The sequence below is a fragment of the Protomyctophum bolini genome (genome assembly GCF_963924005.1).
Source record: "Protomyctophum bolini genome assembly, chromosome: 5".
Lineage (NCBI taxonomy): Eukaryota > Metazoa > Chordata > Actinopteri > Myctophiformes > Myctophidae > Protomyctophum > Protomyctophum bolini.
In genome coordinates, this window is record NC_137866.1 from 44,593,810 (window position 1) to 44,655,447 (window position 61,638).

The window sequence follows — 61,638 nt, forward strand, 5'->3', positions numbered from 1 at the left end:
CCCCAGACAATCTCCATTATTCTCTGGAGTCTGAACAAAGGTAATGTATTTCTCTGAACCCATAACAACTGAAAATCAAGAATATAATCAGGAAATGCTTGCTTTGACATAAAAAGGAAGAAGGGGAAAAAATACAAAGAAAACAGAGAGACATTCTCTGGCTGCATTCACCAAAATAAAATGATTAGCATCTTTGTGCCATTCCTCAGGGGATATTTTACAATGGAGAGAGTCCAAGTTAGCTCACTATAGGCTTCTGAGTGATGGCAGGTTGCCTTCTCTTTCCTCTCTCTCTCTCTCTCTCTCTCTCTCTCTCTCTCTCTCTCTCTCTCTCTCTCTCTCTCTCTCTCTACCTCTATGTCTCTCTCTCCCGCTCTCATCTGTTCAGGATTTTACAACCTCTGCCTGTCAGGAAATATCTCTAAAAGTTATGGAGTATCGTTCCCCGTAACAGTCCCCTCTCCTCTCCTCTCCTCTCCTCTCCTCTCCTCTCCTCTCCTCTCCTCTCCTCTCCTCTCCTCTCCTCTCCTCTCCTCTCATGCCCTGCTGTCTCCTCCCAGGAAAGACAGGGTCAATGAGAACAAGGAGTCCATCTACAGTTGCAGATATATCATGTCAACATGGTCCAGCCCCCGTTATACCTACCAGACGGCAGGGTTAGGGGTCGATCTGGACTGTCAATAAAATTGGAATGAGGTAATGCATGGGGGGGGGGGGGGGGGGGGAACGACTGAATTGTATTTGTTTGTTCACAGCGTGGATGAGTGGCTTACATTTGGCTGCACTCACTGCCAATAAAAGACTATGCGATGCATTTGTATGTGACTGCTCTATAAAACCTTAGTGTTTTGGCCTGGGCCGTGGCTGAGCGGTCTATAGGCACCTATAGGCCGGTAATCCAGCCATGGCTGCGCTTCATCACGGGATCGAGTCGTGATCCCGTCGGCCTTTATTGCCGCATGTCTTCCCCCCCATCTCTCTTCCCCTTTTCCTGTCCAAACTATCAATAAAGGCAAAAATCATATATCTTTAAAACCTTAGTGTTGTTTTGCCAATTATTTGGAGGGCCCATTTTAGGGCAATATTCTCATGGCCCACTAGTAGGCCCAGGCCCACAGGTTGAGAACCCTGCACTGTTAGCCCAGATTTTGAATCCTGTTGTATCAACTAAAATATTAAAAGTACAATGTAAATATACTATTTAAGTTTTATAAATAACTCATAAAAAAAGTGTAAAGTGTACTTTGCATTTTATAGTAATGTGATGAATAAATAATGTTTAGTTCAAATACATTACAATGTTTTAGTGTAGATTCAAATTAACTTAACATGTATTAGTTTGTCAAGAAAAGCCGCAATGCCTTATGGGAAGAAGAAGAAAGGGGGAAGAAAGAGTGGCGTGGCAGGCTGGCAGACATTAGGCATAAGTAGTACAGCAACAATAGTTAGTTTTATACATATCTTAGCCAGGTGCTAGACTATGAAACATTTGCATATCTTAGCCAGGTGCGCAGCTAGACTATATCGTTTCCAACTCGCGGGAGGATAAGTTTACAGTCGGGAGGCGGGACTGCGGGAGCTGTTTACCCGGCCGAGCATTCCGGTCCGGACTGAAGCTAAGCTGTGCATCTGCATTCTGGTGAGTACTCATTTGAAACAGGGCGACACTAAATATAACATGGTTCAGTCAGACAACTCAAGGAGGATGTAATATATATATTTATTGAATAAAAGATAATCAATGCAATATATTTATTATGGTTTGGCGATGTATTGGATCTGCTTTTTAGGTACTCAGGATCAAGCGCATCAGTCCCGACCATAGGGACTCTGAATCCCCCCGTACCTAAAACAGTAGATCCAAAATGACAGGTGGTAGCTGGGGTGGAGGTGGGTGCGCACTTGTATACCGCAGCGTAGAGTATACAAGAAAACAGCAAGCAGAATTGAGCGCAGCCAGCAAGGCAAAGGATGTACAGCAGCACACTGATACACCGGCAGTGGGCAAGCAAGAAGGCAGAGGAATGCAAACCTCTGGTTCAAGTAGCCGGTATGAGAGATGGGGTGAGCTGTGATTGGCTAAGTGCATCATGCGGATGATGCTGCGGTGGCCCAATTAACGGCCGGCGCGCTGACTGAGGTTCCCTGACTGAACTTGCTCTGCGCATGTCTACGACAGGCACAAATGCTCATTTCAGTCAGACAACTCAAGGAGGATGTAATATATATATTTATTGAATAAAAGATAATCAATGCAATATATTTATTATGGTTTGGCGATGTATTGGATCTGCTTTTTAGGTACTCAGGATCAAGCGCATCAGTCCCGACCATAGGGACTCTGAATCCCCCAACAGCGCAAAACATCCGAATCCCCCAAAAAGCAGATCATCCAACACCAAACTTTAAGCTATGTGTACAACAGAGCACCTGTTGTTTCCTGAAACAGGAAAACCATACCGATATCCTTCCACAGGGAAAAGTGTGGGCTTGGATCAGACATAGGTCATGCTAGAATTATGTGATGACTAGTCAATGTGTTCAACAGTACAGCGCCTGTTGATCCCTGAAATTCATTATTCAGGAGTCCTAAATGGTGTCCTGGTTTGCTTGCTGCAATGCAATACCAACTGTACAGATGCCACCTGTACTATACCAACCCAACCAGGACATACCGAAAAGGACATGCTAGAATTATGTGATGACTAGTCAATGTGTTCAACAGTACAGCGCCTGTTGATCCCTGAAATTCATTATTCAGGAGTCCTAAATGGTGTCCTGGTTTGCTTGCTGCAATGCAATACCAACTGTACAGATGCCACCTGTACTATACCAACCCAACCAGGACATACCGAAAAGGACATGCTAGAATTATGTGATGACTAGTCAATGTGTTCAACAGTACAGCGCCTGTTGATCCCTGAAATTCATTATTCAGGAGTCCTAAATGGTGTCCTGGTTTGCTTGCTGTAATGCAATACCAACTGTACAGATGCCACCTGTACTATACCAACCCAACCAGGACATACCGAAAAGGACATTCTATCATTATCATTAATATCTGAAATCAGTACCCAGTAGTCTACCACCTGGAGCTTTTAGCTGCAACATGATCGCCTGCATGATCATGATGCGGCAACGCTGCTGCTGCAAGTTCTGCCACAGTAATATGCAAAATACAGTTTTAAGAATTTATTGTACTTCTGTAGCAAGTAGAAAACAGTAGCATATAACACGCTATTCACGACTCATTAGTATTTGAGCCTGTAAAATATCTTTTAAGTCTAGTCTAACATAGCTCTCGTAAGCCGTAGAGGACCACCGGCCTAGGGCTTTGAGGGTGGAAGTTGGGACTTTTGATGCCGCTGTAGTAGCTGCGCCGATCCTGAAGGAGTGCGACGTGAAGCGATCGGGGGGCAGCCCGCAGCCTTGACACAGGAGACGCAGCTTGTTGCAGAACCAAGGGCTGGACATGACTTTGCCGGAATCCGTCATGAATAGGGGCTCATTGGCAGTTGCAGATGGACGGTATTGCAGGTAGCGAGACATAGAGGAGAAAGGGCAAAGATCAGTGTTAGTTTCTGTTATTACCACGGATACTCCTTTACAAAATGGGTCTGATTTTGAGTGCTTTAGGTTGATGGTGAAATGGTGATCACAAAAACCCAAGTCAGAAACGGAAAGATCATGCATAGGATTGAAAGAAAATGTGCTAGTGCAGAATTCACCGCATCTTAGAAACCCGTAAAAGCGGTGAGAAAAGCTGATTCTAATAAAAGGTCAATATAGGGGCTAAAAAATCCTTGACGGAGCTTGAGAATTAAAGTATTAAGTACTGAAACAGTAATAGGAAGGCGTTTATCTTTAGACCCTGGAGCTTGTTTTTTAAACCCATTGAGGAGGAGACGAACAGAAGGGTTGCCAAGTAGACTACTCACGGTGGGATCTCTGCAGCGGAGATGGAATTGAATGCCAGCTATAATGCCTTTGATGGAGGAGGGCTGGATTTTTCGAGATTCAAAACAGTGAACTAAGAAGGCACATATAATAGAGATGTTGACGGGGAGAGGCGGTACGCAAAAAGAGACACAGAAAGATGAAAAGTAGGACCATGCGGAGTCGTAGCTTTTTAATGTAGATTTGGACAAACCTAGTCTCATATAGCTTGCTGCTGCCGTTAAGTAATAAGATAAGGAACAATCTAGTCTAGAATGGTCTGACTGAAAGTTGGGCATTTCAGACCCGTTGGCATTGCCTCTGGGCACAGGGCATGAAATTCCTGGAATTGAAAACGGGACAAAGCATCAGCTACAGTATTCTCCAACCCTGGAATAAAAGCAGCTTTGAGAATGAAATTATTCATGACGCAGGTCCACGTTATGCGCCTGACTAACCTGTTAATGGCTGGAACAGAGGAGCGACCCTTATTGATAATAAAAACCGCAGCCTCGTTATCACAAAATACTGTGATCCTCTTCTTACTCCATGATTTCCCCCACAGAACACAAGCCACCGCTATAGGGTAAATCTCAAAAAGTGCTGTAGATTTAACGCTCTCTGGTAGAGTGCTAAACTCAGCAGGCCATTTATCGGCGAACCATTCCCCTTTTAGTATCCCACCAAAGCCGCGCGAGGGAGCTGCGTCTGTAAAGAACGCTAGGGAAGCGGAGGTTTCGATCTCGTCATTATAAAAAAAAGAAATCCCGTTCCAGTCATTCAGTAGCAGCGACCAGAAGCGCAAGTCGGAGCGGCATCCTTCATCTAGCTGAATGGTATCGAACAGATTTGGCACGGACTTGGCGAGGTCGAGAAGCCTGGCAATGAAGGCGCGCCCCTGGGGAATAATGCGCATTGCGAAGTTAAAGTGCCCCAGGAGGGAAAGTAATTCCCGTTTAGAAATAGGCTTATCTGTAGTTGCTAAAAAAGCAGAAACGAAACCTCGAAGCCGGTCGAGTTTCTCTGTGGGCAGAGAGGCCTGCATAAGGTTGCTGTCTAGGGTAATGCCTAAAAATTCTAACCTGGTTGTAGGCCCCACCGTTTTCTCCTCGGAGAGAGGCACCTTTAAAAGGCCGAAAAGGCCTCTAACGGCATGAATGCATTTGGCAGGAGCCGAGCTAGGAAAATCGACTACTAGGAAATCGTCTAGCAGGTGTAGCACAAATGGTAATTTGCTACAATTCAACAGAATCCAGCAAAGCGCTTCGGACAGAGTATCGAAAATGCGGGGGCTACTGCGACAACCAAAAGTCAAGCGGACTGAAAAATAGAAATTAGATTTCCATTTAATCCCGAAAAGATGCCATTGGGAGGGATGGAGGGGCATGACTTTGAAAGCGTCTGAAATATCGGCCTTCCCTAACCAAGCGCCTTTGCCTGCTTGTTTAATAAATGTAATGGCATTATCCACTGTTGCATAAAACAACGAAAACTGCTCGAGCGGAATTAAGCTGTTAATACTGGGGTGGCTAGGATTATTGTGAGGGGCTGAAAGATCAATAATTAGCCTCTTTTTCCCCGAGTATTTGCGTGTCGCAACGCCTATAGGGCTTATCCTAAAAATAGGAAACGGGGCTTTAAGGAAAGGGCCGATTAGGAATCCCTTCTTCAATTCCTTCTCAATTAAGCCCTCTACCACGTCTGGTTCTCTGAGAGCAGACAACAAGTTTTTGCACACATAAGTGACCTTTGGCAAGAAGCACAAGCCTGCTACAAACCCCTGCACTAGACCGGTGATGAGGTAGTTCACAAAACATCTATTTGGGTGTTTGGACAAGCAGTGAGACAGTTCGGGCACATTGATGGGGGTTGATGGGTGCTTTATTTCTTTTTCCCCTGGGCCGGGCGGGACCGGCGTGGGCACACCGCCTTCGGGTGGCTGTCTCTGCACACGCTGCAGACATGCATGAATTTGCAGTTAGGAAACGTACAGACATTTTCGTTAAAATTAGAACATATAGGAACCTGCCGGTCGGAATGACGAGGCTTCACCTCTTTGCCGGGTCGGGAGGGCGAGCCTGATTGGGGATGGACGGCCTTGAACGCTGCCCTGGGGCATAGGCTGGCAGAGTGGGAGAAGGAACCGCAAATGGTGCAGGACAGGGACTGGTGGCCCGTGAAATGCCTGCTGAACAGTTCCAGGTCTAGCACAGACCAATCTATGCGAGAATTAAATCTCTGAAGGTACATAGCTGCCTTGTTGGAAAAAGCTTTGTGGTACTCGTAGAATAGAGTTCCGCCATAGGACATTGCTAAGTCGGCGATGATAGCCAGATAGTTATCCATCTCGGATCTTCTCCCTGGGAACACCTCGCAGAGAACGTCTCTGAACACGCCAAAAGCTACCAGAAACTCTGCCAGAGTTAAGCTTTTCACCAGCCGAGGGTCGCTCTCTTTGAGGGTTAGGGTTACATCACCGCAGTCTATGAGACGTCTATCCATTAAATCAGAAGCACACAGAATTTTAACGAGATTGATGTCATTACCTGCTACGATCTGGTTGCGTAGGCTCGAGGAAATAGACGCAGCGGGAGAAATGAACGGGGCTCCTGTAGCAACGGCTGGAACTGCAGTTCCCAGGTTCCTTTGCGGGAAGACGCTGGGAGCGTATGGGACCCCAAAGGGGGGGGCAGCGGCAGGAGTGTAGACTGGCATAGCGGTAGCCGGAGAAAAGACAGGAACGCTAAAAAGCGCGGCGGTGGAAGGAGGAACAGCAGCCGCTTGACCTGCCGGGTGGCTCACTGCGGAAGCAGCCGCAGGTGCTGACGTGGCTGTTGCCGGATCCTCCAGCACTGAGATTCGGTTGTTCATCCGATCCATGGACGATTTGATCTCTAGCAGTGCTGTCAGGACAGGATCCTTCGCCCGGCTCGCCTTTTTGGTCGCGGGAGCGGAGGGACCGGGTAGCGTCGATGAGGCGTTTTTTCTTTTTGATGTGGCTTTTTTAGCCGCGGGAGGTGGGGGGGCTGCTGGATGGGCCCTCGTTTCGCTCTCAAAAGAAGCCAAAAAGAAATCAAATAGCTCATGATGAGACGTACCCAAGGGGGGTGAAATCTCACGGGAGAACAAATCCTCTAGGATTTTATGCACCGGCCAGTCCTGAATGGACGCCTGCTTCTGGGCGATACGGCCGCTCCGGCGGACTGCATCCGCAGTCTGGGCATCTACGACCTGCGAGAACGCCAAGTCGAGGTCAGTCGGCATGATGTCTTCGTCCGCGTCCGAGTCGGGCAGAAGACCACTTGGTGAGGACATGGTGACAAGCCCGATCAGTAGCAAGAACCGGACCCACATCAGATAAGGTAATAAATAAATAAGTAAATAAATGCGCACTTGTATACCGCAGCGTAGAGTATACAAGAAAACAGCAAGCAGAATTGAGCGCAGCCAGCAAGGCAAAGGATGTACAGCAGCACACTGATACACCGGCAGTGGGCAAGCAAGAAGGCAGAGGAATGCAAACCTCTGGTTCAAGTAGCCGGTATGAGAGATGGGGTGAGCTGTGATTGGCTAAGTGCATCATGCGGATGATGCTGCGGTGGCCCAATTAACGGCCGGCGCGCTGACTGAGGTTCCCTGACTGAACTTGCTCTGCGCATGTCTACGACAGGCACAAATGCTCATTTAATCAAATAGTGTACTGGTCTACAGTAAGTTCTACTTCTGACGATATGTAAACACCGTCAGAAGTCTAGAACTGATTGGGGTAAAAAAAAAATAGTTTGGCTAGAGTGTGACAGAAGATTATGTAGCATACTAGGCTAACCTTTTCACTTAGCCAGTGCATTTCAGACAGGATAACAGTCACAGTTGTTCCCTTTTTAATCAATGAAGGGACGTGGCTCCACTGCCCGCGTGACTGCATTCAAATTTCCCCGGTTCGTTTGCACGCGACGGAGACGCAACGCGCCCGGTGGAGCCCCGGTGTTATAGTAGGATAACACTCACAAAAAGCCACCTCTTAATGTCATGCGATTTGAGTGGTGGAAGAAGATCTTTGTAGGCTAAATAAAGCATTTAACCCCCGCAGCTCGTCGCATCTCAGACGAACGTCTGCAGTGCTGCCTGAAAGACAAACTATTTGTTTTCTAAACGGGACAAATAGACCACGACCACCATTACAATCTCTATCGTGTGTGTGTGTGTGTGTGTGTGTGTGCGTGCGTGTGCGTGTGTGTGTGTGTGTGTGTGTGTGTGACTGCGTGCAAGCGCGTATTGTGTCTGTCTGTCAGTCTCATTGTGTGACAACTGTATTACCTAAAATACATTATTATGGCCTGTGTTAATGATGGGCAGTCTAATAATAAAGACATATGCTATTGTATTTTTACATAAGCTATTATGGTTTTACTTTACTACTTGGAGAGCCACATATATTCTGAGGTGGTAGTGTAAAACGGTTGAGAACCACTGATATATTGCATGCGATTAATTGGCATCAATTTTAAATCCCCTCATTTATTTTGTGTTGTGTTGCAGGTCACAAAGTCAGATCTGCTTTGGAATTGTAAGTATTGGCCTTGTTGTAGGCTACTCCATTAACTGTGACAAGAGAACACAGTTTTTTAAACATTATAGAGTTCAACATGGAAGTATAATGCCGAACCATTTCCTTGTTTACATCAGGAATGTCTTTTAGGAGAAAAGAAGTTGTCACAGAAAAGCCTGAAATCTACTAGACGGTAAAGCGAGGTATTTTTTCTTTTTATAAAACCTAATTTTATATATATAATTTTCGGAGTTGCCTTGCCCTGTTGCAATACACACTGTACTCTAATGTGCGTTTTGCTTGGTGTTCAGGCTGGTTCTGCGTATTGCCGCAGATGATTCCAAGGCAGTGTGCCGTCTGAGTGTGACATTTGGAGCCCTCATCATGTCGTGTCGGGGTCTGCTGGAACAGGCCAAGGAGCTGGGACTGGACGTGATGGACGTCAGCTTCCATGAGACTCCAGACCATCTCTGATGCCCGCTGTGTCTTCGACATGGAGGTGAGTAGGGCACAAGTACTATTAGGGACATGATCGTGATACATACTTGCATGGGAAATGGCATGAGATAGAATTATTTTGAATAGAACTTATATGAATCCTCTGTTGTTGTCTCTAGGATGAGCGGGGATACAACATGAGTGACCGTCCTAGACATCGATGGTAGATTCCCTGGTTCAGGCTAAACTTTGAAGAGGTACTTTGTCTATGCATCAGTAAGCATTACATAAGTTAACCCATTGGTGTTTTAAGCATTGTATACTCTAGCTATTGAAAAATAGCAGATCTACAAGCTCATAGCGTGGCACAGAGTGCCGTGCTACGAGCTTGTAGATCTGCTATTTTTGAAAGATAGTGAATTCAAGCCCTTTTCCTCTTTTGTCATCGACAGATCACGGCTGTAATCAACCTGGCTGTATTTCCCAGCTGACTCTGGCGTGAGGGTCATTGCTGATCCAGGCCACTACTAGAGGCATGTGCTTACACACGGGCAGACAACATCATTGCCAAGAAAGTTATCATTCAAGAGCCTGGCATTGACGGTAAGAGTGTTCATTATGGGGAAAATTCCCCTTATTCAGTCTGAAAATGTGTTATTGGTGACACTTCCTGGTGGTAACGTGGGTTATTGATGTCTTCTTCACAGAGGAAGACGATTGGACTAGTGACCGGACTCTGATGTACCATGTCAACGACGGCGTTGTTCTCCTGTTGGAGAACATGGGCGCATACACTGTGGCCGCTGCCTCTACCTTCAATGGCTTCCAGAGGCCTGACATTCACTATGTCATGTAGCGACCTGCCTGGTGAGTACAACACATCATTGGTTTGACTCCTCTGTATTCTTTATCTTCTTGGTGAAGACTTAATTATTTACCAAATAGTACTGGTGCTGGTACTGATGCATGGCACAAAAATGACAATGTATTAGCAAATCAAATGTAAATAATAGTGTGTCACAGATTTTGATTATTTGACCATGGGCTCATATGTTTGCTTTTTGTTTCAGATTTGGTGGAGACCATTTCTTGGAGTGCTTGACCAGTTATTCTCAAATCTGATTGACCTTGAAGAAAGGTGTAACTGGACAACGTCTTACTTCAGACCAAGGTGAGTTGTCTACACTACTCTACTTCCTCTCTTCCCTCGATCTCTTTAACTTTCTTATGCAAACTTCTTTCTTATGTAATTTATTCTCATATTTCCTCTATGCTTCCGATCATTCCACCTTTAATTTATTTTGATTCATCTTTATCCTTTCCACTTCTGTCTATTCATATCATCACCTTAAAATAATGTCTTAAGTAATCTTTTGAAAAAAATGATAAGTTGGCTCATGACACTGACCACCTCTGGTAAAATGGCCTAGATCCTAAACGATGTTCCTGCCCATTTTAGTATAAATGGCCTAGCATTGGTCTGTCTGTATGTCCGTCTGTCTATCCATCCATCCAGTGTTCTATCCTTTATGTTCCAGACCACAGAGCCAACAGCTGTCGGGTTTTTTGTCTTCGGGAACTGCCAGTCATCTTGCGGGACGATCCTGCTGTATTCTTCATTACTTGCTCCGTAAGTAACTAAAAAAGTGTATAGTTTTTTTTCTTTAAGAAAAAATAAATATTGTTTACATATATTTGCACAGCATTATCTAACGGTATGACTATGTCCTGTCCTTGTTCATTTGTTTCTGTTAGGATGTAAGTGAGATTTCCTGTACAATGAGACACAAGCAGAAATCCTCTTCATCAATCCATAAAGTCCTCAGTCCAACCCATCCAAAGTCGGGATCATCTTAGAAGGGAGTGTGGTGATATGCCTTTTAAGTTTGTTCCATTTGAAGTCACTGGTCTGCTGAGCAGTCAGTCTGTGTGTCTGTGTATAGCCTGGTCCAGCCGGCGTGCTTTCTGGTCTAGAGGGGTGGACACGCTTCGAGCAAGCGCTTGATGATATGCACACAGCTGCCATCTTGCAAGCAAGGTGCTACCTATGTGCAACTTCCCATAGACAGCCCATTCATCCAAACAGAACACCTATCTAATTGTATTAAATAATGTGAAGCTCACCAACATTGCAGCTGTACGGAAAGCTTAAATCACCCTCTTTCTATCTGCATGTTTGTTTAATAAAAATCCACTCTAGACATGGGAAGTGCTCTGACTATCACTCAACAGCCCATGTTTAGAATTTGCACACACAGAAAATTTCTTGAGAGGATAACGTGTCTACGGTGGATTTTTATGAAACAAACACTTTGCAGGTAGTAAGACGATAATTCAAGCTTTTCATACAGCTGCAATGTTGGTGAGTTTGACGTTATTTAAAACAATTAAATAGGACTTTTCTGTTTGGATGAATGGGCTGTCTATGGGAAGTTGCACCTAGGTAGCACCTTGCTGGCAAGATGGCAGCATATCAATATTGGTTCACCAATCAGAGCCCCCCTCCGCCCCTCCCCTCCCTGGACAGCGGAGTTACTATATTGTAACTATATGCACTGTAGTTCACTCTCACTCCTAGACCAGGAAATGTCTCACGTTCGCCTAGGCTTTCATTTTTTGAGCCGTAGCGAATGAAAATAAAAGCCTGGATGCCGAGGCTAGTCTGTGTAAAACCATTTAACGTTTAAGTGTGTAACATATTGTTGCTGTCGGGCAGAATCCTTGTATCCCCATATTGCAACCTTTTATGTTTTAAGGCCATACTTTCATCATAGCAAACTCACACAAAAGTAGCGAACATAGGCGATCTACAAGCTCACAACGCGTCACATCTTCACTGAGTGTGAAGATTTTAAATAGTGAAAATAGCTATTTTCACTATTTAAAATACTTTTAAATACTATTTTTTGAAAGCAGCCGTTTTGGACATATGAGGCTTCCACCCGATATCAAACGATGGAGTGTATGTTATTAATTGAAATATTGTTGATGATACAAGTTTTCTTAATGGCAAAAAACGTCTGCCCTTCATGACCTGGGACATTACACTTGACACAAAACAACAAATGCACGTATGGTGTATCAACAACTGGACAGTATTGTAATTCAACTTCTGAACAGAATTGTCCCAGGACATGAAGAGTAATGTTTTTTGCCACTGTTAAAACATTAAGAAAAGATAAGGGCTATGTTGTGGCCAATTCACAATTTCACAGTATACTTTAAACATAATGTGGTGCACTTGTGTCTTTACTACAGTACAGTTAATTAACTACTTTCAACCTGAGTGTCATATTATATTCACAAATGTAATGGGAAAAAAAATGTTCAAGAAAGAAATACAGATCCGGAAGTTGAAGGGAAGTTGTTGATGCTGGAAACTAAGCTCAAATAAAATTGTTTGAAATAAACAAAGCAATGGTGTATTTCTCATTTTATTTATGATGTGGAATAATTATTTGAATTTATATTATGCAAAATGTAAGTTAAATCAACCTTGCAACCTAAGTGCAATGAACTTAACATTCTTAGTTATAGTACAAAGGAATTTAAGTTAAATCAACCTTGCAACCTAAGTGCAATGAACTTAACATTCTTAGTTATAGTATAAAGGATTTTAAGTTAAGTCAAGGAAGGATTTTAGTTTATTTAACTTAAATGCTTCAATTCAGGAATTTGTATTTTTCAGTTAACATCACTCAAGTTTTTTAATTATATAACTTAACAATTGTTCGTGCAACCCGTTTCCATAAAAATATTAAGTCTATTGAACTTATCCGGGCTAACAGTGTGTCATATACTATCGGTGACTCAAGGTGACCCTCCGTGCTGTAGAGCGGGAGGGCAACGGACGCCCTTGTCTCTCTCAGCTGCTGCAATTAGCCTAATAAATCATAATCTGATATAACTATGACCTCCACGTGTGCATCTGTCATGTTAATTGATTAATTAGAATTCTAAACAGACAATCCATTACCTATGTTTCTGTCTCACATCATTTGAGTCACATTCACGCCATAGACTTAATTAACCAGACTGTCCCCATTTAAATCTTTGTTGTTGTGCCAAGATACAAACGGATCAATGGGGTTCCATTTGGACAATTGTCACCCAAATAAGCAGCAGTCCATTATTACGGAAGGCCATAATGGCAATTTTTTCCCCATTGTCCTCTAACAAGGACGCGGCGCTTTGTTTCAGGATTATTATGCATGCAGTAATAATCGCAAAATAAATCATTAGCCTCGCAGGAACCTCTCCTTTCCACGTACAACAAGGCTGCTTTGAACTAAGAGATGCTAATTGAGTTTAGCATGCGTGAGTAATGGTGAAAGATGATCACGCCGTGTTATGCATTGCCCTCTTAAGTTTTCCCCACAATGTTTTGTTTGGACATAATAGTTACATTTAGCTCACAGTGCTCACACAAAGGCTTCTTTTTCTCACCTTTATTTATACTTTATATACGTTACAATACATAAAATACAATCACAAGATAAAACATCAAACAACATTATAAATCAGGGTAAAGTACAAAGGAACTTTATTATACAGAAATAAATCAATTGAAGCAGGAGCAATCACGGTGAAAATTATCCTGGAGCATTCCTTTGAACTGACCGAAGGATATGGCATGCAGGGAGCTCAGTTTGAAGGAGTTTTAGAGTTCATTCCATGAAGTTGGGCCATTGACAGAAAAAGCTGTCTCTCCAACCTTAGGGTGGAGAGGGCTGGCAGCCCAAACCACTTCTTCCCGTGAGGAGGAACCTCAAAAAGCTACAAACTATATACGGTAAAACCTTCAAGGAGCTGCTACAGTATAGGCAGGGTTTAAAATCAGCCTCGGTGCAACTCGAGAGCCTATATAACGAGTTGCACACAGAGGCTGAGATGTGTGCTGTTCAGCGGCAACAATGACGCGATGCACATAAGGATTCAGCACTTCTGGTCAGACCGGACAGACAACCCACAGCGCCTGGAGCCTCCTAGTGTCGCCAACATCTCATCTCCCCCCCAAAGAGAGTTGGGAATGTTGAATGGGTTACCCCGAAAGCCCTATATACATTTGCTGTTGCTATTGATTCTCTCCATCTCTCTGCACTAACATTCCAAATGTATGCATTTCATCGCCCACTCACTGGAGGTCTGCTCATGGGACCGAGGGGACTCGCACAATACATGATGCCATGTGTATGGGCCGGCAGGCCCGGTTTAGATTAAAGGCGTTCAAGCATCTATACAAGCTGTGACACACATGAACACACACAGGTTCCTACTACTCATACCAAAGACTCTAAATAATGGGACCCAGTGCCTCCCTGCTTGACACTCAGCATCAAGGGTTGGATTGGGGGTGGGAAGTGAGGACGCTGGCGTCGACTGTTCGCCGCTTCACCTCCCAATGTATGAATGAATGAACCATTGTAAAGCGCTTTGAGCACTCATTCATTATTACTCTGCATCCTAATAAATAATCGGCACTTTGGCTATATCAGTGTGTGTGGCCACTCTTTGTCTTTTTAGCGGCGGTTAAATAGACAACCGTGTATCCGACCGACTCAAAGCCGCACAGTGCCCGGTGGTGGTGGTGTGGATTGTGGAACGGGTGTGTCGTATGTGAAGTCGGTGGGGTGAACGGTTCTCCAGTTACGTGGAATACAGACGTACACACATAGATTTGGTGCATTTATTGTAAGATTGTAGACGAGACATACCAGCTCTGCCATGCTGATTGACAACACACCCCAGAGAGATATAATTATCATTCATGGAAATGAACCCTTTTCATCCTAAATACAATTCCAAATGAGACTATATTACCATTTTATTAAAGTAAGCGAAGCAATTAAATGATTGTCTTTGAGCTCTACTGAAATAGACAAATTACAGTCACTGGCTTATACTCTAATGCGGGGAGAATTATTATCTCATTTCGAATGGCCTCCAACATACTGTACAGTACTTTCAAAGTCTCACGAGCTGCAGTATTCACGTCTTCTGCACTCACTTATTCCGTCAAAACCGGGAAACCACCTGCGTCATTTTAGATTTTTGGCTATTCAAAAATATTAGATATAGATATGTCACTTTGTGCCACGCTGTGAGCTTGTGTTAGAACTATTGATTTAGAAGGCATTTGTAGAATCGGCCTCAGTTCTTAATGGGTTACTAAAATGTTATAAATACATTGCATACTTGAATCCCCTCTACTCTGGAACTGCATTTCAACACAACCAAAAGTTTTTGTTTTTTTTAAGTTTAAAAAAATAAATAAAGGACAACTAATCCGGTTCCACACCTCTGTTGTTGGATGCAGAATTCTAGTGGCTAGTTTGGAAGAGGACAACAACAAAGATACTTTGTTTTCTTTTCATGTCCTCTATGGCTATGCTTCATGTTTGGATGTGGCTTTTGGAGAGGCTGCATTGCACGCCAACGGTTTCATGGTGACACATCAAAGGGAATAATGGTAGTGGGATGCAGGGGCTATAGCTGCTGTGTGCTTCAGTCAGTCACCTCCCCTCCCCAAGCCTATACAGACAATGCCTATACTCTCTGCTGCTGCTACGGAAACGGGGCAACCAGACTTGTGCATTCGCCTGATGGAGCAAACGTATAGGCTTCAAACTCAAAGGACCCCAAAATGTATATATATTTGGCCCCCAGACCCCCATCTGAAAATGTTTTGTGCCAGGGACCCCTACAGGATTTATGTAAAAATATATAAATCTAAATTTGTTGCATGCACATTTGGAAACCATGTCAGAAGAGTGTACAGATGGTACCAAATGGCCAATGTTTAAAGAATATCATGTGTATACCCTTCCTTCCTTCCCTTGACAGAACACAGAGAGGGTCATTCATTCCTTCACCATCTCTCCTGGAGACACCACATAAATGAGCTACTGCCACACAAAGCAAAGCATGGGAAAAAACGTGTGTGTGTGTGTGTGTGTGTGTGTGTGTGTGTGTGTGTGTGTGTGTGCGTGTGTGTGTGTGTGTGTGTGTGTGTGTGTGTGTGTGTGTGTGTGTGTGTGTGTGTGTGTGAGAGAGAGAGAGAGAGAGAGAGAGAGAGAGAGAGAGAGAGAGAGAGAGAGAGAGAGAGAGAGAGAGAGAGAGGCTACTAGAAATAGGAACTGAATATTTTCATGGTCATTAACATTAAGATGCATTGATAATGATTATTTTGTGAATAATGTGGTTGACCTTGAGCCCCTGGTCCAACACATGAATAATGTTAAATCATAAAAATATTACAAATATCTAGGCTATATACTTTCATCCATTCTTTTAATCTTTGGTGCCAGTGTAATTATGATTATGGCACTGCCACTAATGAGTTGCTCACTTTGGAAGCATCGAATATCATGGCTATTAAAAAAAAAAAAAAAAAAAAAAACATTTGGCTGAAATGAGGAAATTATCATTGAAATGATCACACACACACACACACACACACACACACACAGAGAGAGAGAGAGAGAGAGAGCGAGAGGGAGACAGAGAGATGTGAAATAGTCCCTTGCATGCATGGTTTGGTAACGTGGGAGCTCAGCTGAGTGAATTCAGATCTGTGGGTTGTAGGCCTATCTTGATATCTTCTGTATAAAATATCGCATTGGCTGCTATAGAGCTATACATTCTCTAATGTGTCTGACAGATCATTTTCATCACAGCATCTTCTATCCCAGAAGTGAAATGTCTGTTCCCTACGGGCATGGTAAATTAGGAGAAATGAAAGAAAGAAAAAAAAGAAAGCCTGTCCGCCCCATCTATAGCCCTGCATGGCGTCGTACACGGCGGGGTGAGGTTAAACATGATTGAAACAAATTGATGTATGGGCGCACTCTTCATCTCACGAGATGAAACCCAGAAATGTCATATTAGAATGTAATTACATTCATTAGCCACACTAGTCTCCTGTCTCGTGTTTGAATGTGAAATGTCCGAAATGAACTCGTTAAATCTGGACGGCTATTGCTCTTAACGAACGGCCTACATATAAACCAGAGTACCAGACACAGAGCTCATGCAAATTTAACAGAAAACACTTTGAAATCATGTGTGGCTATGTCTGTCTGTCAAAGGAATTTAGAGAATAGCCTAAGATTAACTTTGGCGACTCTTTAATAAGTCCTATAAAATTAAAATGCCTAAACTGGGTAGGCTTATAGCCTACTTGGTTGTTTTGCAAATAGTGTAATGTGACTGATATGTATATACGGTATACAAGTGGTAAGGGGTATACGGTATACCTCTTACAAATGTGAGGAATTTCAATGACCTAAATTATGAAAAGGACGAACGTTCATATAAAATGCAATGGCAATGAAATATGATTATCACTTTATGGGGGAAAATGCAAACCCTTTGAATTAGGTGTAATTTCCTTAAATTAGATAATTAGATGCACTGAAATGCCCGATTCTGGTTAATTATGTCATTGTCATTGAATGCTAATTTGCCAACGCTTCTATTTCCATGTGTCTTCGAGCAATAATCTATTGTAATCTGGCGCCCTCGCGTGGTTAGGAAATTAGAATTAATGATTGTGTGTGGCGTGGGTGTGTGTGTGCGTGTGTGTGTGGCGCGTGTGTATGTGTGTGTGTGTGTGTGTGTGTGTGTGTATATATATATATATATATATATATATATATATATATATATATATATATATATATATGATCCTATTATGTTTGTTAAAATAAAATGTGTTTTGTTGAAAGGTGACATTTGTATAAATCCATTTTCTGTTTACTAACGAGTTAGAGAGACAGAGAAAAGAGACCTCTGTTACTGGCTACTATCATAAATTCAGAATATAGAGCTATTAAACTCTTATTTTAAGGGATAAAAACAGATGACGTGTAGTACAATGACCAGCCTCTGGTGTCGCTATTGCTTTTCCCCTTGAAAGGAAAGAAAGGGGTCATATTATTCGGTCGGAACGGAAGCGCGACTGTTGTTCTTCCGGAATTGAAAAAACCTCGCCATGGTTGGAGTAAATATGAACAACGCTCCGCAAAATAGGGGCTCCAAGATCGTTTCCAGGTCGGCCGCGGGGCACCCGGGCCCCGCAGCGGCCGCTCCGGGGCCCCCGGTGCTGCCGCTGGCCTCGCCGCTCATGGGGAAGAAGAAGAAGCCGTTTCTGGGCATGCCCGCCCCGCTGGGTTACGTGCCTGGTCTCGGCCGAGGGTAACGATCGCTTTACGAACATGCTATTTACTAGCCCTCATACATGACTGACGGTCATGGATGACCTTCAGAATAGTGTTCGCGCTTTCTCCCTTTATGCTCCGTAAATCCACACAAACGTTCAGTTTTCAAATATAAAGTGCTTACCCTATGGTCACGGATGTTCCACTTATTTACGGCCCCTCAGAATGTACCCCTATATGTCGTATTGCTAAACAAAAAGCATTTAAATCCGATCGGTGGCAATTTTCTCCATATGCTTGTCACGGTGACCCTATCGGTTGAGAGGTGTATTGCAATCTGATACATTATAAATATGAGTTGAAAATGGTCACCGATCGGATTAAGTTGCCCTTTAGTGAGTAATATACGGGTACTTCTGATGGCTCCTACATAATTATACCATCTGTGCCCATGGGGTAAACACTATATTTGAAATCTGAACGTATATATGTACGGACCAAAAATATTTTGAACTTGAAGATCATCCAAGACGGCCATGGCAGATGATCGTCTTAAAAATTGTGATCCAAGGCTAGCTATTGCGTGCACCGAAAATGGCAGATCTGTAAGATCACGACGCGTCGTGAGCTTGTAGATCGGCTATTTTCGGTGCTCCGTAGACGTACAACAAAGTAAAAATAAATATCCCTCTTTAATGTATATACCGGTATGTGCTCACTGCTCAGCAGCATGCTAACCTCTTAGCTGCTGCTGTATTTGAATGAATGAAAGCTTCCAAGAATTTCCAACAACAACAAATAGCATGTCTGTGATGTGCTATATTATTGAATCCTATAATAATAACAGTTGTATATACACATATTGTAATTATAATGTAAAAGCATCTATTATGCTAAATTGCTTACTAGTTTAGCTGAAGTAGTTGACTAAATGAGAAGTGTTCAACAAACTTTATTAACATTTTGTACTAGAACAAGGTGAATGTAAGTGAAAGGTGCTGTGATCCGTCTGTCTGTATTTACAGTTAAATAGTTAACCCATTTTGACTTCTACATTCTGACAGTTTTCTGAAAAAGCTGTGTTTCTATGTCAGTTTCTATGTCAGTCGTTCTTCGAAAATAGCAGACCTGCTATGAACTTGTAGATCTGCTATTTTTCAATAGCTAAATCATAACGTAATGCTAACACCAAAAGTGGTTCCCGCCCAAAATGGGTTTTAAATACAGCTTCACACTGCGTTTGAGCTTGTGGATCTGCTATTTTGGATACTTTTGTGTGACGCTCGCTCACACTGTAGTATGATCAAGTGGAGGCGTCAATTTATGAAAAAACAGAATAGAATATGGAGACAGCCCAACAGCAACGATATTATTCAATTAAATAGATTAGTTTTATTAAATGTTGCACGCCTAATAAGTAGTGATCTGATCACCACCGTGTCTCTCCCTGGTCCTCTGCAGTGCCACCGGTTTCACCACGCGGTCAGATATCGGACCCGCCCGCGATGCCAACGACCCGGTGGACGACCGCCACGCGCCCCCAGGGAAGAGGACGGTCGGAGACCAGATGAAGAAGAACGAGGAAGATGAGGAAGATCTGAACGACACCAACTATGACGAGGTGTGTTTCTTTCTTAAGACCTTTTTCCCAAGTCAAAACCCCCACATTGATGATGTGCATTTCGCCACATCTCAACATATTTCAAGCCAGGGACGGCAAGAAGTGAGGATTAGTGTTTAAAATGTTAAGTTCGAGATTCAGATGATCAACAACCTCACAGCGTGCCAAAGTATAACATAATGGGTAAAGTGTTTAAAATGATTGTGATGCTATATTAACTTATTACGCTTGGGGCCGCCTTGGTAATAATATAGTAATATCGTGATTATGGCATAAGTGTTTGGATCACTTAAAACGTAGAAATAGAGGTTTGGGTTGTGTCGTTACCGTGTCGTGATGTAACTAGGCCAAAGGAATTGATGATCCAAAACACCGTGTCCGTCCGCCTCGACTTACATTGTACGGTCAAAATTAAATGGCTCTCATTTGTTTTTTTGTCCATATCACCCAGCCCTTATGTATGGTAGACTTAGCATTTTTTCCACATGACTTGATATCCCGGTGGTCTTTTCTTCTATAGTTCAACGGCTACGCGGGGAGCTTGTTCTCCAGCGGGCCCTATGAGAAAGACGACGAAGAGGCAGACGCTATATACGCTGCCCTGGACAAGAGGATGGACGAGAGGCGCAAGGAGAGGAGGTGAAACTTAAGAGAAACCTGTTGCACTGAAGAATGTTCTGTGTGCTTGCACACCCCCCCGTGCCCTGGGACTGCAGACCAGCCGTGTGCTTGTAGCTAACTCTGGTTACATTTCTGTAACCGCTTGAACCCAAGGATAGACCCCTGGGGGACCACGCTCAATGAAGTACAGGGTTTAATAAGTTCAGTACAGTGAGGGACGCTCTTATCATCATACATCACATTCTGTGCTCAACCAATCAAATCGTCACAAATGTTTTTCCCGGCCAATCACAATTTGTGTCTTCACTTTTTTTGTCCTCACTTTTGGCTTCAATGTTTGTGTTTACACACCAAAAGCTGGGCACGCCCCTCAAAAAATGCTGGTTCATTTTTAACCAATAATGTCATGCCCAAAATAAAGTGAAAGTGGTTTATCGTAACCTGGTCCCTGCTAAATAAACGACATTAAATGTAATGCGTTATAGGCTATAGCTGCCTACAGGGTGTTGCAGACAACTTTATTTACAGTGATCATTGTCATCAGTGTTTGTCTCATTCAGTATTTTAGCCGTGACGTGAGCGCCCCCTCCAGAGATACTTCCGGGTCCTACTTTTGTGTCGCTTTTGTGTCCCCATAGAGTTATACTGTGACGCTCCGTCGGACTAAATCTGAGACGAAAACAACCACGAAAGTCTCATTTTACCACTTTCCTCGCAACAACAAAGCTGCTGCTCTCCCAATCTGGCTGTGACAGGCCGTCTGCCCCACACTGAATACTATCGCCATTTTATTTCATTGTGTCAACTATCCTCATTAATTGCAAACTAGATTCAACATACCCAAGCCTGCACACATTCTAAATATGCCCCCGAAATATTGTACTGAGCAAATGGACTGTTACCACCTTCAATAATAATGATAATAATAGTCTTTATTGTCTCCACATCATATATTTTCTTTGTCATGGACACTTGTACAAAACATTAATAATTCTACTCGAGTTGGAAGCATTAAGACCCATTTTAACCCTCAATGGCTTCCTTTCTGAAAAATAACGTCATTGTAAAAAGATTCACACGTTTAGATATTCTATTTACAATGAGATGCGGACGGGAGCTGGTGCCACTTGGACCCGGACTTAACGTAGCACTACAAAATGACGTCGGACTTAAATACTGAATTACATCTGGTGTGTGGTGTATTTGTCTCATTACATCTGGTGTGTGGTGTATTTGTCTCATTACATCTGGTGTGTGGTGTATTTGTCTCATTACATCTGGTGTGTGGTGTATTTGTCTCATTACATCTGGTGTGTGGTGTATTTGTCTCATTACATCTGGTGTGTGGTGTATTTCCAGGGAGCTGAGAGAGAAGGATGAGATAGAGAAGTACCGTATGGAGCGGCCAAAGATCCAGCAGCAGTTCTCCGATCTGAAGGTAAAATCTACACAAACGATCTCATGGAGTTCTCAGTCGCCACAACATTCTACACAAACAATTCTCAAGTCGCCACAACTGATTACAGTCATTTGGATTCTATAGAAGCCAGCAGGTCGTCTATGGAAGCATGTTGCGCAGCTAAAATAGCGCATGTACCAGGCTCTCAATGAGTCACAAACACATTTTCTGTGATTATTTTAAGATTAGATCAGCATTGAAGTGGTCAAACTAGTCTCAGATATTTCATATAAAAGCGAAGGTTAAGATTAGATCAGCATTTGAAGTGGTCAAACTAGTCTCAGATATTTCATATAAAAGCGAAGGTCATAAAGCCTCAATCTGTGATTTCCTCATCTGGTTGGTGATGTGTATAACAGCAGGAACAGTACTAAAACATCATAATGTCACATATTTTGTTAATTTTTTAACAATGAGTGATAGTGTGCCGGTGTCCTTTCACACTGTTTCACAAATCAATTGGATTTGGTCATACAAACATTTTCACTTTTTTTATTTTGCTATGATCCAAGCAATTTAGTGATGTCATTATTAAGCCAAGTAGCAAAAACCTCCTTCCTAAAATTGGACAATGTAAGGAAATTGTGATGCAATTTCCTTTTAATTTTAAAGGTGCAAAATGCAAAAAGGTTAAAGTCTCAATCTGTCATTTCTTCAACTTGGTTACCAGCCAACAGCAAGAACATAGGTTTTAGAATTAGAATCGAAAGACCTAAAAAAAGAACAATTCGCTTCGTTTCACAAATCACAGATTAGGACAATGTTTTCCGGCATGACATTTATCGTCTATATATTTCTGTGTCCAGAGGAAGCTGTCGGAGGTGTCTGAAGAGGAGTGGCTGAGTATCCCCGAGGTGGGAGACGCCAGGAACAAGCGTCAGAGGAACCCCCGTTACGAGAAGCTGACCCCCGTACCGGACAGCTTCTTCTCCAAACACCTCCAGGCTGGGAAGCAGGACACCAACGTGGACCCACTGCAGGGGGTTAGTACGCATGTACACACACACACACACACACACACACACACACACACACACACACTGTAAGGGTCGAGAGAGGAGTATAGTCTTGACTAAAGGCTTGCCGAGTAGATGAGACTTCGGGTTTAAAGATGGACAAGTTAAAAGATAAGCTTAGTTTTAAGGCTTAGGTTTATATTCTTATACGGACTTATAATCCGACAAAGAATGATTCTGGCACAATGCCTTATAAAAGGAGGAGGTGACGTAACGACTAGGTAGTCGTGGCGTCAACCCTGACATGACACACACACACACACACACACACACACACACACACACACACACACACACACACACACACACACACGGGGAGTCGTTTTAGTATGCACCAGCAGGAGGCAGCCTCCACCACTGGAAGCAACTTGTTTGATGACTAATGGAGGAAACTGTGATGCTGCTGGGGAAATGTGGCCTCAGGGAGGGCATGTCATTGTTTTGAGGTGGAGAAGGCAAAGCTGAGGAGGAACAGCCGCCTGTGCCTTCATGCCTGCTTGCTCAGAAGAGCAGGGAGACAAAATACAACCACCCCAATTGTATATTTAATATAACTCCATATTTGGACATTGCATTTGATGTCACGGCGAGCACAGACATGGCTACCATGGCAACCGTGCGTCACATCATACTAATACCGTGTCCAATAGCTTTTGGAGTTATAAATGTACGTGCACGGTGTTGACAGGAACAACGCACAGACAGTGAACGATAATGCACTTCGTAGCCGCCGTGCTGTCGGCCACCCGGAACATCATCATCCTTACTGTCCTGCTCGCTGTGCTCGGCCTGCTGTTGGCTGTACAGGCGGACGAAGAGGCTACTGCTTACCCACCGGACAACAACAACAGTAGCAGCACTGTCTTTGACCATCTTCCCCTGCTTTTCAGCAAACCTTTGAGCCCAGAGATGGCCTGACGGGCTTTCCTCATTGGTGCACGGCCAGGCAGAGAATGAATCGAGAGAATGACACAGCTGCGAGCCTCCCTCCTCCAGCTGTGTCATCGTCGTCCTCATCAAGCGCTCTGACATGACTGCAACTCTGACATCCAGGTCCTCAATGCTCAGAAAGCCCTGCCGTTCACAAAGTGAACTTGTCCAGTAGCTTATTCAGAATTTGATACACCTTCCTGGCATTGTTACGACAAATGGATAAAGATACTATAGGGGGTGCATCACTTAATCAAACAAATTGATTTAGTCAATAGAGCGCCGGAGTCGCATCCGCCACACATCCTGATCCTACCCGGGTCGCATTTATACCTGCAATACCACTGACCACCAGCCAGCTGTGTTGTTGAGCAGCCTGCACCGCTCGGTTCACACAAGGGGGAATCAAACCGGTCTCCCATAGACCTTTTTTAGGCGCGCAACGTCATGGTTTTTGTGCGTGACAGTCTATGGATGCGTTATCTGTATCCCCCCCTGAGTGTGTGAGTGTATTTCACCTAGAGCTCCATATATGGAGACAACCTATATCTCCATGTATGGAGACAACAGTGATATCCAGTGCTGACATCAGACTAGTGTAGAAACCTCATATATGGATATACACTAGTGATGCACCGAATATTCGTCCGCAGAAAATATTCGGCGGAAAATGTCTAAAAAAGCATTTTCGGCCTATATAACCATTTATTTTGCCATAAATAAGGTAGCTTTAAGGTACGGCCATGACAGCAATGGTAGGAAAAATATATAGCATATTAATCATATTCGGGTATTTGGTGTCAGCCGAATGCTGGTACGCATCGTAGCATGACGAAAAAAATTACTGCTTGCGTATGTCTCGTGGCAGTGTACTGTATGACGTAATGATTACTTGTGCTTGATATGGCAGTGGTGTCAGATTACATACATGTATACATAGGGGCATTACCTTTAATCCACCCGACACTGAAACATATCATCATTACGTCACCATTGAAAACCAATTATACCCTGGCATAACCCTGGCATTGGTACATATCACGTCATATGCATACATAATGCATCGTAGCACCTGACGAAAAACATTACTTGCACGCTCTGCTTGCGCAAGTAATAATAATAATACATTTAATTTATAACACACTTTACAAATTTGAAAGAAATCTCAAAGTGCTACAAGCAAAAATATTTAAAAACTGTTGTGATTCATCTACATTTTCAATTTTCTTGAATTGATAGTAGTGTGAGGTCTGTGGACATAATGCGGTTCTGTGACATTTATTGTTCTGCGATTGTTTTTAATGATGATTGACAGTTTGTGGTCGCTATAGAATGTTGATTAACCTGTCTGTGCCTTGGATCCTCTTTTTGAGTGGTGGAACCACTCCTACAACCGGCAAGTTTAAGGGAGAAGTAGCCTGAGCTAACGTATTAGGTTTCTGGTCTAGAGGGGCGGGTCGCGCGGAATTATTATAATTTAATTTAGTAAAACAGTTCTCATAAAGCCCCCAAAGCAAGTTAGAAAATAGCCTTGTAATGTAAATGTTTTGAAACATAGCCTTGTTGTTTGTCTTTAAATTTTTACGACTTGGTGGAAATTAATTAAGTAGCCAGTCCTACATTTTAAGAAATTCAAACATTTTCTTGTACGAGGGTCCTTGGAACAAGTTATTTTCAGATGGCAATGACAATAAAACATTTGAGAACCACTGCTTCTACAACAGATACAGAAACCGTGACGTAGTCTCGCTCGAGTATATATATATATATATATATATATATATATATATATACAAGCTCACAACCTTAGAGTATATATATATATATACAAGCTCACAACGCATTGCAGTCACTTGCGATACGTTGTGAGTTGTGAGTGTGTTATTTACGGTGCAAGACACTGCCATGCTAAGTATAAATTAGGCAGCTGCATCACAACGGCATTTTAGCCTCATCCAAAAAAGAAAGTACAGCTGGATTGTGCTGGATGGAGTGCAGTATTATTGACCTAGGCTTACCATACGTCCTCTTTTGGGAGGCTGTCCGGGCAGTCCGGGGGGGGGGGGGGGGGGGTCCGGGGTTTTACAGGTATCTGTACGCTCACAGACCATTCAGACAAATGTGTATTACAATGCACGTTCAATGGTTCGTAGTGGAAAAACACTGTGAGAGGCGGAATGTGTATTATTCATAACTCTTGACCGAATAGTATTTTGTACAACCAAGCAAAGCATAATAGTCCTGTGACGAACAGTCAAAAAGTGCTTTCGTTTTTGAGATACCCCTACCGGAGGTAGGACCAAACACAACATAGTTTTTCCTCATCTCGGAAGGTGGAATGGAAGGTGTGGTTCTGCTGAATCCAGCAATACACAAAATAATTGTGTAACTGTAGCTTGAATACTCATGGAGTTATGGCACTAAACGCATATGGTTTCCCAAATGGGAGGAAATAAAGCAGTCCTAAATGAAATCTACAGTATCAAACAGATTAGTTTTATTTTGACTTCACTTATGCAAGGGTGGGGAAATTATAACAAATTCACTTGAGTAGAAGTCCCTAAAATATATGAAATGTCACAAATGAGAAATTGTGAAATATATGAAGCTTAAACAATAGTAGACTACAGAGAGAAATGCAGCCCTACAATAGAACTACCTAACTATTATTTTACACACCTGGATGAGGGAAACCAAGCTCAATGCTCATACCAGCAAGTCATTCATTCATGTAGAGTTGATATAATCATTTAACATGTTTGCTTAAGGTAAAGTTGTATTTAGCTCCACCACATCTGCATTGTATTGCCTATGGCTTTCTTCGTAAACCGACAGGTAAATCATTGCAAATATTTTGGAATATGAAAAGATTGGAATAATGGCAAATCAAGTAGCCTATCTGACCTAGCTTTAAGTTCCATTTAGTGTAACATACTAACAGAGCATGTCCAGTAGCCATTGACAATAGTAGAACCCTGACACTGTAGACCTTGCACGCATCGGCCTGGGTGACAGCAGACTGCATGGGCGAGCGCTGGCGCTTTGACATGGGGAGTCAGATCAACATTATGGAATTCATTCTGTACTGGCCATATATCGAGCGTGTCTTGAGTATACAGGGATTAATGAGGTCAGATCAACATACAATGAAATGTCAGCTCAACAGGTCAGCTCCATTTATGGAGATCTAAGCGCTTAGGATTGCTTGTAATTCTTTTTAGGTTTTTATAAGTATCCGAGTAAATAAAAAGGGGGAGTGGAGGAGCTTGAAAATACCACAGCAAGTTAGGACACTAATCCTCCCCTATCATAGGGTAGATAAAGCAAGGACAATCTACGTCTATTGTTCCAAATAAAGTTGGTAAACAATTTCCTGGTTCTAGAAAAGAAGTTTGGTGGAGGTGACAAGGGTACGTTTTGAAATAAATACAATAGCTTGGGAAGTACATTCATTTTGAGTATATTAATTCTGCCGATCAAAGATATTGAAAGACTTGACCATCTATTAATTGAATTTTCGATTGTGGCTAAAATTGGGTTATAATAATTAGCATTCACCACCTCTTCCAACCTTGACACAATTTGGATTCCCAAATAAGTAAAGGCATTTACTGGTCTGAAGTGACGAACATGACCGGATGGTTGCGCTATCTAACAGTAGTTCTATTGTAGGCCTGCATTTCTCTATTTCTCTGCAGTATTGTTGCAGCTACAATATTCTTTTCACAATTTCTCAAGTTTGGGATTTCATACATTTTTGGAACTTCTACTCAAGTCAATTTGTTATAATTATTCCACCATTGATAAGTGAAGTCAAAATAAAAAGAAAGGTACAATTCTGGGAAATTGGAAGTGTGGTTGCACTGACGTGAGTCACAAAGCATAGGGACCTGGGAACTGAATTCCGGCTTACCGTCCTTTATTGTGATGTCATGTGAAGCATGACAACAGTGACAACAGTGTGTGAAGCATATGACAAAAAGCTTCACTTTTCTGTTGTGCAAGTTAACAAAAATCACACCTGTGTGAAGTGAGGGGGGCTAATATATTAAAGTCTAACTCATGTTGATTAGGTGATGTAATGGTGATGTAAAACGGTGCCAACACATTAAATGCCATTAACAATACCTGTAAGGTTCCATTTGTACACTCTCAGAGTTACAGACCTGTAAGGGTCCATTTGGTTTCATTTGTACACTCTCAGAGTTACAGACCTGTAAGGGTCCATTTGGTTCCATTTGTACACTCTCAGAGTAACAGACCTTTAAGGGTCCATTTGGTTCCATTTGTACACTCTCAGAGTTACAGACCTGTAAGGGTCCATTTGGGTCCATGTGTTACACTCTAAGGCCCTCATTTATCAATCGAGTGTAAAATCTGCCACAGATTCGAGTGCAGGTTTCGTAGTACACCCACGTCGCCACGGCATTTATAAAGTGATCGCAAACAGCTGATCCTTCCTTAATTTCGTTCTGACGTTAATAAATGTGACGGCTGAAATCTATCTGGCACGCCCTATGAAATCAAGCCTCGCCCTCGTTTTTGCGACTGAACACATGAAATACGACCTGTGGGAACCATGGAAACCATGGAAAAAAGGTTTCTCCCGTGCCTTGCCCGCCTCACGCACCTCTCTCACACACACACACACACACACACACACACACACACACACACGCAAAAGCACACGCAACTTGCAAGCCCACTGGTGTCTTGTTAAATAAAGAACGAACACCTGCATGAATTAAATAAAATTGTAGGCCTACCCTGTCTGTTTCCCTCTCACCTCGCTTGCCTTGCTGTCATGTCCACGCATGCACGCATATACATGACACATCGACATCGCATCGCCATGAATGGAATTAGTTTGTAGGCTGGCCTATATTAATTTTACCCATTCGTGCGCAGTGCACGGCGAAGACTGCGCACTGCTGTGATATTAAAGTCCTGTAGGTGACTGCCGACATGATAGCCTATCTCTCTCATACAGCATGAGAGAGGCTATCATGTCGTCAAGGCAGTCATAATCAACGTTTATGTAGTGATTTCTGATTTGATCATTGATGAACAAATCATAAACATATGGATAATTATAATTTACATTTGGGGGATATCTTTCACAATAATAAATAAAACATGTTCTAGACATTCTAATGATCACATATATATATATATATATATATATATATATATATATATATATATATAAGAAAACATATATTACAGTTATTTTACTTACTTTTATCAGGGTTAAAGGTCATAGGTTCAAAATTGTTAAATTGCGAGTCCATAGATTTGTGTGACTTTCAGCTTCTGTGGGGGGCCGGTATTTATATGCAAATATGACCAATTGCATTGCAATGAACATCAATGATGACGTTTAGGTGAAAAAAATTATAATAATTAATTCATAAAAATATGTAATATATTGCAATGTATTATTGCAATGCTGGGTGTTACAGGGTTAAGCGATCTCAGTGGTCCAGAGACCCTCAGGGTTCCTTGATGGGGGACCAAATGGACCCTTGCTGCCAGGTTCCCCGTAGTCTGGAAACCAGACCAATCTGTTACAGGAAAAAAATGATCTCTGGGGAGATTTGTCTGGAACTCCCCTACTTGAATTACATATCCCTCACCCCAGAGTTGTGGGTGACCAATCAGAAGTGAGAATTTGTTCCAGACTAACATCTACGCAGTGTTGTTAGTCTGGCCATGCCAGGCTAGGTTCCATTTAGAAGCTCTCAGCGTTATGGAGGCCCTTGAAATTTAAAATGTTTTGAGTCGAGAACCAATGGTCTAAGCAGGCGTTTGTTTTGATTCCATCTTTCTAGCTGGGTGGTTTGAACACACCCTTCCCAGGAGGCATGACCCCCGGCCTGTCCACCCCCGGGGCAGGAGACCTGGACATGAGGAAGATCGGCCAGGCCAGAAACACTCTGATGGACATGAGACTGAGTCAGGTAACACCATGGAACACTCTGATGGACATGAGACTGAGTCAGGTAACACCATAGAACACTCTGATGGACATGAGACTGAGTCAGGTAACACAATAGAACACTCTGATGGACATGAGACTGAGTCAGGTAACACCATGGAACACTCTGATGGACATGAGACTGAGTCAGGTAACACCATGGAACACTCTGATGGACATGAGACTGAGTCAGGTAACACCATAGAACACTCTGATGGACATGAGACTGAGTCAGGTAACACCATAGAACACTCTGATGGACATGAGACTGAGTCAGGTAACACCATAGAACACTCTGATGGACATGAGACTGAGTCAGGTAACACCATAGAACACTCTGATGGACATGAGACTGAGTCAGGTAACACAATAGAACACTCTGATGGACATGAGACTGAGTCAGGTAACACAATAGAACACTCTGATGGACATGAGACTGAGTCAGGTAACACCATGGAACACTCTGATGGACATGAGACTGAGTCAGGTAACACCATAGAACACTCTGATGGACATGAGACTGAGTCAGGTAACACAATAGAACACTCTGATGGACATGAGACTGAGTCAGGTAACACCATGGAACACTCTGATGGACATGAGACTGAGTCAGGTAACACCATAGAACACTCTGATGGACATGAGACTGAGTCAGGTAACACCATAGAACACTCTGATGGACATGAGACTGAGTCAGGTAACACCATAGAACACTCTGATGGACATGAGACTGAGTCAGGTAACACCATAGAACACTCTGATGGACATGAGACTGAGTCAGGTAACACCATAGAACACTCTGATGGACATGAGACTGAGTCAGGTAACACCATAGAACACTCTGATGGACATGAGACTGAGTCAGGTAACACCATAGAACACTCTGATGGACATGAGACTGAGTCAGGTAACACAATAGTGGCAGCGGTGGCCGAACGGATTGCGGAGTGGTCTTGATACTGGAAGGTCGCCAGTTCGAATCAGCGGTCCGACACGTTAAAAATTACCACCGCTGCAGTGCCCTTGGACAAGGCATTGAACCACTACCATGAAATGTTCTATGAAATAAGCAGGGCCTGGCTGTAAACAAGTATCTGATGCTTAGTCCAGTTACCCTGGGTAAACGTAGTACCTTTCCTTTCCTTACCATAGTTCACCTCAATTTATGTTTTTAAAGAAAGTCACACCGCACATTCAGTCAGTGTGAATTAGAATTAGTGTGAATTAGAAGTGACACTGTGTAACCTATTCTTTTTTTCAACTTAAATTTTATTCATTTTTCATGAACAGAAATGTCATACAAGGACATACAGAAAGCAAAAAGACAAACAATCGAACATTACAATACGTGTTGCCAACTCAGTAAATAAAAAGTAAAAACAGTAGATAAATGCTTGTAAGAAATAAAAAATAAAAGCCAAACATTCTGGATTCTAGCTCACCTGTTGTTCAGTAGTATAATCAAACCATTTTTCCCATTTGTTTTCAAAAGACTCTCTCTTCAATCTCAAATTTGCAGTCATTCTCTCCATGTCAAATATTTCTGAGACTAACTGGAACCATTCATCTATGGAAGGAGGATCTACCTGTAGCCATTTCCGAGTAATGGCTTTTTTCCCTGCAGCCAGAAAGATTTTCATCAGATACCTGTCACTTCCCATAATTTCTTCTGGTATATCTCCCAAATACAGCATCAAACAAGAATCTAATATTTGAAAGCCCAGAATCTCCTGTAATTGTGTAACCTATTCTATTAAGTTAATTAAAACGACTACTATTCTTATGTAGTGTATGACTTTTAAGTGGTAATCCTAACTGTCAGATTTGATCTATAGACTTGACTAGATCTATGGGAAGGTCATTGAACACTGAAAATGCTTTGTCCCTCCCTTCAGGTGTCTGACTCGGTGAGTGGCCAGACAGTGGTGGACCCTAAGGGCTATCTGACTGACCTCAACTCCATGATCCCTACCCATGGTGGAGACATCAGGTGTTGACCCCCACACACACACACACAGACGGACGTGCGCACACACACACACACACACGCACGCACGCACGCACGCACACACACACGCACACACAGATTAAAGTTCTCAGTCGGCACGACCATATGAGGCCAACAAGTCTTCTAGTATAGAAGCTGTTGAACAAGCTTGTAGATCGGCTATTTTTAATTTACTTTGTGTTAGGCTGCCTCCTATGCCCAGCTTTGAGGGTTTGTGTGAACACCAACATTGGCTGATGAGTGGCTGATCACCCCATAGCGATGATTTGATTAAGCAAAGTACTACATATTGAAGATCCGTGTGAAGTGAGGGCAGAAAAAGTGAAGACACCAAAAGTGATTGGCCCGGAATTACATTTGTGATGATTTGATTGGCTGATCACGAAATGTGATGCCCCTCAATTCACACGAGTGTGATATTTTTAAAATTTGAGCATTTGAAGTGGTCAAACAACTAGCAATATGTTCAGTACATAATACCAGTAAGACGCGCAAACGCGGGAAGCGAACGCAGCTCGTACATTTTTAAGTTAAGTTTTTAACTTAGCCATAACCATATAAGGAGTCCCCAAAGCAGCTATACGTCCAAATATGTTAGATGTTGCAACAAATCACTCAGCTCCATATATGGGCACAAAGGGGACACACACACACAGACAGACAGACAGACAGACATGATCTGCTAGGTCTCATAGTAAGTGCTCATTGCGTTCGCAATCACTGCGTTCGCAACAACCACCACAAGAATTGTATTAACACACAAAAAATATATAATTTACATACTGCCACTTTTTTATGTTTTCTTTGTGGCTTTCGCCTTTATTTATAGTATAGTATATATATAGTATTACTATATATATATATATATACTGTATAGTAAAGGCCGTCGGTATCGGAGCCATGGCCCAGGCCCATAGTGCCACTTTTAAAATGTAATTTACATCGGCGTGTCTCTAAACGAGTCTCTCTCTGTGTTTTTTTTTCGAGCACAGTGACATCAAGAAGGCTCGCCTGCTGCTGAAGTCAGTGAGGGAGACCAACCCCCATCACCCCCCGGCCTGGATCGCCTCCGCCAGGCTGGAGGAGGTCACTGGCAAGCTCCAGGTGGCCAGGAACCTCATCATGAAGGGCACGGAGATGTGTCCCAAGGTGAATGCTTAGGAGGCATGGGGGGTGGGCAACCTGTTCTCAAGGTGAATGCTTAGGAGGCAGGGGGGTGGGCAACCTGTTCTCAAGGTGAATGCTTAGGAGGCAGGGGCGGTGGGCAACCTGTTCTCAAGGTGAATGTTTAGGAGGCAGGGGGGTGGGCAACCTGTTCTCAAGGTGAATGCTTAGGAGGCAGGGGGGTGGGCAACCTGTAACCAAGGTGGATGCTTAGGAGGCAGGGGGGTGGGCAACCTGTTCTCAAGGTGAATGCTTAGGAGGCAGGGGGGTGGGCAACCTGTAACCAAGGTGAATGCTTAGGAGACATGGGGGGTGGGCAACCTGTAACCAAGGTGAATGCTTAGGAATAAGTCAATAACTTGACCACTTTCAACCTGGTGAAACCATATATACACCCCTTTTTGGATACCTGCATTTGCCATAACATATATTAAAGGTTGTCCACCATAAATAATATCATGAGCCAGTAGGATCACAACCTATATGGAAGCACCGGCCAATTTCTTGCTGGAAACCCAATATGGCCGCCACAAAATTAGCCCCCATTAGATATAATTCGGGGTGAATAAGGCAAAATCTTAATCTGAGGGATATTTCCACGAAACTTCACAAGGTTGATCAATTATATGAATACGAACCCTTTTTGTATTGAACGTTATATTATCACAATATCGATATTGATGTTTGGTCCTAAAAAAAATGATATTTTGATATTTAATTGTGTCCGTTGGTGGTTCCAGAGTGAAGACGTGTGGCTGGAGGCGGCGCGGCTCCAGCCGGGGGACACGGCCAAGGCGGTGGTGGCCCAGGCCGTTCGCCACCTCCCCGGCTCCGTCCGCATCTACATCAGAGCCGCGGAGCTGGAGACCGACATCCGGGCCAAGAAACGGGTCCTGAGGAAGGGTACGTGTGTGTATGGGTCGTACCGTAGGTCCTGAGGAAGGGTACGTGTGTGTATGGGTAGTACCGTAGGTCCTGAGGAAGGGTACGTGTGTGTATAGGTCGTACCGTAGGTCCTGAGGAAGGGTACGTGTGTGTATAGGTCGTACCGTAGGTCCTGAGGAAGGGTACGTGTGTGTATGGGTCGTACCGTAGGTCCTGAGGAAGGGTACGTGTGTGTATGGGTCGTACCGTACGGAACCGACTGACTCAAAACTAATCCAAAATGTTTCATGAAGATTTCATGAGATGACACTGACTGTTGTCCACAATTTCCGGGGGGGTGCATACTTAGTTTAGACTAGTCATTGGTTAGACATGGGTCAAGGTTAGGTTTAGGTGTACTGCCCCATGAGAGGTTAGGTTTAGGGTGAGGGTTTGAGATAGGTTGTAGTTGTATAGGACTAATGACTGGTCTAACCAATGACTAGTCTAAACCAAAAACTGTCTAATCTAAGGTCTGCACCCGCCGGCCGTGATGGCGTTCTCAAATTGTGTCTGCTACAGTATGGCCCTTGCCAGCACACACACACTACCATTATTATTTTGGGCATATTGTAAAATAATAATGTATTGGAATTTATTTAAAAATTTTCCTCCAATGTTTTTATGTTCTAAGATCACAAAATGTTCATCTCTTTCTTACATCATATTTGACTATTTGGCCAATTTGGAATTAAAAAGATGTTAAAAGTCCTTAAATTGTAACTAGAACTTAGAAATGTGCAGATGACCCTGCAGACACTAAAGATCCTTTCATGCGTTTTTTCCCCGGATAAACAGCAGGACAATTATTGCAGAGAAACGCATCGGTCAAATGCAAAGGACCTTTTTTATACTGTATGTTGGTTTGTTTACAATGTTGCACATGAACCCATTCTGGGCAGCCATTATGTTATGCTTTAGCTATTGAAAAATAGCAGATCTACAAGCAAGTAAACGTGTTCATACTGCCCCCCCCCCCTAGCCCTGGAGAACGTGTCCAAGTCTGTGCGTCTGTGGAAGACGGCGGTGGAACTGGAGGAGCCGGAGGACGCCAGGATCATGCTGAGCAGAGCGGTGGAGTGCTGTCCCACCAGCGTGGAGGTACGTGCGCGTACAGTAACAAACACACACCCATTTTGGTGTTTCAAACATTATGCTATAATTTAGCTATTGAAAAGTAGCAGACCTACAAGCTCATAGCGCGCCACCGAGTGGCGCGCTACGAGCTTGTAGGTCTGCTACTTTTGAAAAATCGTTAAAAATGTGCCTCAAATCTTTCCGAAAATTGTCTATGATTTAGAAAACTTTCGATGTCAGGCCTGAATGGGTTAAGGAACTTTGAGGTGCTAATAGTATAGACCCCATACACACACAACGTGATGATACCTACGAGCTGGGGCGGTACTATACTGTACTTTATACTGTACTTAAGTACAATTTACTGGAGTACTTATTTTAAAACTTAGTTACTATTTACTTTGTACATTTTGTATATTATAACATGACGTAAAATAGCCGATCTATGTAGATCTATTTTCAAAATATTTGTAATACATTTAAACACTTGTAAAATGGGATATTTTGCCTAATGAGTACTTTCTACTTTTGATACATTAAGTACATTTTGATACCAGTACTCTTACTCAAGTAAATGTTTAATCCCAGACATTCTTTATTTTTCTTAACATAGTCATTTCAAAGCAATTATTCACATATATTCCCCCCCCCCCCCCCACACCCACATGGCAGCACAAACCCTAAACAAAATCTTCAAAAGAAACATCAGGAAATGTCCATAAATACAAAGCAAAAGAAAACACATTACAAACAAATGCTCCCCATCACAGGAATCCCGGACTTTTACTTTTACTTGTACTTTACAGTACATGGTGGTATTGAATTAATGATACTTTAAATGAAGTAAAAAATGTGATAACCGTAATTTCCGGACTATAAGGCGCACCTGAATATAAGCCGCACCAGCCAAATTTAGGGAAAATCCCAAATATGTACGTATACAAGCCGCACCGGACTATAAGCCGCAGGTGGCCCCCTAGTGGCCGTTTCGTTAGCTCAGAGCCTTAGATGGCTCTGCTTTAGCTGTAAAAATCCATAGATAAGCCGCACCGTTGTATAAGCCGCAGGGTTCAAATCATGGGTAAAAAGGTGCGGTTTATAGTCTTATAATTACGGTATACTCTTCCCACCACTGCTTGCTTGTCCTTCCAAAGCTTTGGCTGGCCCTGGCCCGCTTGGAGACGTACGAGAATGCCCGGCGCGTGCTGAACAAAGCCCGGGAGAACATCCCCACGGACCGGCACATCTGGATCACCGCCGCCAAGCTGGAGGAGGCCAACGGCAACACGCAGATGGTGGAGAAGATCATCGACAGAGCCATCTCCTCGCTGCGCGCCAACGGCGTGGAGATCAACCGGGAGCAGTGGATTCAGGTACAAAACTCATCCACACTAACCCAACAGTGTGGAGATCAACCGGGAGCAGTGGATTCAGGTACAAAACTCATCCACACTAACCCAACAGTGTGGAGATCAACAGGGAGCAGTGGATTCAGGTACAAAACTCATCCACACTAACCCAACAGCGTGTGGAGATCAACCGGGAGCAGTGGATTCAGGTACAAACTCATCCACACTAACCCAACAGTGTGGAGATCAACCGGGAGCAGTGGATTCAGGTACAAAACTCATCCACACTAACCCAACAGCGTGGAGTTTAACCGGGAGCAGTGGATTCAGGTACAAAACTCATCCACACTAACCCAACAGCGTGTGGAGATCAACCGGGAGCAGTGGATTCAGGTACAAAACTCATCCACACTAACCCAACAGCGTGGAGATCAACAGGGAGCAGTGGATTCAGGTACAAAACTCATCCACACTAACCCAACAGCGTGGAGATCAACAGGGAGCAGTGGATTCAGGTACAAAACTCATCCACACTAACCCAACGGCGTGTGGAGATCAACCGGGAGCAGTGGATTCAGGTACAAAACTCATCCACACTAACCCAACGGCGTGTGGAGATCAACCGGGAGCAGTGGATTCAGGTACAAAACTCATCCACACTAACCCAACGGCGTGTGGAGATCAACCGGGAGCAGTGGATTCAGGTACAAAACTCATCCACACGCCGTTGAATTTGGAGAGTCCTGAACCAGAACTTATTTTCTTCTGTTAGTAAGAAAAGAAGCATACCAGTGGATTAAGTATGGATTCAGTTCCAACTGTACCATCTTTGACACTAGTATATCAGACTGTATTGTGTTGAAAGCTGAAGAAAAGTCCAAGAATAGCACTCTTGCATGATTCTTATTTGACTTATCTAGGTGTTTTGTAATTAAGTGGACCAGTGTCACAACCGCATCCTCTGTACCGCAACCCTTTTTATAGGCAAACTGACTGGGGTCGAATTTGTCTTTGGTTATACTGACAAGATGTTGTAACGGTATTCTTTCAAGTGATTTCATAATCACTGAAGTGAGAGCTATGGGTCTATAATCCTTAGGTGTTTTTCTCGGTCTCGGGTCTAAATGGGTTAATTTAAAGCCTGCTTCTCGATTATTTGATTGAAGAAATATAGAATGATCGTTAAAACAGAAATAATGGACATTAGATACATGTACATTAGATACATTACTTGTACATAATGATGAATAAATGTGGGACTTTCAACCTTCAACATCACTCGTGAAAGAGCTGCTATTCATGTTTAAAGAGGGAGGGGGAGGGACTATATCAGTTTCCAGCTTTGATTTGGGTGCCAGCATTGTCTGGCAAAGTGTCGAGTTTCATTCGGGCACAACGCACTGAGCGCAGCACGCCAAGCGCTGCCAATTGGTTGTGCGTTTAGCGTCGGTGCACGTCTTTCTTCCACTTACATAGTGCTGTGTAATTGGAACCTCTCACTGCAGCCACTGCTATTGTTGTTCCTCTTCTCTCCAGTGCTTTTTTGGCACGGGTAGTGCGATTGGCCACGGTGGGGTAGGTTAATCAAAGGGCTAACGGCAGATATTTCTGTAGTGCCAAAAAAAGATGTCCTTTGATGTGACGACCAAAAAGGCTGTGCTGGCTGGCTGCTCCATCTCAATTATTACAAGGTTACATTTCCACCAGGGGAACCTCAATATCCATCTATAAATAAGGTTTATTTGGGATGTATAGCCATAGAGAGACAGGAAATAACCTTTTTTCCCCACACAAAATCGCTGTGGAGATGTATTTTTAAGGCATATATCTAAATGACGGAGCGGTTGCGCAAAGACCCCGACCGGCAGCACTGTTTAATGCAATTTATTTGTGCGTGTTATAAGTATTTTTTGTTGCATTATTCATGGCAAAGTTGTAGAGTATGTATATCCATAACACAAACAAGCAGCACGCTAGCAAACACTTCACTAGTTCTTTGTTTCAATCATTTTATTATTATTATTATTTTCACAATTATATTACCAGATCATCTTCTTCTTAAATACACTAGTTTAAGCTTGTCACATGCAACTCTATACCGTCAAATGCATATGTGTCGCGCGAATTATCAAAACATTAGAAAGTAGGCTAATTCAACAAAAAAATACTCTCACGAATAAATTGCATTTAACAGTGCTGTCTTTGCGCAACCGCTCCGTCATTTAGATATATGCATTTTTAAGTGGCTCCAGTCAGGCAGCATTCCTCTAGGTTTGCTAGCCAAGGATTGGGGTCCACATCTTTGTATGCTGTATTTAAAGTGACACTATCTAACTTTTTTTTAATTAATAAAATGGTATGTTAATACAATATAACCTATACAATGGGGTGGGGGGTTTCCATTGAGGGGTTTTTAGATCATGTCAAAGGTCATGTCTCAACTAGACAACACGATTTTCGAACCTGTTGAAACTGAAATGATTTACATTGAGTTACAATGTCCCAACAACGCCAACAATCGTTAATGGCTGTTAATTATGACAATTAATGGTCAAGTAAAATGTCTCCCGGTTCTGCCGGCCCTAGCTGACAGTAAGTGTGTTCCTTCCTGGCTGTCGTGACAGGATGCGGAGGAGTGTGACAAGGCGGGCAGCGTGGCCACCTGCCAGGCGGTCATCAGGGCGGTCATCGGGATCGGCATAGAAGAGGAGGACTGCAAACACACCTGGATGGAGGACGCAGAGAGTGTGAGTAGTGTGCACACCATCCAGTTAGTATACACTTAACTGGCTTCTGAAGAAAGAGACTAGAGGAAAACATAGGACTAGACAGAGAAGACTAGACCAAGACAAGAACTCAGTCACACATTCAGTCATGACGGAAGGGAGTAGAAACAAAACTCACACACACACAACCCACAAAACAAGTGAACTCGGGAGTCCTCTACAATGAAAAGCTATTACGTCCAACCAATGGACGGATGATGTAAAAATTGTACGACGTTATTGCATCCAACCCTCCCCATCTTATCGTTGCTGTCGAGGAGAAACCTCTTATCTCCATATTTTAACCTTTTGTTTTTTGTGAAGGCCCACTTGATCGTACTACACAAAAGCTCAGCGATGTGTTTAGAGAGCTTTCCTTGTAGATTTGTTACTTTTGCTAAATAATAATAATAATAATGTACTCCTGAAAAGTAGCAGTAGTTTTGATTGCCAGAGACCCGCCCCCCGGGCCCAACCATTTAAATCAATCAGGACACATCGCCTGCATAATTGCTGATACCAACTTCCTAAAAAGAAGTTAAATAATGACCGATATCAGCCAAACAGATGTATCGTTTAGGCTCTAGTGAACGACCACTAAGAAACATTTAGTTTGGCATGAAGGATGTAACTGTGTGTGTGTGTGTGTGTGTGTGTGTGTGTGTGTGTGTGTGTGTGTGTGTGTGTGTGTGTGTGTGTGTGTGTGTGTGTGTGTGTGTGTGTGTGTGTGTGTGTGTGTGTGTGTGTGTGTGTGTGTGTGTGTGTGTGTGTGTGTGTGTGTGTGTGTGTGTGTGTGTGTGTGGTGTGTTGTAGTGTGTGTCACATGGTGCGTTGGAGTGTGCCAGGGCCATCTACGCCCATGCCCTGCAGGTGTTCCCCAGTAAGAAGAGTGTCTGGTTGAGAGCCGCCTACTTTGAGAAGAATCACGGCACCAGGTAATGTGACGTCGGGTCACTGGGGTTTAACACTCAGTGGTTCTAAGACCTGCGTCTCATGTCCTCTCTCTCTCTTCCATGTCCCCTTTGCTCTCCAGGGAGTCCCTGGAGGCTCTGCTCCAGAGGGCCGTGGCTCACTGTCCCAAGGCAGAGGTCCTGTGGCTGATGGGGGCCAAGTCCAAGTGGCTGGCCGAGGACGTGCCTGCAGCCAGGAGCATCCTCGCTCTGGCCTTCCAGGTTTGACCGTCCACTATTTCCTACCTGCTTCATTGCTGTGCGGTACTGCAGGTCCAGCGTGTTAAACGAAGAAGGATCGCTAAAAGATTCAACTTATGCACTTAGGAACCTCTTCAAGTTTCATCTTATGCACTTAGGACCTCTTCAAGTTTCAAGTGAATGTACTTGGGGGTCGTGCTTCTTTATTGTCAGTGTTTATATAGTTTTTCATTTGTTATTCTCTTTTTCTCTCTCTCTCTCCCAGGCTAACCCAAACAGTGAGGAGATCTGGCTGGCTGCTGTGAAGCTGGAGTCCGAGAACAACGAATACGAAAGAGCTCGTAGGTTGCTGGCCAAAGCCCGGAGCAGCGCGCCCACTGCCAGGGTCAGTGAGGGCTTCCTTTGTGTGTGTGTGTGTGTGTGTGTGTGTGTGTGTCTGTGCAGGACAACATTCCGCAGTTCAAACTGGTACTTGAGACTTCTCATAAGGTCAACGTTGCTGCTATCGCGCTGCTAGCATAACAACACATGGACAAGTTTACCAGGATCGATATGGCCTGTTTCAAGAAGATAAGCAAGGACACAAATCTGAAAACATACATTTATATCAAGGCCCTTTCATAGGGGATTTAAAAGATGACATGGGCATTGCTAGCTTTAAGATCCACAAGGCAGGTTGTTTCAAAGCTTTGGCGCCTGGACCATAAAAGCCACAGGTCCGTTTCTTGTTCGGTTCCCAGTTTTTTGGACCTGTGCTACCCTCTAATCTGAATCTGTCTTGAGAGATTAATTCCAAGATCACGTGATGGTGACCTCCCTACATGTGTTGTGATGTTGACCTCCCTACATGTGTTGTGATGGTGACTAGAGTTCTCATCGGGCCCGAAATTTGAAGCCCGGCACGGCCCGGCCCTAACTGGGTCAGCCCGAAGCCCGGCCCGGCCCTAAAAAATACCATAATGTTAGGCCCGAAGCCCTATAAAGCCTGACAAAGAAAAAAAAGAACGCCACTTTTATTGCATGGCCAGCGCAGCAGCATGCGCCGTCAGTGAACCACTGACGGCGCATGCTGCTGCGCTGGCCATGCAATAAAGTGGCGTTCTTTTTTTTTCTTTCAGTGTGTGTCTGTGTGAGAGTGAGAACGGAGTTCAATGGACTTATCGCCGAAATAAAGGATTTATGTAGCTCATTTATGTACCATTTCCATATCATTCTAATGGATTCCATTTCCAGTGGTGGTGAGTACTGTAGCTCCCCGTTTCCTCTGAAGTGAAGCTATGTCCAAGACCCCAAGTATCGTCCCCGTTCGGTGTCCAAAAGAACAAACATAGCCTACAAAGTTTACAAACCATCCATGCACCCGCTCATGGCGTGTCTCGACTGCTTAGAGATCTGTTATTTTAAATCGGGCACATATAACGAGGAGCGCCGCTGCCGCACTGAGGGACGGCGGTTATAATACTAATCATTTTGTAAATCAAATAGCCATTAGCCTGTAGCCTGCAGTGGACTGTAACATTGCGTGGTCAGATCATACACTACAGAATATGGATCGTTGGTGACTATATGTATATGACGTTGATTAGGCCTAATGATTAGGTTATTCATCGCAGCCAGCTGGGTTTAACGAGATGGCTCAGTGCAACTGTTTTTGTTATGTTGCAGTCTATCGTGTGATAATCCGATTGATTTATAAAACATTTAGCATTATGAACTGAAGCTCATTTGGTGCGCCGCAAAACAGAGGCCAGCCAGCGGTATTTAAACATTAAACAACCACCCCACCGTTCACTTCTCTCTGCCTGCGCAGTCAGTAATCCATTCCAAGCCCCCCACCTCCACTCCTCCGTCTTCCTCCTGTCACAAGTGAATCACCATAGCGCAGCCCTCTTCATAATAAATACATACTTGTAGGCTATATAGCCTACACATTACACAAATAACAGAATTGATATTTTTATTATAATAACATTTTTGAAAAAAAGAAAATCACGGAAAATCACAGAGCCCGAGGCCCGGCCCGGCCCGGCTAATTAGCATATCTTTTGGGCCCGGCCCGGCCCTAAAATGTCGGGCCGGGCCGGGCCGGGTCGGGTTCGGGCAGAAAATGAGAACTCTAATGGTGACCTCCCATCATGTGTTGTGCAGGTGTTCATGAAGTCTGTGAAGCTGGAGTGGGTTCTGGGGAACATCGAGGCGGCCCATGCGCTGTGCACCGAGGCTCTGGAACACTACGAGGACTTCCCCAAGCTGTGGATGATGAGGGGACAGATTGAGGAGCAGTGTGAGCACATGGACAAGGCCAGGGAGGCCTACAACCAAGGGGTGAGCAAGATGTGGAAAGGTCTCAGGGAGGGAGCTGATCAAATTAAGCAATAAGCCACGAGAGGTCTCAGGTTAACGGGTATTTTACAACGGCTGGGGGCGTAGGCAGACCCGAGGCGCAGCCGAGGGGCTTCTACCCCGCAGCCAGTGTAAAATACCCGGTAAGCTGGGGCCTCGAGTGGCTTATTGCTTTTCTAAAACGGTTACAAACATATAGCAATATTAACCTAATAAAACTATTAAATTCACAAAAGTAGCCACGCTTTGCTCCACTAGAGTGAGTTGTTTTGCTCGGCAAGTAGCCTATGTGACGGGAGAATAGTGCTTGATGTCTTTACGGGGCTGCCTGGAGCCGCACGTTCACAGTCGTATGAGCCGGGTGGTGCTTACAACACGCCCGCACGGCATGTGTTTGTAAAGCAATCACGATTCCGGTTGCTTAACGATTCCCTCTTAACGGTCTGATTCCTTATCGGTTCCTTTTAACGATTCCTACAGGGTGGTTTCAAATGGACCGTTACAGGTCTGTAACGCTGAGAGTTATGGTGGTCCTATGGTGGGCCATTAAAACGTTTGAGATTGAGAACCACCGGTATTATAATTGTCTAGCAGACGTGAAGTCCACATATCCAGCTCTGACAGTGTGATAAACTGTTCCAAATGTGATGGTTCAGCCCAATGTTGGATCCGAATCCCACAGTTCAGAATCCCAACCCTAATCAGAATAAGTATTAAGTAGCCTTGCCGAGCCATGAGGCCCATAGGGCAGGAGCCTATCTCCTGTTTCTGTAGCGTGAGGCAGCTTGATGAACAAGTACACCCCCTGGACATGACGCTAGTATGTCGCAGGGACATACCCCCAATCCAACCCTTGATGCTGAGTGTCAAGCAGGGAGGCACTTTTGGTATGTCCCGTCTTTCTTTGGTATGACCCGCCCGGGGATTGAACCCCTGATCTCCCGGTCTCAGGGCGGACACTCTAACCACAAGGCCACTGCAGCTGGTAGAATACTCTTTGGTGTGAACTAAATCGGTGATAAAACAGTGATTCACAACCATTACATGACGATATTTCAAGTAGCACATCGCTACTGGGTCTCGAGACAATATTATGTTTGGGAATCGCTGGTGTAGAGAATGTCAAAAAGAAGCATTGTCTCATCTTGTGTTGTGTCGTGTTGCAGCTGAAGAAGTGTCCCCACTCCATGTCGCTGTGGTTGCTGCTGTCGCGCCTGGAGGAGAGGATTGGCCTGCTGACCAGAGCCAGGGCCATCCTGGAGAAGTCCCGGCTCAAGAACCCCCAGAGTCCAGAGCTATGGTGAGGAAAACTCTCTCTGTAAAAGACAAGCAAGCAGAGCTCTATACCTCCTTTTGTCCCTCAACAAGAGTCAACATAAAATGTCTTGGTAGTCAAAAATAAATATCTACAAGCTCTACAAACACGTCACATTGCGACTTGTTGTGAGCTTGTATTTAGAGCTGTTATTGTCACTGAATGTTCACCCCCAGAGTAGGGATCCTAGGGTGTTATGTGGTTAAATAGAATTCTTGAACTCTTAGGCAACCAGACCATCCCGTCCTCGTGTCAGTCGACCCATCTGTCACCGTTAATGGTGCTTTGAGCCTAGAGACCTGCAATTGTAGCTGGACGTTCGCCACAGAACAGGGGCACTGGGGTTCACGTGAATCATGTATATAACTGGATCTAATGTCCCAATAAGTACTGTCAATGATATGGAGATGCACATGGAGGCACTCACGAGCAGGTTGGATAAATGTGTGTATTCCAGGTTGGAGTCAGTCAGACTGGAGTTCCGTGCAGGACTGAAGAACATTGCTAGTACGCTGATGGCCAAAGCCCTCCAGGAGTGCTCCAACTCAGGTCAGAATCACAATGATCACGACACACCTACAGGTTATAAAAGAGTGACATTATTACTGGATTATTATTACTTAATGAAACCTTGCATGTCCAAACCTTGCATGTCCAAAACGGTCCCTTTTTTTTAGCGCCCCTCACTTCACACGGGTGTGATTTATTTTTAAATAGTGAGAATAACCGATGCAGAGCTTGTGGCTCTGCTATTTTCGCTACTTTAGTGCAACACTCTTGTATTGTAAGTACGGTCATTATGGTAAATCCTTATTATTGAAGCATTCAGCAACTCCCCAGAGAAGTATTTTCGCCAGAACGTTGACAAGAAATGTGGTGGTGTTTATAGACGGCAGCTCCATAAACAACATTCTCTGTGTCCACTCTAAACAACTTGCACGTGAAGTCGATCGTGAATGATTCACTTCCTCTCCACACACTCTCACTCCCTCTGTTTTTCTTCCTAAAACAACGGTTCCCAAACTGGAACGTGCCCAGATGATAATTGCTATTCAGTGCAACATTGTTTTCTCACTCAAGTTAACAGTAAACAAACCAACATACAGTACGGTATAAGTGTTGGTGTATACAGGGTATCTGCACATTTCTAACTTGACAATATTGAAGGACTTTTAAGACCTTTTTAATACCTCTAAAAATGGTCAAACATTGGTCAAATTGTTGAATAGTACCTGAGAAAGAGGCAAAAAAAATAAAAATAGACAATCTACAAGCTCACAACGCCTTGTATTGCGAGGCATTGTGAAGCTTAGGTTGTGCAATTTTATCCAATCAGAAGAGAGTTCTGTGACCAAAGAAACAGACAGAATTGGGAATTTGAAACACTATAAAATTGAAGCTGATAGCATCTGTCTCATTTTAGATTTTTGCGTTGGCTATTCAAAAGTAGTGTCTTCTATTTTAGTGTTTGAAAAATCTTGAACGTGTGAAAACTGCTGATTTAGAAGGCATTAATTATTATAATAAATTTTAATAAATTGTTGTTATTGTTTTAACCGAACACATCACTTATTACCTTTTAACTCTGAGTTTACAAATGCAACCTAATGGACCCTTAATGGGTTCATTTGGTCGCATTTGTTCACTCAAGTGTCACACGTGACTCAGGGAAATAAGGAACAAATGGCTCGAAAGTATCCCTGGAATGTGTTTGTGTTTGTTTTCCTCCTGAAGGCATCCTGTGGGCCGAGGCAGTGTTTCTGGAGGCCAGGCCTCAGAGGAAGACCAAGAGTGTGGACGCTCTGAAGAAGTGTGAACATGACCCCCATGTCCTGCTGGCAGTGGCCAAGTACTGACCCCTCCCTTACTTCCTATTCTCTGCTCTTCTCCTAACCCTTCCTCCCTTCCCTCACTCCCCTCTCTTTTGTTGGCAGCTGTGTTAATAATATTTTGGGCATGGGAAAAAAAAAAAAGTTTACGTATATACGGCATATCGTTGCTGTCGGGCAGAAACCCTCCTGTCTCCATATTCTAACTTTTTGTTTGGTCACACAATTTGAGCTTGTAGATCTCTTGCTATTTTTTAATTTGAATCCTGAAAATGAACAGTTTTGGACATGAGGTTTCCACCCGACAGAGACGATATATATTTAGAAAATCCGGAATAGGGGCAACATTTTGAAAATAGAGCTCATTTCCGAAAGGTTTCTACATCTTGATCTTATAAGTCCTATTATTTCATATGTATGGATATTTGAGCCTGTTATATTCGGCTGTGATCACACTGGACTATGTTTCTGCCTATGTCAGGGGGTCTTTACAATTGTTTTCAATGGGAATGCCTTGTGCTATGCCTCGCGACCATGTGTTCTGCACCAGGGTGCCTCCAGTAGAGCAAATCAACTCAAAGCAGATAAACGCTCAAGACCGTTGCTGCTTTTTCCCATTTTGATTTGATTTGAGTCGAATGAGAAATAAATAAATACAAATAAAACTGAGATTCAAATTGGCATTAAACATGGTGGAAAGGTTGGTTGTGGCTTTGTTACCAGAGCCAGGTGTATGATTTTGGTACAATAGCTGAGCCAATGACGGTGATCAGGCAGAGTCATTGCTCTTCAGACAAACTGTTGTATGATCGGGGCGGGTTGGCCAGAAAGTGAGTGACGGGTGCGTATTATTATCTGGTTGCCTGGCAACGTCAGACAGAATGCATTGCAAGCCGCTTTGCTTTGTAAACTGCACAAAGAAGCCAATGCCAAAAAAAAAGAACGCCAAATCAACCTTGATTTCTCTTCATTTTCAATGACAGCCCTGTTATTATTTATTTGAGAGTAATTTGTTTTCAGCGCTACGTAAAATTACAGCTTCATACGGAGTCCCACCCCTGTCGAAAGAACACCAAAGTGCTTCTACAAAACAAATACCCGATTTAGATGCCTCGCATCCATAACTGTCGACTCATTATCTGTGATTAGTCACTCTCTGCAGTGTCAAACATCCTCTGGTGGGAGCATACTGTAGCTTGCAGCGTTTAAATTGTGCCCCTCTTATTCTTGTAAATTTATTTTTGCTGTCGTCAGGTTGTTCTGGAGCGAACGTAAGATCACCAAAGCAAGGGAGTGGTTTCTGAGGACGGTGAAGATCGAGCCAGACCTGGGAGACGCCTGGGCTCTCTTCTACAAGTTTGAACTGCAGCATGGCACAGAGGTATGCAAGGATGGAAGTTATGGAACTGTTATTATGGGGTTGGCATCGCGTGGTGGCATCAAATGTATCTTGCCATCTACGTGTCGGTGTACTGAGTGGTTCTTGAACGTTTTCATTTAAATGACGCCAAGCCGGGGATGCCCTCCTGTCGTCAAAGCTATAGGTTAACTGCTACGGGCTAAGGTCTGAAGAGGTGAGTCTTCCGATTACTGCGGAAGATCGGGAGTGAGTCTGCAGTTCTAACTGCAATGGGGCATTTGTTCCACAGCTTGGGGGGGCCAGGAGGTTGAGGAGTGTGGGACGCGTGGATCACTTCTGAGTGACCCGACAGCTTCACTGTGTTTTAACAGTCCATCCTTTGTTCTTGTTCACCTTCAGGAGCAACAGGAGGAGGTGACCTGACAGCTTCACTGTGTTTTCCATCCTTTGTTCTTGTTCACCTTTAGGAGCAGCAGGAGGAGGTGACCTGACAGCTTCACTGTGTTATAACAGTCCATCCTTTGTTCTTGTTCACCTTCAGGAGCAGCAGGAGGAGGTGCGTAAGCGCTGTGAGAATGCCGAGCCGCGCCATGGAGAGCTTTGGTGTGCCGAGTCCAAACACGTCCTCTACTGGCAGAAGAAGATCGGAGAGATCCTCACACAAGTGGCCAGCAAGATAAGGAACACGTTCTGATAAACACGGGCCTGATGAGAGTTTGTTATGCCCCAGAACTGATCCGTTTTCCGCCCCGGCCACATCGTCGTGCTGCAAAGTATAATTTAGGCAATAGGTGATCAAAGTGAAGAGTGAAGACACGTTGCGCTGATAGGTCAAATCCTGCATTCTGTAACAGTTATCACCCTCTCTTCCCTTTTCTTTTTCCTCCGCACAACCCCTGTTTGTGTTGATGTACAGTAAACTCATTTTATACACTGCGAAGAACCCCCCTGTCAATGTTTCCTTTGATTAGTTCACCCAACAATGTACCAGAGGAGACTCGGACGGTCATCAAATTATTACGTTATGACAAAAACTAAAGAATCTCCATGAAATTCAAGGCTTCATGGGGTGTGTAATTGAGAATAAAGTCATTTTTGGGTGAACTACTCTAATTGTGTGATCCATGCATTTAATTAAGATTTGTGCTGTAGAAAATATGGCAAACATTTGAGTACGTTTTCTTTTTTCTATTTTTTTTCCTTTTTTTTTTATGGAATTATTGCCGTTCGTTTTCTTCACCTGGAAATGGAATGTCAAACATTTGTTTTTAGCCATTACGTCTTTGCAGCAAAGTCTTGGCGGTGTTGTATATAGACGGTCTGTAAGAACTGTTCTTTATTCTTATGTGATGGTTCTAGTGATGTGAAGCTTTTTCTAACCGGCTTTGATTTGGTGTTGTATCAAAACATCTGTGATGGTATACCCAATAAACTAAAGGATTCCTGCTTGAGCCCTTTCTCTTTCTTTCATGGGGAGAGAGTATGTTTTGTTGTCTCCACCAGGCCGAAGGCATGGGGAGAGAGTATGTTTTGTTGTCTCCACCAGGCCGAAGGCATGTGGAGAGAGTATGTTTTGTTGTCTCCACCAGGCCGAAGGCATGGGGAGAGAGGATGTTTTGTAGTCTCCACCAGGCCGAAGGCATGGGGAGAGAGTATGTTTTGTTGTCTCCACCAGGCCGAAGGCATGGGGAGAGAGTATGTTTTGTTGTCTCCACCAGGCCGAAGGCATGGGGAGAGAGTATGTTTTGTTGTCTCCACCAGGCCGAAGGCATGGGTTGAGAGTGCCACATTTTGCACACACACTCCCTGGATGCCAACATGAACCTCTGCCCCAAAATGTGTATGTTATAGCGCCACCAGGAGGCCGCTTTGTGCAACAAAAAAAAATGTGGCCAGTACACTTACAGATTTTGTCCAAGCATCATGCAAATTGGTACACAGTCTCTCTAGAGCCATTCAACGAAACGAGTCTTTCAGATTTCTCAGACTCCATCCTGATTGGCTAAGATTGGCTTCCAATTAAAGTTTGCAGGAGTGCTCAGTTTCAAACAAAATGCTGCAAATCATGAACACATCGTGTGTTTTGTGCGTGAAATTGTGCGTGCACATTCCCACTAGGCCGCTCACAGCAGCTCACACATCTTGCTGCTGTGTTTGCACATTGTTGTACTTTCCCAATGTGTCAGATAGTTTTCCTTTTGCTGTCAATATGAACATTTCCAGTTCATGTGAGAGGTAATGGGTCTGATTACCAGGTTAATTGAGCGATTGACGCCACATGCTACTTTACAAATAGAGGGTGTGGTACAGGGGGGAATAACATTGTGAATCACATCTTGATGATGTCATCAAGATGTGATTCACAATGTTAATGATTTTTTCAGACCTACAGTTCTAGGAAACAATATTTTTAAGTAAAACAAAAATGTGATCAAGGCTAAATTTTCCACAACCGCCGCAAATATAAAGCAGCTGGTAATTATGACTGTCATCAATTCTTGTTTCACCCTTGCGTTTATAATCCTTATAATCCAAGGCACTCTGTCTTTAGGTGAACATTTAAATAGTTTATTTGATGATGAGCAAGGCTCTGTCGAAACGTAGGTCCTGTTATTTATTTGCCTTGCTTTGCCTTAATTTTTCACCTAAAGACGGAGTGCCTTGGATTCTTTTCAAGTCTGCAATTCACATGTTTAAGCTTTTAAAGTGTGTGTTCATTGCGGTGCATGTTCCGGAACTGTCTTACAGAGTAGTGTTCCCGTACGGAACAATAATGATGGTGCACACACCGTTTTGCACTCGACTTGTATTCAGTTGAATTATATCAACACATTCAGGTAAACAATACTATTACTACCTTATATCTACGAAACAATACTTTGAATCGCGATTTTAATCATGCTACTGTCGCCTTTGTTAAACTGTGTGTGTTTTATTGACGTATATATTACTTTATCTTTCATACTAGCGGTGTCAATACAAGATGCCATCAAATCACTTCAGTTCGTTAATTTTCGTCAAAGATCAGGGCTGGTTGTTCTCCTAATGGCTAATAATGCTAAACACACATTGCTAAAATCTAGAATACCGGTATAGATATTTTTTTTTACCGATAACGAAGCTGGAATCAGAAAATGTATCTCTCTCTGTGTGTGTGTGTGTGTGTGTGTGTGTGTGTGTGTGTGTGTGTGTGTGTGTGCGCGCGCGCGATACAATTATTGTGAATGTTTTTTTTTTATCATCACGCTAAACGATAGCGATTATCATCCCATTCCTAATCCAATGCTTTAGAAAGTGACGGCCACGTAGCAGTTCCTGCAGACATGGCCAGCAGCAGCAACAGCAGCAGCAGTGTGGTGGACATGGACCCAGACGTGGCCCGTAGGCTGTTTGAGGAGGGGGCCACCCTGGTGCTGCTGGGGGTCCCTGAGGGCACAGAGCTGGGCATCGACTACAAGAGCTGGCAGGTGGGTAGTGGTGGAACAAACCTAAGTAGGTTTAGGTTTAGGTTTATTTATTTAGCACGTAGTACAAAAAATAGACAATAATAACATATCAAAGAACAAAAATACAAGGAAGGGAAGAAGCCAGCTGGCTTATTTGGAATCCTTTCCTGTAGGAAGAGGTCATTGGTTTAAACAGATTAAAAGTTCATAAAGAACAGTACAAAAGTCTACAAGTTGGCAAAGGGGGGCAGCTGTGCAATAAAGAAATAAAAACACAGACTGCACAAAAAAACGGAAATAAACAATACAACAACAAACACACACAAGAAAATATAAGTACATGATATATACTCGACTACTGTACGATGGAGGGTATGTGTGTGACGTCACATCATCATCATGCCCGGAAGTTGACAGCCCTATCTGATTGCATTGCAACGACGTTAAACTCACTTTGACACTCAATTTGCCACTCGCTTTATGCATGCCATACCCTGTATTTGACACATTTAGAAAATGTTTTATAATGGGACAATTCTACGTGATTGAGTACTTTTGGTACTTTAATGTCAATACTTTTGTTCTGTCTTTTAACTCAAGTAACATTTTGAATGCAGGAACTTACTTTACTTAAAGCAACCATGTTTTTCTACAATGTGGTATTGCTACTTTTACCGAAGTAAAAAAACCCAAACATGCGACTACTTCTTCCACCAACTTGCAGGTCGGTCCGCGCTTCCGCGGTGTGAAGATGATCCCTCCGGGTTTACACTTCCTCCACTTCTCCTCCGCCAACCCGCCTCACTGTGGGGGCGAGATCGGCCCGAAGACGGGCCTCTTCCTCGTGCTCAAGCCCAGAGAAATCCTGCTGGCCAACTGGGACCCCAAAGAGGAAGACCTGGACTTCTCGGCCTCCCGCAACGAGGAGGAGGTGGACCGGGTGCGGGCCAAGCTTCACGACTTGGACCCTTTCCTGGGCCCCTACCCGTACGAGGTGATGCGGAAGTGGGTCTCCCTGACCGACCGGCTGACCCAGGAGGTGGCCGACAGCCTGCAGCCGCTGTCGGGGAGAGTGTGCGCCTTCTGCGACGTCATCCCGGAGCTCCAGCTCAAGCACACCAAGGACAGAGCGGAGCAGAACCTGCCCCGGAACGACACGGAGTGCCAGAGCATGAAGGAGGGCCTGGAGAGGCTGCCCCGGATGAAGCCGAGGGAGGGCACGGAGCTGCGCTTCTCCCACATCCCTAGGCAGACGTACCCCGAGGGCGCCACGCCGGCCCAGATCACCCAGTGCAGCATGGACACCAGCTACGCCCTGGAGACGCTGCTGGACAGACACTACAAGACGCAGCCGCTCAACGTGTTGGGTGAGTTAAAGGGACACTTCACCCTTTTTGCAAAAAAATATATGTTAATGACGTTTAGAAGCATTAGAACACTTTCCTGGGGGTATTTATGTGTGTAATATGTGGTTTTAGATATTTTAGATTGTAGCAGTGAGCCTGTTGTCTCTGATGTCCTGGACACTGGGCTCACTTCCTTCCTGGACTACATGTTGTCTCAGTAAGACAGCTCTCCCCCTATCCACAAGGAGGAGCAGTGCACCAAAGAATTATGGGAATTGTAGTCCAGGAAGGTAGTGAGACCAGTGTCCATGACATCAGAGACAACAGGCTCACTGCTACAATCTAAAATATCTAAAACCACATATTACACACATAAATACCCCCAGGAAAGTGATCTAAAGCTTCTAAACGTCATTAACATATATTTTTTTGCAAAAAGGGTGAAGTGTCCCTTTAAGTGTTGGTTGGTTGATTTTGACAGAATTTTTTTATTTAGTCATAGTCATAGTGATAGTTTTGAATAACATTTAATTTAGTTTTAGTCATATTTTAGTCATCAAAGCATTGCGAGCTTGTAGATCTGCTATTTTAAAAATATTAAATTACTTTTATTTTAGTTCTACTGGATCTCTTCTCTACTAGTCCCTCCCTAACGTTTTAGTATAGGTTTTATTTGTTGAAATTTTCAATTTAGTCTTGAGCACAAACCACACCAAATGTTGGGTTGGGAGTTGGGACAAAACGGTTTTAAGGTAAACCAAACCAATGAAACTCATTGAGTTGCAATGACTTGCCCTTTGGTGTGGTTTGGGCTTTAGTTTTAGTCATTAAAAATCAATATGTAGCTATTTTCTCTGCACACCACGTCTGAAAACGGTCATCCGAGCAGACAACGCAGTCTGTTTCACGGTCTCCCCAGATTTAATCTCTCCTCTGTACACCCCTCGTCACTAAGCTAGTGGTTCCCAAACGTTTTAGTTCGAGGCCCAAAAGAGAAATTTGTCTCCGTGGGACCCAGCAAGTCACCCAAACTATTGAAAATAGCCATCTTCAAGCTCACAAAACGTCACAAAGTGACACTTTTGTGAGCTTATGGATCTGTTATTTTCACTAATCTTTTTTCTTGTTTTTCTTAGTTAATTGGAATTTGTTATGAAATTCTCTTGAAACGGTTTGAATTCGTTTTTTTTTTAATTCATTGAAAAAATGTGTGAATTTCTTTCGGGAATTTCTAATTAAAAACACAAACGGGTTCTCCGGGCCGGCCCACAAATGGCTCCTGACTGACTGAGCCACTGTTTTGGGGCAACGGACGGTGCTCGTCTAATCCATCCAACCGTATGTGTTCTCTGTCCAGGAGAGCTCCAGTTTGCCTTTGTGTGCTTCGTGGTGGGGAACGCGTACGAGGCCTTCGAGCACTGGAAGAGCCTGCTGGCTCTGCTGTGCCGCTCCGAGGAGTCCATGCGCATCCGCAAGGAGCTCTACCTGGGCCTCATCACCGTGCTCTTCCACCAGCTGGGCGAAATCCCACCCGACTACTTCGTGGACATCGTGTCCCAGAACAACTTCCTCACATCCACACTGCAGGTGAGGCGCTGGCTGGCTAGTGACGATAACATAAGAAAATGTGACTATTGTGTCAGGCTCTGAGCAATATGCCTTTAACCCCTTTTGGGTTGTGTTATGTTATAATTTAGCTATTGAAAAATAGCTACAGATCTACAAGCTCGTAGCGCGCCACCGAGTGGCGCGCTACGAGCTTGTAGGTCTGCTATTTTAGAAAAATCGTGAAAATATTTATTTCAGAAAACTGGAGGATTTAGTATTAACGAAAGTGTTACGTAATCATCAATTTGCGCCAACGCCCATCGCAAGTTGAAGATTTAATTTGTCCATGTGTGGTCCAGCTCTATGGAATGGATGGAATGTATGTGCTAATAAAATGTAATACTTCCTATCAAGAGCAACAAGGCTTATACATAGTCTGGATTTTCGGTGGTGGGGTGACCACCGAACTACAACATGACGTCACGAGCCGCGGTGAAGAGCAAACCACCGCCACCGCCCCCAGCCCTTCTCTCTGTTTTTGCTCACCACCGCTCAACGTTATTTCAGCTCCGGTGGTCAGCTCACCACCGGAGCGGTGGTCACCTCGCCACCGAAAATCCAGACTATGAATAGGCCTTTAGGCTTAAGTTATTAGCCAGGGATCCTTTTAAAATACTAGAGTGGTGCCCGTTGGGCACTAGCCTACTTGGAACGATGCAAGTTGGACATGAATGACCCACCCAGTTATTATGTCCGAGTCTCTTTTATGCCCATATATGGAGTTCTTTGTCAGGCATGCCCAAATATGGAGTCTATTCAGATGTCGAATTTGAAGTCTGTGGGGGGAATGGTTTCCGAGTTCTATGGATTACAGAGACTTGATGCATTTATAGATACTAGACCGGTGCCCAGCTGCAGAGCACTGAGTCGGTAACGATGGAAGTTGGAACTCCATTACCCAGCCAGCTATACAGTACCTGTGTCAGATTTACCGGTCCACCCATCTGTCTGTGGCCCTTTTATGCCCATAATATATGGAGATTTCTGTATCTGTCACTCTGTCACTTTATTCCTATATATGGAGTTCCGTGTCAGGCATGCCCAAATACAGTATGAAGTGTTGTGAAGTTGTGGTGTCAGAACAGGCCAGCTCCATGGAGATATAGGGGTGAGCCCGGGCAGAGGCTTTTGGCCTTGCTCTGCACAGCACTCCCTGATGTGGTGGTGTGGAACACGTGTGTTGAATTTGAAGCTGGTGGGGCGAACGGTTCTCTAGTTACGTGCATTACAGACAGACAGACACACACACACACACGCACACACACACTCTCTGTACGTCTGTGGCACATTTATAGATGAATAGACAGATGGATGATGCTTGTGCTCATGCATCTATACTGAAGCACAGCCGCATCCCATTGACAGTATCAAGTTGTTACTAGGGCCGGGACTAATTGCGATTAATTTAGATTAATTAACTACAGAAAAATTAATCGCGATTAACTACAGATAAATTAAGCGCACCTTTTTTTTCACCGCGGAACGTTTCTCACTGGGCGCTTTTCTATAGTACTGAAAACTGGAAATAATAAAAAGTCACCCCATTTTGTGTTGCCTAGAACTGGAGGTCTGACAAAAAAACAGTAACAATATGAAGTAAGTACAGCTTTGTGATGTCACTGAGATGTACTTGTTACTGTTACTAATTTATTTTCAGACCTCCAGTTCTAGGCAACACAGAATGGGGTGACCTTTTATTATTATTTCCAAATTTTCCACAAGGGGTATATTAATGACAGTAAAATGTTGAAAATGAGTGGTATCCTGTAGTCACTATTCATTGATTCACTGGGATACCAAAAAACCATAAAAAAAAAAGGTTTCTCGCTGTTCTCAGGTTGAATATTGATATGCGATTAAAATGTGATTAATCTAGTTTAATTAACTACAAAGATCTGAATCACAAGTCAGCAAATGTGTACAGGAGGTTCTTAATCTGACGAAGAAGACCACACAGAGTCAGGTACACCGCTGATAATGAGGCATCACCAAGTTATTCCATAGCTAGTCCTACATCTGATACAGAAGACCCTGACACGGGTACACCGCTGTTGTTGATAAGGAATCAGCAAGTTATTCTGTAGCTCGTCTCATTTCAGTCTTGTGTGTGTCATCAATTCCTGTCGGTATGTACAGGTTTTTGCCAGAGAAGGTCAAAAAAGGCCTTGATAAGCCTGTGATTCACAAGCAAAGGTTTAAGTCGACCGGTCAGAACGGTTCTCGAGTTGTGTGGGAGAGAGATGCGCACACACAAATTACACTATCATTTATCGGCTATGTTTGCCAATCACATGCAAAATTATATATGAGGTTTACGAATTACGATTGCTTCTTTTTTATTCCCCGACAGGACTTCTTTCAGTTTGCCAGTGGGCCCGGGATGGACGGCGTGCTCCGCAAGAGAGCGGAGAAGTTCAAAGTCCACCTGACCAAGAAGTTCCGCTGGGACTTCGAGGCGGACCTGGAGGACTGTGCTCCTGTTGTGGTGGAACTACCCGACGGTGTCGCGCTGGACTGAACCCCGTCACGGTGGCTCTGTCACCACGTGCCAAGGCCACCGTGACTGAACCCATCACGGTGGCGCTGTCACCACGTGCCAAGGGACAGGAAACACCGCCTGCCTGGGGGTCCTCGTCCATCACCTAACCCCTTTACATGCGACGGTCGGTAAGAAGGAAAACGGGAAGGGATGCGTGATAGTACGCGCTCTGGAAGTTCTATCGAATACATTGCGGTGAATGAGAGCCGCCCGCTGGACCAGCTTATGAACAAACACTTATTTCTGAACAATTGCAACCGTTGTCATTTAATTGGTTCAGGAATTATAAGAGAAGACATATCACATCTTGTTTTGTGATCGTGTCGATCTAAACAGCTGAAGGTCGTACAGTCTCGCGATATTTTGTGCTCTTTAGTTACCTCTATACAATTATGGCGCAGACATCGAAAAGCAATACAGTAGAAAATTATGTGTGATATATGTCATATTTTACATTACAATGGTCTCTCAATCATTCAGAAACAATGATTCTTTATAAGCTGGTCCACCTGTCCAATGCATTCCATCAAACTCCCAGCTGCCGTTTGCCACCCAGTGCCACCCAGTTGGAATTGCTCGATAGAGAAAATGACGCCAGTGTCCACTCCTTACATTACCTTCCTTGCCAGGCTTAAGGAAATGTGGAAAGCCATCTGTATTGCGGTGCAAAACTCCTCTAATGAACGAGCGGTCTTTCATCATTCAGAGACATGACAAGCTCTTCTCCAGCACTCTGTTTGGACGGTGTAAACATTATGGTTCAATATTCTTCCATGTTCTGTTCATTAGAACCCAGGAACAAGTCATTGCACCCTAGTGTCTGTGTGTGTCTGTGTGTGTGTGTGTGTGTGTGTGTGTGTGTGTCAAGGACACCCTCTGGTGGTAGTTCTTTGCAAGCTCCCCAAATGACCTAAAATGTATGGCTTCATTGAATATCTACTACTTTCACTGGATTATTATATCTTTTTTACATCCTTGATGAGATGGAAGTGATTGTTTTTAATTATATAAAATAGTTTTTGTTAAAAAGTTAAAGTGCTATATTCTTATAGTAATGACGCCCGAGAGGCATCCTAACCAGATGCCCGAACCACCTCAGCTGGCTCCTTTCCAGGCGAAGGAGCAGCGGTTCTACTCCTGAGTCTCTCTCGTGTGTCTGAACTTCACGAGTCATCACAATGACATTTAAAAGTACTGTAGTCAATAATTAATTCCTCTGATCTATCGTCCTCCAGGTCAGTAGTTGGTAAACATTTTCCTGCCAAGGCCTCCCAAACTGATATTCATTTGGCCACGTACCCCCATCTGAAAATGTTTTGTGAAAGTGACCCCAAGAATAGAAGATTTATGAATCAAGTTGGTCCCTGTTGGGTAGGAGAATGCAGGTGCGTTGTGTGAAGCTTGTAAGAAAAGTGGAGATGTTTTACCAAACGCCACATTTTCGGCCAGAACCGAACGGACATGGAACTAGAGGACAGTAGATTACCCCCAGGTCGCAGCAATGAATTATCAGGTGAGTACAGTACACACGCAGTGCTACTACTGTAATGCCGTAGCGGTGACTCACCGACACAGGGGGATCCTAGGGGTGATCTAGGGCTGTGTACAGTATGATGGAATACATGAAATGTATGTGTAATGTCACAGCCATGATTCTTTGATCGCCCTAGTGTTTGTTTAGTAACAGGGGTCTCCATTGTCTATCCACTTTTTTTTTTTTTTTTTTTTTTTAAACAGAAAATACATGTTCAGGGTGGTTATACCTTCACCAATTTCATCCAAACCGGACAGGACATTTATCTTCAATTGTGTTGTGTTCCAATTCCAAATAATTTCGCCTGTGTATCCTCTGAAGTTCTTTCTCCTTCTGAGTAGATCAAATTGGTATCCCGGAAGCTGGAAAATGTATCTTCTGTTTGCTAAAGAACTGGAGAGACTGGGGAGACCGTGGAATATAGAGCTATCCAACACTTATTCTAACGAAAACAAATCTCTTACACTTTTTAATATCAGTTAAGTGAACATCTGTTAAGACAGGCCTCATCAACGCAGCTGTTAACACAATATGCAATCATCATGCGACGTTGTCAACACAGATGTTAACACTTTAACCCTGGTTGTCCCACTTCTGGGTATGTCGTTACAGGCAAACATAAAAATAAATAACGGTAAGGCATGCATCATCGTCAGCACAGCTGCTATTAAACTACTTAACCCATTCTGGGCGGGAGGTTCCCGGGAACCCCTTTTGGTGTTTTAACTAAGCATTATGTTATGCTATAGCTATTGAAAAATAGCAGCTATGAGCTTGTAGATGTGCTATTTTTGAAAAGTTGTGAAAAAGGGGCCGCAAATCTTTGAATATATATTTCAGAGCGAACATTTTTAACTAAATTATTGGCTTCTGGCAGTTCTGGGGGGTCCCTGGAACTACATATTTTGAGATGGGGGTCCGTGGCCCAATAGAGATAATTCTGGGGGTCCTTAGTTGACATGAAAATGTTTGAGACTGACTGACATAGAAACATGTTTGTTTTTTTGTCAGGATTTAGAAGGCATTTGTAGAATCGTCCCCAGGTCTAAATGGGTTAAGCCCTTGTTTCATACGTCGCTGTAGATGTGATGGCGTGAACCCAAACATTCCCTTTAATAAAAACCTTTGAAAGAATAATACAGTATGATGGGTTTAGTGTTCTGTATGTTTAGTTATTTTCTTTTCTTTCTTTTTTTTTTTTACCTTTATTCAACCACTAGATGGCAACCACGGGTTTGTTGTACTGAAGTGATGACTTTATGTTCCTCAGTGACTCAAATATAATGTCAACTGATAATTATTCAGGCAATGAGGCAGATTCACCGTTTCCTCACATAATACATTATAAAACTCCTCTACCCATGTACTTAAGCCAAGTACTGTGTGTGTGTGTGTGTGTGCGTGTGCGTGCGTGTGCGCGCGCGCGCGCTACCTTCTCAATGCTGGGAAGTTATCAGATGAAGATGAGAACATTCAGTGGTTGTTTTGAAATGGTGGTTTTCAAAGTGAGGTCCGGGGACCCTCGAGGGGTCCTTGAGAGGATTCCAGGGGGTCCCCACTCCCCAGCACAATTATTTAATATCGTTAAACATCAAACATCAGTTTAACTACTTTAACCCTATTTTATACTTTGGCTATTTGTTTGAAGGAGGGAGACCTGCACACAGCCACTTGCTGGTTCAAGAGGTTTTTTTTTATTAAGAGTCAAGCTAATCGAAAATATCCAATTTACAAGCTCACACACGGCATCACAGAACATTGTGAGCTTGGGGGTGCATACTTAGTTTAGACTAGTCATTGGTTAGACATAGGTTTAGGTGTGCTGCCCTGTGGGAAGTTAGGGTGAGGGTTTGAGATAGATTGTAGTTGTAGGACTAATGACTAACCAATGACTATAGTCTAAACCAAATACTGTCTAAACTACTGTAAGTACTGCACCCGTGAGCTTGTAGATCTGCTATTTTAGAAAAATGTAGAACACGTTTTTAACAACAAATCTTCCCATACCAAAAAATCTTCCCATACGGGGGTCCCTCCCTGGAACAAAATATTTTGGGAATAGCCTACATAACAGCCAAATACATTTTGATGGCTCCTTTTACATGAACATGTTTTAGAAGCATTGGTTTTAAAACTATGTGTGTCCACTCCTGAGTGTCAAAGTGTGCAAAGATAGGTGCTCTCTGGCATCACTCCACCACCGAGTTGAAAAGCGAGATGGATCTATTTGTGAAATGCTATTGTGAGTGTAGCAGACAAGTCGCAATACAGCTGGTCCCAGGAGATTAACTAGATTTGTGGAGACTGGAGAGTCACACAAAAGTGCAGTGGTCGGGCTAACTGGATAACCTAATTACATGGCCATTCATTAGCTGTGTGTGTGTGTGTGTGTGTGTGTGTGTGTGTGTTTCAAAGAAACATAGTTGGCTTGTCCCTCTCGTCTTGATTGATGGATGGAGACAGATCTTGTGTTTGCCTGTTGGTCCATCCATCCATCCATCCGTCCACCCACCCATTCACCCTTTCATCCGGTCTCCACTTCCATTACGTCTTCCCCAGCTGTACCCCTCCCTCTTTTTGAGTTCTTCTTTGATAAGTCCAAGCTCCATGAAACCAGCTCTAAAGGCCTGAAGCCGCTGTGAAAGGGCCTAAAGCCACCTCATGTCTAATGATCTGAATCAATAGAGTCTGTCTGGACCTTTTTAAATGGACATTCAAATGCCAAACACAGACAGAGAGAGAGAGTTCTTTCTGTTTCCTGGAAAAAGATGGCGTTGCAGAGTGGAACAAGTTTTAACCTTACTAGACCTTACTAGTGTCCGTATTCTGGAGGCAAACATATTTAGCTTTTTTTGGTGTATAGATATAGTGGTTCCCAAACTGGGGTTCCCCAAATTATTTTGGGGGGGGGGGGGGGTCCCCAGATGATTAGCCTAATGTGCAACATTGTTTTCTCACTCAACAGTAAACAAAGCAACATACCGTTCAAGTGTATACAGATTATCTGCACAATTATAGAGTTAAAATGTAATGACTTTTAAGGCCTCTTTAGGACAAAATATTACGTATAGGAAAGAGGCAAACTTTGTGAAAATTGTCTATCTACAAGCTCACAACAATTCCAAGTGCTTGTCAGGGTGGGTGGGGGGGTCCCCATCAGTCCAAATATGAGGGGGGGGTCCCCATCAGTCCAAATATGAGGGGGGGGGGTCCCCATCAGTCCAAATATGATTACATTTTGGAACCCTTGGTACTGTAGACTCAGGGAAAGTACAGAGCACTGGGAGACAACAGTATATCGAGAAGTTATTCCAGTTCCACCGTTCAATTCATTCTTTGTACACATCTTAAAACAAGCTGGATTCTGTCATCTGCAGGACCATGGCTAGACTGTAGGGGTTGATATCATTCTTCTGAATGAATGCATGCACCACAACACACACACACACACACACACACACACACACACACACTGCCCCCACAGATTGAAACAAATGACTTGGACTGCACACAGTGGAAACATACTGCCGCGCGGCATGGAAAGAGAGAGCTAGTGATTATTTCTAGATTAATTTAACTCTCTCCATGGAGCTGAAATATGGTACACTGTCAATGAGGAGAGTTTCCCCAAATGACACCGCTGGGATTTCCTCCGCATCCTGAGATGTTCCATTAGTGCAGGAACTGTGGTAAATATCATGTCCGCTCACTGGCAGTGCACACAGTGAGTGGACTCGTATTTAATTTAATTCAGAGAGAGTTTAACGGGTCCATCTGTGTCTTTTTAAGTAAAATAGCCCAACAGGTTCTATTAAACAAAAGCAATTTTTGATACAGTTTCTGTCAGGCACAAACCTCCTATCTCCATACTCCACAAAAGCATCAAGAGTAGGCTGTAGCAGATCCAGAAGCCTGAAGCGACACGTTTTGAGCTTTATTTCTGCTACTTTTGCTGTTTTTGAATTTGAATCCTGAAATGTATAACAGTTTTGGACAAAATGACATTTCCACCCGACAGAGACAATGTCATTTTGTGTTTAAACAACTCACAATGTTTTGTGAATGTCTGCCTCCGAAACTGACGCAAGCACCAGAAATGTACCGGGGAAATATTGTTGTTTATGTATTAAAGTTATTTATGTCACCGTAATATAACTTTATCACCATTTTAATAG

General features: G+C 43.5%; 3 protein-coding genes across 3 annotated transcripts in view; 2 read left to right on the forward strand and 1 right to left on the reverse strand.

Annotated features, from left to right (window-relative positions):
• The window catches only part of LOC308315146 (sterile alpha motif domain-containing protein 10-like), a gene marked incomplete at its 5' end in the record, with an annotated part of 102,063 nt that extends 98,568 nt beyond the window's left edge, over nt 1–3,495 (reverse strand). Inside the window, 2 exons of the mRNA XM_080762985.1 lie at nt 3,075–3,156; nt 3,295–3,495. Coding sequence (XP_080619111.1) covers nt 3,075–3,156; nt 3,295–3,495 — 283 coding nt within the window. The remainder of the gene's footprint in view (nt 1–3,074; nt 3,157–3,294) is intronic.
• A 14,411-nt stretch (nt 3,496–17,906) lies between these two features.
• Nucleotides 17,907–48,441, forward strand: prpf6 (PRP6 pre-mRNA processing factor 6 homolog). The gene is made up of 21 exons (XM_080763173.1): nt 17,907–18,118; nt 19,543–19,702; nt 20,223–20,341; nt 21,683–21,761; nt 22,589–22,765; nt 29,560–29,688; nt 31,601–31,695; nt 32,706–32,862; nt 33,618–33,780; nt 34,784–34,902; nt 36,033–36,251; nt 38,852–38,974; nt 39,806–39,927; nt 40,026–40,164; nt 40,409–40,528; nt 42,292–42,468; nt 43,653–43,786; nt 44,259–44,350; nt 45,536–45,650; nt 46,885–47,011; nt 47,532–48,441. Exons 1-21 carry the CDS (start codon nt 17,916–17,918, stop codon nt 47,682–47,684), a joined length of 2,922 nt encoding a protein of 973 aa, XP_080619299.1. The 5' UTR covers nt 17,907–17,915; the 3' UTR covers nt 47,685–48,441.
• A 1,333-nt stretch (nt 48,442–49,774) lies between these two features.
• aar2 (AAR2 splicing factor) lies at nt 49,775–56,964 on the forward strand. Its single transcript, XM_080763605.1, has 5 exons — nt 49,775–49,827; nt 50,282–50,457; nt 51,161–51,803; nt 53,140–53,369; nt 55,741–56,964. The coding sequence occupies exons 2-5, from the start codon at nt 50,314–50,316 to the stop codon at nt 55,906–55,908; spliced, it is 1,185 nt and encodes a 394-aa protein (XP_080619731.1). The 5' UTR covers nt 49,775–49,827; nt 50,282–50,313; the 3' UTR covers nt 55,909–56,964.
• Nucleotides 56,965–61,638: the final 4,674 nt, after the last annotated feature.

What these genes read in the sequence shown, in the direction of transcription:
- prpf6 (XM_080763173.1), top strand. Translation starts at nt 17,916, where the DNA reads ATGGTTGGAGTAAATATGAACAACGCTCCGCAAAATAGGGGCTCCAAG. An exon ending in GCTGTCCCACCAGCGTGGAG is followed by an intron (nt 34,903 to 36,032) that starts GTACGTGCGCGT and finishes GTCCTTCCAAAG; the next exon opens with CTTTGGCTGGCCCTGGCCCG. An exon ending in GCAGCGCGCCCACTGCCAGG is followed by an intron (nt 40,529 to 42,291) that starts GTCAGTGAGGGC and finishes TGTGTTGTGCAG; the next exon opens with GTGTTCATGAAGTCTGTGAA.
- aar2 (XM_080763605.1), top strand. Translation starts at nt 50,314, where the DNA reads ATGGCCAGCAGCAGCAACAGCAGCAGCAGTGTGGTGGACATGGACCCA. An exon ending in GCAGCCGCTCAACGTGTTGG is followed by an intron (nt 51,804 to 53,139) that starts GTGAGTTAAAGG and finishes TTCTCTGTCCAG; the next exon opens with GAGAGCTCCAGTTTGCCTTT. An exon ending in TCCTCACATCCACACTGCAG is followed by an intron (nt 53,370 to 55,740) that starts GTGAGGCGCTGG and finishes ATTCCCCGACAG; the next exon opens with GACTTCTTTCAGTTTGCCAG.